The 70685-nt window shown below is 37.8% G+C and overlaps 1 protein-coding gene across 3 annotated transcripts; it reads right to left on the reverse strand.

The window, feature by feature from the left end:
• Positions 1-30400: 30400 nt before the first annotated feature.
• HDAC2 (histone deacetylase 2) lies at positions 30401-60336 on the reverse strand. 3 transcript variants are annotated; one of them, XM_025864454.2, is made up of 15 exons: positions 60027-60237; positions 58946-59071; positions 50028-50140; positions 48853-48970; positions 46507-46581; positions 45755-45893; positions 43563-43704; positions 40080-40172; positions 39891-39999; positions 36603-36743; positions 36164-36272; positions 35426-35556; positions 34148-34303; positions 31430-31487; positions 30401-30771 (listed from the first exon to the last, which is right to left on the reverse strand). In XM_025864454.2, exons 3-15 carry the CDS (start codon positions 50100-50102, stop codon positions 30741-30743), a joined length of 1377 nt encoding a protein of 458 aa, XP_025720239.1. In that variant the 5' UTR covers positions 50103-50140; positions 58946-59071; positions 60027-60237; the 3' UTR covers positions 30401-30740. The 3 variants fall into 3 exon arrangements, with proteins under 3 accessions (XP_025720239.1, XP_025720234.1, XP_025720249.1); XM_025864449.2 differs by lacking the exon at positions 58946-59071 and having other exon boundaries at positions 60027-60336; XM_025864464.2 differs by lacking the exons at positions 58946-59071; positions 60027-60237 and adding an exon at positions 51744-51762.
• Positions 60337-70685: the final 10349 nt, after the last annotated feature.

Raw genomic sequence — 70685 nt, forward strand, 5'->3', positions numbered from 1 at the left:
GTGAGCTATGTAACTTTGGATTCTTGATCCATGCTACTTTTTCTTCTTTCTAATACCTAAGCTTGTTAATCTTGTAGCACTGGATACCATGTAGTGAGACCATGCTAATATTCTTTCACACCTAAAGCTCCTCAAATTATCTCTAGAAAAGTCGAGTGTTGAGCAAAACAGTCCCTGAGAAAGTTCTGGTTATCCATTGTTCAGCCAAAATACCACACACACAAAGTTGGCTCTTGAAGTTCATGAAGTAGAAAGGCACTGAAAAATCAGTACAATCTGGTCAGGGAATGGCATTTTCATAAAAAGGAAACTTACTGAATACATTTAAGAATTTGCAAGAATAAAAAGAAAGAATTTGCAAGAATATTCTGAGCAGATCACCAAGGGTCTCTCAGGAATCCACACTCGCCCCTCCCCTGGGGCAGCTCCCCAGGAAGTGACCCTTGATGTGCATCTTGCAATTGGAGGGATAGTGATTTCGTAATCACCCTGACGGAATTCAAGGAGGGCTGTAGGACCCTCGCGCTTTGCGCGCAGGGAGGGTTGTTTGCAGTGCGCGGCAGGCAGGACGTGCCAGGGATGGGCGAAGGCTCCCACACGGTTCTGCACATTCCCACTGCCGCCCGCCCCTCCCTCCGCCTCCCTCTCTCGCCTCCCAAACAAATGGCCTCGCTCAGATCCTGTTTGCGCTTTACTTACTTCCTGGGCGGAAGCAGTTTGCCCGTGAGCTTAGCCACGGAAGCCTTTGGAGTTTCCTAGCTGGCGTTTCCTCCTTCTAGTCCTTTTCTCTTCTGCATGTGTTTTCTCAGAGCGAGGCCTGCCGGGGCCCTGGCTCCCTGACTGAATTACAGGAAACCGGCCAGAGCATTCTTTTGCTGACTCTCTGTTCCTAGAGAGTCAGAAAGCCTGGGAATGGGTTTGGCAAGAAGGTCTCTGTACCCCCAACCTCCATGACTTCCAGTACCGACTTCCTTGCAGTTGCAAGTGCAAAACCTGCATCCTCTGCTCTCTGGGAGGCTTCAGCTTCACCCACATCCCCTAGGCATCCTCCTTGGGCCTTGTTTCAGAAAAGGGGGCCCAAAAGTTGTTGGGGGAGAGAACTAGGGATCCTCCCCGGGCTTTCTCGTCCAGTTGCCCTTGCTTTCGCTGCGCTCTGTCAGTCTGTCCACTGGTGTGTGGTTGTCCTTCCTGCCAGCACCTTTGTTCATCCCAGGCGCCAGGTCCCCACTGGGATGGCTGAAAGAGTGCCCGGCTGTGCCCCTCCCTCTAACTGTCCTTTCTCTCAATGTCCTCTTCTTTCCTTCTCAAGGACAACTGGGTGTTGTTGCTGATTCCCTTGGAATGAAGTCAGTGGATGTTGTTTCTCCCTAAGAATGTTCTACTGTGCTACACAGACACAACTAGCAAGGCAGAAAGGCAGGAGGAATCCATGCGTGTACCCTGGTACTTAACGGCCCTCCAACCTTAGCTTTACCTAACCCTGCCAATGCTATTTCCTCCCAGGCTTTTCACACGCATATGGCCTATCTCAGCTCTTTAACTTTTAAGTGAGCTTTGGGGGGAAGAAAAAAGCTTCAAAGGCTGAACTAAAAAAAAGAACGGGGCACTGAGCACGTAGCCTCCGATGGAAGGGAAAAGCAGAATGTCTGCCATTATGGGATGGATGCCTACAACTTTGTACTTGCCTGTTCCAAGTCTTAAGCAGCCTTCAATCTCGTTTTGCAAGGGTCATTAGGGACCCCCAATGCCTCCCAAACAACTCCTGTGGCCTTGTTAAGCATCTGAGAATTTAGACATCTCTCCAGAGTGAGTAAATGGGAATCCCCATCCCCCACTCTGTATGACATCCACGGATGACAGTACATTCAGTGTCCCTCATAGACTAATCCGGGCTTCTTGGAAGCACGGTGGCCTGATGAAGTCACACTGCTTATGAAGGCTTTAGGAGCAAGGATTTCAGCAAGCACGATGGAAATCTCACTGTCATCTTTTTTTGACCTTGCCTTGGACGTTACACAGCATCACTTCGGCTGTACTCGGTTAGACCAAACGGTCAGGAAAGCCTGCCCAGTTTCAGGGGGAGGCAACATGGATGCTCCTCCTGATGAGAAGAGTGTAAAAGGATTCGTGGACGTATTAAACAATATTGACTGACCACCTCTTTGTCGTGCAATTTTTGTTTTCACCCTAAACTTTTCCAGTTCTTTTGAGTGGTCTCATCTTCAAGCTTCTACCTTCCACACCTCAAGTAAAGGCTTTTTCCACACTGGAAATGTTAGCAGGTGAGGTAGCTAGGCTTCAAAGATGGCTGCCTGAGGAACCAAGCCAGTATTGTGCTCTCATGCAGTCCCTTCCAACACTGACTCTGGGCTGCCCCTGTGGAGGAAATGATCCTGTGTGATTTTCAGGGTTAGGTCACTAGAAGCCTTGCTGCTTCCACCAAGACTAAAAAATGAGTCTTTTGAAATGCTCATTCCGAGGAAAGTAAGTCACAGGATAAGGTATCTAAAGTGAGGCCACCATTCTTTGAGGAAGGGAGTCACATGGAGGAACCACAGGAAGAGAGCAAATGTGTGGCCAGCCCCCAGTGATTTTGGCCATTCTAGTCTAGGTGGCCAGACATGTAAACAAGGAAGCCATCTTAGATGTCTAGCCTGGCTGAACATTCAGATGACCCTAGCCCGGTTCCCTTCTGACTGCAATTGCATTTGAGACTCCAAGTAAAAACCACCCAGGTGGGTCTAGGCACCCGCAGAATCTTGGGCTATAATAATAAATTATTAAAGCCACTACATCTTGAGGTAGCAATAGACAACCAGAATACCAGGTTCTATCAATTCCACCTCAGAATGTCTCCCAAATCTGGTTCTCTTGGCAGACCTTCAACACCATTTACTTGTTAAGGCAAAGCTTGCTTTCTAGTTTCTGAGCAAGGACTCATGCCTTTAAGGGAGTTGGCTTACAGGTAAGATATGCTCACAAGCAACTATAAAATAAAGATTAGTACAGAAAAAAGGTGCCATGAGAACCCAAAAAAAGAGAGGGAAAGAATTATTGCAGCCTGGAGCTGGTGGGTGTGAGGAGGTAATATTGAATTGGATCTGGAATGCCATTTGTGGCTTTGTTTTGTAGAACTAGGGAGCAGAAAGGTGATGTGATCAAAAATACATTTCATGAAAATGAGTCTGAAAGTGATGTACAAAGTCAGTTGCATTTGGGGGACATGAGGCAGGGTTGGTCAGTGGAGGTGGGGAGACCAATAAAGAAACTATCATGAAAGGGCGCCTGGGTGGCTCAGTCCGTTAAGCGTCTGCCTTCGGCTCAGGTCATGATCCCAGGGTCCTGAGGTGGAGCCCCGAGTCGGGCTCCCTGCTCCGCGGGGAGTCTGCTTCTCCCTCTACCCCTCCTCCCTGCTTGTGATCTCATTCTCTCTGTCTCTCTCTCTCAAATAAATAAAATCTTAAAAATAAATAAAAGAAGTTAAAAAAAAAACTGTCATGAAAATCCAGGGGAGAACAAAGAATCCTTAAGCCAAGGCTGTAGTAGTGAGAACAAGGTAAAGAGAATAGATTTAAGAGGCATTCCAAAGATTGATATGACCCTGAAACATTACTTGTTTCACATACATGTAATGATAAAATTAACACAAATTCCCCCATGCCTTGAATAAGTGAAAACAAAATAAATAATTCCACAGCTTTCGCTTCTGAAAGAAATGTGTGGTTTTTTTTTTTTCTTAAAGAAAGTATCTTTAAAAAATACTTTACGTTCTGGGAGAAAAAAGTATATTGAATCCGTAAGTTAATGTATGTACGATCACAGATATTTCTTCTGAACATTTTTCGCTCAGTTCTAATATATTTACATTGATATACAATTTTTGTCACTTATTCATCCCTCTGAAACGTTAGTAGTGTAAGACACCTCCCCCTACCCGCCCCCTCCGAAAAATCAGGGCAATAGCTTTACTGATTTCAAAACCCACAGTGGCCCCTGTTGGGACAATGGCGTTGCTCCAAACATTTTTTAAAGTATGAGCTCCCTCTAGTGGTCAAAATAGTCTTTACACTTGATCAAATCTGCCCCATGCATTTATATTTAAATAATTTCTGTGAGTAAAGTTTAACTTCATCTGGAACTGAATTTGCACTTTAAAATTTTTCTTTGCTTTGTATTGAAGAGGATCTATAATATTCATGGTTAATCTCAACATCTACTATTATTGTGGTAATTTGTAATTATCAGTTTTCAATAGTGTGTTTATCGAGTTTCAGACCACACCAAAACACAATTATCACCTAATTAATGTAGAGCTCATTTACTCTAAATTTTCCAAGAAAGTGAGGTCATCATTTATCACTCTATACAATGTCCTCTCACAATGAGCTCAAGTTGCAACGATTCCTAAAATAAACATTTCCCATCTGAATCCCACCTGAATTCCTTCCGAAAGGGATCTCGCTCAGCAGATTCCACTGAAATCACCTCTCACACCAAGGAGGAGGGTCGGGCAAAGCCCCTGAGAAAAAGGCATTGGCAAGGCTGTGGGGAGAGAAAGGAAAGCCCGAGCAGCGACTCTTGACATGTAGTAGGTTTCACATTTTACATTTGCTATTTCATTTAAAGCCCTGGAGAGATATCATTCTATTTCTCTTGTATTCAACATATTATTTTCAAACTCTTACGAGTCGTAATAAGGCACCAAAGTAAAGGAGACGCCATCTCTGCCTTTCGAGGTGCTCAGAGCCCTGGAAGAACCCCAGGTGTGGCTCTCCATCCCAGCTACGGGGTGGGGGGGAGGGGGAGCAACAGGGAAGACTTGCCTTTTTGGAGGAGGGTATCCTAAGTGCAATCCTGAAGGATGCTGAGGAGCTGGACAGGTAGAGGGACAGTAAGTCCAAAGGCCCGGAGTCAGGACCGGGCATTAGTTCAGGTTGGCCGACACGCAGGGAGTGGGTGAACGATTAATCTCCCATTTTCCACACGACCTATTTGACTCTGAGATGGTAATTAAGAATCCCGCCGAGACAAAAGTGGGGCCCCAGTGATTGCATCGCTGCCTGCTGTTCACCTCAACCTTTTTTACTGAGGGAAATGACAGCCCCGATCAAGGCGAATGCCAGGAGGAGTTAATGCCGCAGTAAGGAATTATGGCCCGCCTCTGAAAATGCCTCCATTTTTGAAGCTAAAAATGGCCAGAGTTGTTTGTTTTCAGCAAAAGTAGACACCAGAAGGGGTTTGGTAGCCAGTTATGATGAAAATATACAGCTAGCTTTAGGAGTGCAAAGAGGGGGTGGCTTTTCCCCTCGAAGGCTGTCCAACCTTGGGTCGGGACCGTAAGTTCAGATACAGCTGCCTCGTTCTGGCACCGTGACCCCCGCAGCCGCGTCATCTAGTAGCCGGCTAAGACCTAAAGGGAGCACTGTGTAGTCAAAATTACCCTCGAAACATCCATAAAATGATCCATATAAACACAGATTTGTACATACCTCCAGTACCGTGAGTCCTACAAACCCTGACAAATACCATGAGGAACACAAAATTAGAGCCTTGATGCACATGTGCGGGTATTCGATCTATTCCGCCTTTAAGATAGCTGTCAAATCCCAGTGAATGGGATAATCAGGGGAAAATTCTAAATATTCCTGCTTGCCTGCATAGCTTATTTCATTCTGTATTAACACAAATCCTCTTCAACTTTGTATATTACTTTATTCAGTGTTCTAATTCAATTCTTTCCATTTAGGACAGATGCACTGTTCCTGTTGTTAAGGATCAAACCAGAGGTTATAGAGGACTGTAACTTGCACATTAACTATCACATAATAGATGCTCAATAATGTTTGCTGGATTTAAGTCTGAATTTTGTTCCCTTAGGCCCATATTCACATATTCTTTATGAAGTTGTAGGAAAGAATTTGGCCACCTTCTTCCTGTCTTCCTGGTTGGCATTTCACAGATGGTTCCCCTGCATATCAATCAACTTCATAAACTAGGGCATTAATTGTCTAGCTTCCTGAGTGTAGTTGGACCTACTTGCCATTGCTAAAGTCAGCTTCAAGTTACATGGACATGTGTGGACTTTAATTATAGCTCCCTTTCTTTGAATTTAGAGGACAATTATTTAGTTATATATGTATATTGATCAATGTCAATAAGCATTATCCGACACTGTAAGAGAAAGGCAGGGAGTTTAACTCTCTAATCAAGCCTTTGCCCTGCCTTTTCTAAAGCAACTATAAATACCACAGTACATCAAAATTCTATCCAACAACCTTTCTATGTCCCAAGCACTCCCAGAAGCACAACAGGGGACAAAGAAATTAAAAATAGATGGTTCTCTAACCCTAAAGAGAATATGTCTTTCTTTTTCTCCTTTTCAAACATAAAAGCAGTTATTTTTGGGAAGATGCACTCACCACAGTCTGCTTCTCTCTGCTCATTAAATTAAATTAATAATTGATCATAATTTTATGAATTATTGAATTAATTAATCAACATTTCTATAACAATTCTTTTTAATGTAATGACTAGATTAAGGATATTTTTTCAATATTCTAGCTTCATGATTGCTAACATTATTAATAAAAGTTAATATAATTTAATTTATCCAATGTTCTAGTTCATCTGTTCTAATTAAGAACATCTCACAGCTCACTAATAAGGAAATCAGTTTATAGACATTTTTATGTAAACACTTCTATCGTCTCAAACATTGTTATCACTTTATCAGGGGGAAAAATAAGAATCTATTTTTATTGAATAGAAAAGTATTAAAAATATTTTTTTTATTTAAACTCCCTGCCTTTCTTTACACAAATCAGAAAAAGAATGATAAACTATGGACTTTTAAATTTTTCTCCAACCAGATAGGTGTTTAATGATATGGTTGTAATTTGTAATTCTCAGGCTACTTACAGATTTTGATATCTTTCATATATTTATCAGCCATTTGATTTCTCCTTTTGTAAAGAGCCTATTCAGTTCTTCTGGCCATTTTGCTTATCGATTTATACTAGTATTTAACATTCTGGATACCAGAATTTTTGTTATTTTTGTATGTATTCTAAATACTTTCTCCTTTCTGTTTCTGTCTGTTTAGTTTTTAAAGAAATAGACTTTTTTTTTAATAAATTTAACATCTGAAAAAAGTACTTAGCTTTTGTTTTAAAAGGTATCTTTGCTGGGTATAGAATTCTAGCTGGACAGTTTTTCTTTCCATGTTTTAAAGATGCTGCTTCATTCTCTCCTGCCTTGCGTTGTTTCTAGTGAGATGTCTACTGTCATTCTCATTTTTGTTTCTCTGTAAATAATGTGCCTTCTTTCTGTAGCTGCTTTTAAGATTTTTATCTTTATCACTGGTTGTAATCAATCTGTTTATTATATTCCTTGGTGACCTTTTCCCCATGTTTCTTGGGCTAGAGGTTTATTGAACTTCTTGGATGGTTAGTTTTTGTCAAATTTAAAATTATTTTCATCATTATTTTATTAGTTATTGTTTCTACTCTCACTCTTCTCCTTCAGAGACTAGAATTACAGGTCTATTAGACCACTTAATGCAGTCCTACAGTACAGTAAAATTCTCATTTTTCCCCCACTCTTCCTCTATATTTCATTTCATTTTGAATAGTTTCTATTGCTTATCTGCAAGTTTACTAATGTTTTCATCTGCAGTGTTTAATTTGCTCTTACTCCCAGCCAGTATTTTTTCATCTAAGACATTGTATTTTTTCATCTCTAGAAGTTCTACTTGCATCTTTTCCATATCTTTGATGTCCTCACAGAACATGTTCAATCCTGTTTCTACCACCTTAGACATGTGGAACATAGTTATAATAATGGTTTTAATTCCTTGTCTACATATCTAATTTTCTCATCTGTATAGTTTATGGGTCTGTCTCCAATGATTAATTTTTCTTTTCATTTTGTGTCTATATTTTTTTATTTCATTTTTTTGCTTGCCAGACATTATGAACTATACCTTGTTAGAGACTAGATTTTTGTGTTCTGATAAACAATCTTAAGCTTTGTTCTGAGATGTATTTTGTGGAAAAAAACTTGATATTTCAAGGCTTGTTTTTCAATTTAGTTAGATGACATTGAGCAACCATTAGTCTGGAGTTGATTTTGGCCCATTACTGAGGTGATGCCCTTCTGAGAACTTTACCTGATGCTGAATTGTGTGGTTTTCTTGTGTGGCTAAAAGAAACACAAACTTTCCGCCCTGTCTGAGCTCCAAGTATTATGCTCTCTGCTTCTTTTGGAAGGTTCTTTTCTCTGTCTCAGATATTTTCTCACAAGCATACGCTGATAAGTACTTAGCTGAAAACCTGGTGCAGATCTCTGAGGTTCTCTCTTTATACACATATATGTGTGTATATATGCTCTGTCCTGTGAACTGTAGTCATCTTACCTCCTGTCACTGCCAGCTCCATCTTTTCAACTCAGGGAGACTGCTGAACTCCACTTGTGTTTTCCCTTCCCTGGGCTGTAACCTAAAAACTCTCTCTAGGAAGTAAATAGGGGCAATTATGGTTATATTAATTTGCTAGGGTGCCTTAACAAAATACCACAGATTGGGTGGTTTGAACAGCAGAAATTTATTTTCTCATAGTTCAGGGGGCTACAAGTCCAAATCAAGGTGCTGATAGGTTTCTCTTCAGGCATCTCTCCTTGGCTTACAGATGGCTGCCTTCTTGCTGCATCCTCACCTAGTCTTTTCTCTCTGTTGTGTGTGTATGCATGATCCTGGTGTCTCTCAGTTTGTCCCAATTTTCTCTTCTTATAAGGACAAGTTGGATTAAATTAGGGCCCACTTGCATTAATTGCAATAAAGGCCCTAACTTCAAATACAGTCACATTCAGAGACTCCTAGAGGTTCAGACTTCAACATATGAATTTGTGGGGGCAGGGGACACCATTTAGCCAGAGCAACATTTGTTTTCTGTCTCTCATGGATCACTCTTCTGTCTGATATCTGATATCTGAAAACTATTATTTCCTATGTTTCATCCAATTTTTAACTTGTTTCAGGAGAGAGGTTAAATCTGGTACCTGTCACGTCATCTTGGCTAGAAGTAAAATTCTGAAACTATTAATTTTATTTATTTTTTATTTCTTTAAGAAACTCTTAATTTTTTTTAAAAGATTCTATTTATTTTTTTGAGAAGGAGAGAGAGAGAACAAGAGCAGAGGGAGAAGCAGGCTCCCCGCTGAACAGGGAGCCCGATGCGGGGCTTGATCCCAGGACACTGGGATCATAAACTGAGCCTAAGGCAGACACTTAACCGACTGAACCACCCAGACGCCCCAAGAAACTATTAATTTTAAAGTAATAAAATTTGTTATTTTTTTTCTTGCTTACCCCAAGTTGTGAAGATATTCTTTTATATAATTTTCTAAATGTTTTATATTGTGGCCTCCCCTGTTTGTCTTTAATCTACCTGGAATTGATTTTTGTTTATGGTGTGAAATTGGAGTCCAATTTCCCCCATAAGGATTTCTAATTGTGTCAGCATTATTTACCAAAAAGCCCATTCTATTTCCCCCCTAGCTATGAAGTATATTCTCATAATAAATAAAGTGTTTATAAATGTGAGAATCTGTTTCTGAGCCCTCTTCTCTGTTCCACTGGTATAATTTTTATTCTTGTACCAATCCTATATGCTCTTAATTACAACAAGCAAAAGTTTGATAATATCAATTGTTGATGAGGATGCACAGGGAAAGAAATACTCATAAATGCTATTGAGAATAGAATCAATACGATCACTGTTTTTGTCTCCTAGTGCTGCTGTAACAAATTACCACATCTAAGTGGCTTAAAACAACATTATTATCTCATAGTTCTGGAGGCTAGAAGTCCAACATCAAGGTGTCAGCAAGGCCAAGCTCCTCCTAAAGGCTCTAGAGGGGACTCCTTCTATGTCTTTGCTAATTTCTTGTGGTTGACAGCAGTGTAGCTGCATCACTCCAATTTCTGCCTGTCTTCACTTGGCTGACTTCCCTCTGGGTATGTCTGCTTGTCTCCCTGTCACTCTCTCCTTATAAGGACCCCAGTCAATGGATTTAGTATCCACCCTAATCCAGTATGACCTTATCTTAACTTGATTACATCTGCAAAGACCCAGTTTTCAAATAAGGTTACATTGACAGGTACCAGGGCTTAGCACTTCAACACAATTCACCTACAGAAGTTACTTTGAAAAATAATGTGACATTTATTAATATAGTTGAATACATACATATCTATGACTAGCAGCAATTCCATTCCTAAATATATATCCCAAAGACATGATCACTATGTGCACCAGACTATAAGAATATGTTTAGTGATATCATTTATACGTTACATAAAGGTGATAAGGATAAACACATTGTGGCTATTTGTGTAGTGGAATACTATAATGCAATGAAAATGAACAAATGACACATCTATTCACCAACTTGAATGAATCTTATAAACATACTACCAGGCAAAAAAAAACTAGTCACAAATGAATACATATAGTGTAATCCTACCAAAATGGGCAATTTGTGCCTATATTTCGGGCCTCAAGCTTCTACACGTAAATTAAAGAAACTTGTACAAGAATTTCGACAAGAAGATACAAGTATAAATTCTCTGCTAATTCAAGCTGTTTTGAGGGAAACAAAAGAGTTTTTCACTTTCCAAAGAGTTTGACAGGTTGGTTCATCCAAAGTAGAGCAGAGGTCAGCAAACCTTTTCTGTAAAAAACCAGTCAGAACCCACAGTCATCGACATTACATAAGAGAATGAGCATGGCTTACTCCAATATAACTTCACTGATGAGAACAGGCGGTGGGCTGCATGTGGTCCACAGACCGGAATTAGTTGCCTCCTGATCAAAAGCACAAATCACATTATGTTGCCAACAACCCATGGCACCCTTTGTGCTGCTGCTCAAAAACCTTTATTTTATGTATTTATATCCTTTTTGCCAAATTAAGTCCAATCTCCTTCCGTTCCATTCACAGCACTGCAGGATTTGGGGCCCCAACCTATGTCTCCAATCTCAGCTTTCTCCTCTACTCCTCAGGCACACAACTTGAATTTGAATCAAGTTGGGGTCTTAGGTATTCCCTCAGCATTGCCCCAAGATCCTGTTCCACGCTGACACTGTTCCCAACCAATGGACCATTCCCATAAAAACAATACCATGTCTACACTCCACTCGTCCTTCCAGAGTCAGCCCACATATGCCACCTCCTCAGTAACAACTTTTTAAATCATCAAGCCAACTTTCTCTTCTTGATTTCCATAATGCTTATTTCTCTCCTACCTGCTGTAAGGCTCTTTTGTCCCCCTCCTTTTTGTTGAAGTATAATTTACACATAATAAAATCCACCCATTTTAAGTGCACAGTTGATGAGTTTTAACTGCTACATACAACTGTATAATCACCATCACAATCAAGATATAAAACATGTCTATTATTCCCCAAAGTTTGTTTGTGCCTCTTTGAAGTCGACCCCCTCCTCCAAACTCTGGCCAATGGCAACCTCTGGTCTTCTTGTTATAGTTTTGCCTGTTCTAGAATTTCATGTAAGTGGACTCATAGAGTATGATGTCTTTTTATATGGCTTTTAATTCGGATAAAGTTTCTGAGGTTCATCCATGCTGTTTGTATCAGTATTTTGTTCCTTTTTAAAAAGTTATATCACAAAATGTGCTGGTAGACAGACATTTGAATTGCTTCTGTTTTTAATTCCTATGAATAGTGTTGTTATGGACATTTGCATACAGTTCTCTATGTAGACCTGTGTTTTCACTTTTCTTTGGTAAATACCTGAGTGGGATTGTTGGGTCATGTGAAAATGCCAAACTGTTTCCCACCATCACCACATGAGAGTTCCAGTTGCTCCACATCCTCATTAGCACTTGATCGTCAGTCTTTAATTTTAGCCATACTAGTGGATGTGGTGGTATCTCACTACGGTCTTCACTTGCACTTCTCTCATGACTAATTGTGTTGAGCTACTTTTCATGGTGTTTATTAGCTGTCTGTATAACTTCCTTCATGAAATGCCTAAGCGCTTTGCCCATTTTTTGAATTGGGTTGTTCGTCTTACTGAGTTGTAAGAGTTCTTTATAAATTCTGGATAAAAGTCCTTTGTCAGATATGCTTTGCAGATATTTTCTCCTACTCTGTGGCTTGCCTTTTTGATTCCTTAGCTGTTTTTCTCTATGAAAAAAAATTAAATGTAGTGAATTCCATCCTCCCTGTTATTTGCAAACTCCATAAGGGTAGGGATCCTGAGTTACACATCTTGAGTGCATAGCACATCATAGGTACCTGTAAATATGTGATAATAAGACTGGAAACTAATTATGTGGTGGGCACTATGATCAGTGTTTTTTATATGTTTCTTTGCATTTAATTGTCACACACCTGTAGGTGGACATTCTTTTCCTCATTTAGATGCTGAGGAAATGAAGGCACAGAGAGGTTTAGTAACTTCATCAGTTAAATGACTAGAAAGTGAGGGGGCTAGAATTCAAACCTGAGTCTGTTTGACTTTAAAGTCCATGTCCTTAGACACGTTATGATGCCCCCCTTCGTTGGATGACTAGGTAAATGAATGGATGAATGCTGCCTCATTTGTTCTTAAAGATTATGTGTGTGTGCACATGTGTATTACTATTTGCCTTTCTATGCACTAAAAGCTCTGCAACAATACAAAGGACAAAAAATAATCGTTAGCCATGATGACAAGGGAAAGTTGGGGAACCGAAGTAGGAAAGAAAGGTCACATGTTTTGTATCTTTTATTTTTGAACAAGGTGAATGTATTATGTACTACATCAAAGTATTAAGTAAAAAGAAAAATGAAGCCCCATATTTAGGACAATGGTATATATTAGAAATCAATAGAAAAATAGTTTACACATTTATTAAGGAAATGGTTATTAAAGTTTCTGCAAAAGAGAGAGAAAAAGAAATCGTTGCATTTCTGGGTCTCCAGAGTAGAGGATTCCTCTTTCAACATTTTAAAATTCAAAGCCTCTGCATGTGACTATAGACACACACGCAAATCTAAGCCAGGGGCGAGAGGCCATGGCTTTAGAATTCCCTCTTCATTCACTGTATTAGTTCTAATGTCCAGTAGCCAAACCCATCTGCCTGTGTACTCTTGGCCCTCAACAGGGGAAGAGTCAATTACTATTGAAAGCTTTGGGTTACTGACATAGAATTTGTACCTGGAGTTGGTTGCTGCCCAGATTCACAAAAGGACAAATTATAATGAATTTTGAAAGACTCCTCTGCAGTAAATGAAAACACCAGCTATAACAGACCTTACTGGCCTTAATGAGAAGGTCTAAGATCGATTTAATTACTGGGCCAGGCAACACCTACCCCCTCAGATGCTCTGTCAGTTTCACAACTTGTAAGCACCAATGTGGATTTGGTTGAGTGTGGACATGGCATCCATAAGACATGTCGAAGCTATTCATCACTCTGAAGCTATTCATCACTCTCTGAAGTTTCATTAAAGCTGTGACAGCAACCATACACTCCCACAGGACTGGCTGGCTATCTCGCTGTGCTCCAAAGAGGCAGCTTCTGCAGACCTGAGCGAGCAGGTGAAACAGTGGCCGTGTGTCTTTTGTCTTCTCTTTCCAGCTGCCTGGCGGCCTGGGTCACAGCATGCATCATCTGTGGATCCAAGTTAAGACTCTTATCCAGAAGGCTGGGTGCAAAGGTGGATGAGGCCACGGCCAGCACCAGTGACACTGTAGAATGAGCCAGGTGGAGAGGAGCGAAGGAAGGGGAGAGTTAGGAGTAGGCGTAGGAAGAACGGTGGTGGGGGTATTTATGCTGAAGGGATGGATAGTGAAGTCATTAGTAATGATTCTGAGAGACAAACACACACAGAGAGAGAAGCCACTGCGCACACCCCACCCAGGACAACCCAGGACCTACACTGCAGAGAGCACACTCTGTAAGCACAGTACATTTCGTCCATAGGAAGCTCTGCGCCAAAGTCCCAAAGTGATTCCTCAGGAGTCTTATCTAGTCATGAGTTTAGAAAGATCTAGACGTGGAAATGTGGCAATGGCTGTAAGGGGTATAATAAATGCCATTGGCAGGCCTGGGTTTTAACTCCCGGCAATGGTGGTCCTCTTCAAATAAGAAGCCCTGAGCAACATTATCCCCCCCTTAAGTGTTTATAGAATTATCTTGTTATAAAGTAATAATAGCTTGCATAATGTAGAAAAGAACAGTGACAGATAAATGCCCGTAAGGAGTGGGGTGCAGTAATTAAAAGTCCAGGATCTGGTAAAAGTCTCAGCTCGTCACTTTCTACCCTTAAAGTGATGGAAGCCAAGTAATCACTTTGCACTCCAATCTTCTCATCTCAAAAATAGAATAATAATGTTAATAATAGTATTTGCCTCGATAATGTTGGGGAGGAGAAACAAAGTAATTATATACTGTGTTTCGCATGATCCTGGGAAATAGGTAGCCTCCAATAAACTCCAGCTGTCTTTATGATCAACATCATTGTTGCCATCATTATTATTAATATTATTATGGCTCTAGTTTATCTTCCACTTCCCATATTTAGTCTGTTAACAAATCACACAATACAAAATCTGAGGTCCACCTTGGCTCAGATTTTTGTCATCTGGATTGAAAATACATATGCTTGTTGGTCCCCAGCCTCATTGTCCTGCATCTCAGACTTTTGACCGGGTGTATATCCGGAGGTAAGTAGGGATATGGCAAATACACTTGTCATTTACATTATCTGACAGTGCGAGTATTTGCTTCCTAGGACCCTGACATTGAAAACGCATAACACTGCTAAAAGCATTAAATAAAATAAGAGTTGATACAGCTATGTTAAACTGTCTTCTAAATTTACTGATGGAGGTGAAGAAAATAAGTTGGCATGGATTTTGTACAATTTCTGGATCGCACTAACCTAAAGGCAAACAGTGTATTGAGCTAAAAATATTGTTTCCTCCCATGAGGTTCACAATTTTGCAGAGAAAAATGCCTCTGTGAAGTACATTACTTGAGACAGTGAGTGACCTTGCATTCTGGAGGAGAAATTACACAAGAACATCACCACCCCAATCTCCAGAAGTAAAGATTCTCTGGCACCGAGTTAAAACCAACATGGAGTCCCCAGAAGAACAGAACAGATGGCACCAGGAGTGCAGCCAGCCTCAGGAGAGTGGACAATAGAGGGTGTCCTTGCATGGTCAATGTGGACTTCCGGTTGTGGCCTGGCCGACTGAGATGAGGTGACAGAAGGCAGGAAAGACACCAGACCCACAATTGATGGATTGACCAACGCTCCAAGGAGAAAATAACCATCTCAGAAACTTCACAGAAAGTATTTGCCTCAGAGGCTCTTCCTTAGAAAGATGTTGAGAGTTGTTAAATGTGTCCTGATGTTAGGAAAATGAGAATTTTACTTTTTTCTTATACAGAAAAAAAAACGAAGAAGAAAAGCACTGCTCTTAAGAACAGTTTATTAATTATAATAGTAGAAAACCTGTTTCTTTCCAACCCTTACACTGAACTCCATCCTCTCATATGCAACCTTGTGGATTTAATGTTGGATTGGTATTTTAAGCCCTGGGGATCACCTGTACGCATCCTTGTGTGCTCCCTCTGTTCAACAGGAAGACATCTGAAGCCACATGTGCGTCGGCATCATTTCTGTAGTATGTAGGCTAGTGTCACACACTTTGTAGGCGACTCAGTAGATATCGATGGAATTAACGTTTTAAAATGAAACCATCAGCTCTGCTGTTACCATCATCCTTATTTCAGTTCACTGACTTTTATACTGAGGCCAAATACATTATCGTCTTTACATTTTGTTAGAGCCATCTATGTAAAGTTGGCAGAAAAACCTACAGCAAGCTAGAGTTAGTAACTGTCTCCACATGTATTTTATTTTTTTAACCCCAAATCTCAAAGCATTTTAGAAACACTATTGCATCTTTTATTTTTATTGGAAAAATAAAATAATCATAAAAAATGAATGCAATCTAAATAATAGCCAACAAAAAGTTAGTAAATTATGCTAATTGATAAAATGGTATACAATGTAGTCATTAAAATTATGATATAATTTTTATAATTTTATAATTTATAATCTTTTCTATATTAACAGAACACTACCCTTGGACAATTTTTTATTTATAAAAATAAAAGCAACTTAAAATATGTAAAATATAATACCTTTTTTGTAAAAATATGTATGATTACATGTGTAAAAATATGTATTTGTATGTGTGTTTGTAAATAGGAAAGTGTTTAAAAGGTATTTAACTTTGGCTTTTTACCATGCATGGGGAAAGGGGCACATTACAACTGATTCTTGTTTTTATATTTTATATATTACCACATTTTCTGTTTTGATAACAATGGAGAAGTATTACTTTACACACAGAAAAAAATATAGCCAGTTTAAAAGAATATGTAGCAACAATCTTAAAGTATTTTTTAATTATTTAAAATCTCATCACCAATAATTGTTTAAAATTTTTTTTCATGCTAGTTGTAATGTTTTGTAACAAAGCACACCAAAATCCATTGCCTTAAAATGCAGATCTATTATTATTATTATAAGTGATGAATCTGTTTGACACTTGAGGATTGCCTGATCTAGGCTGAGTTTGGTTGATGTTATGGGCTGAATTGCAGCCCCTCAAAATTCATATGTTGAAGTCCTAACCCCTAGTACCTCAAAATGTGACTGTATTTGGAGAAAGGCTCTTTAAAGAAGTAATTAAGTTAAAATTAGGTCATTATGGTGGGCCTGATCCAGTATGATTGGTGTCCTTACAAGAAGAGGAAATTTGGACACAGACATGCCTAGAGAGAGAATGCTGCGTGAACATTAAGATGGCCAACCTACAAGCCAAGAAGAGAAGCCTCAGAAGAAACCAAATCTGTCAACACATCTTGATCTCAGACTTCTAGACTCCAAAACTGTGAAAAAATAAATTTATCTTGTTCAAGCCCCATAGTCTGTGGCATTCAGTTATGGCCACTCTGGCAATAATATGATAATAATAATAAGACTATATTATATATTGGCCAAGGCAATTCACATGACTAAGCCAAAGGTAGAGATGAAACACAATGTAAATTATAGTCAATAAGAAGTATGTCTACTGTGGGAGAGCATTGCAAAGTGGCATGGCACAGAGTATGGATATGGCAGTGGGAAAGGGGGGATGGAGGGAATTGGGTCAAATAATGTAATCTATCATATCTTAGATGTTCACATATGTTTATATGATCTTAAATTGCATACTATATCTATATATTTCCAATGTTATTTAATGTTTAATCTTATTCCACATTTTTAATAGGATTAATAATTTTAAATTTCATTGGGTGTATAATATACCATATTAAGTCCACTCTTTTTATTAATCAGGACTATACAGGTACAGAATCAATTGTAGAGTAGGTTAGTGAGGAACTAGAATAAAGAAAAGCAAATTGAAAATTTGCTTGTAACAATTAGTCTATGGAATTAACACATAAGTTAACCAATATACAAGTTTAATTCAAATGGAAAGTTCATAATGACACAGTATAATGTTTTGTACATAGTGAGCATTCAGTATATATTTGCTGAGTAGATTCTTGTAAATTTATTTTGAATGTGAGAACTGTTGCTAAAACAGCACATTAAAAAAATGTGAGAAATCTCATTTGTTAAACAAAGGAAAATGAAAAAAAATACATACAAAATACCGATGACAGTATTAATTGCAAAACATTACAGTTTGGTGTCCACCATCCACTTTCTGGTTAGAAATACGTGGAAGCATTTTATGGACTTGCTAAAACTTTGTATTCACTTGGATGGAAGATGGACTAAAATTTAGCAATCCTGATAGCAATTATTTTTAACTACGATATTATTTTGCCCTCCAAAAACAGTCCTACGTTTATGCAAAAGTAATGCAAGAACTTATAAGAGAATTTTGTTTTCTGAAGACTAATAAGCCTTATTTTTTCTGAAAGGATCAAAGAAGGACAAAACTTTATTGAAGTTTCCTTTCTAAGAGAAAGTAAATCTTGGCTCCAAGTTCATTTTCCAAATCAGGAAGCAGAAAATTTTTTAGGCAAGTATTGAACTTGAGAAGTAGAAAAAAATTTTTTCACACTGGTTAATTATTTTTATAATTTGGTTCTAAAAACATTACCACTATATATATTCCTAAAAAAGATTTTAGTGTCTTATGTAATCAGTAATGCAGTCACTTAAAAAGCATGTGGAAATTGCAGAGCTAAATAGCAGACATATATTTATTACACTTGGTACATGCCCATACTCTTGGGATAGCATAATGTGTGTCCATAGCACTCCTTTGTCTCCTCTTAGAAACCTCTTTAGAGCTCTGTTATGAATTATATTGTTTAAATATGTCCACACTCAGTTTCAGGAGAGTTATTCCCAAGTCACTTTCAAACTGAACACATGTGGCATCTGTTTTCTGTTTGTGAATACTGAATGCTTGGCACTTTAATTGGGATATTTTCCTTTGGAATGAAATAATTTCAAATATTCGTTTAATCAAAACATCAGTTTCCTTTTCCAGTTTCCATCATGGGCTGTTGGTAGGTTTCCCAGACCTGATCTCCTGTTCGGTGGAAAGGGACCCCACCTCCTCTTGGTGTGTAGGAGGCCACAGAGGGAAGTTAGGCAATAGCCGGCCTGTTAGCTCATCCCTTTCATATCCTGCCCCCTCTACATTCCACCTGCCTCATATTCCAATACTCTTGAGTTAGAACTGTCGCATCTTCTTCTGATAATTTATAATCTTTTTTTCTTCTTTAAAAGTTTTAATGGCAGCAGAAAAATTTTTCCCACAGGTGAAATTCTATGAAGTCACTGGAAACTCACAGCTCCCTCTCCTGCAGATTCAATCACAAGCTTTGGGGGCCCTTGATCTTTGGGATACATGCGTGTGAGAGAAATTAGCCTGGCAGCAGGGACAAAACAGAGCTAGGTGGATCGAAAGAGACTGGAGGGAAGGAAGACAGACTGTTGCTGTTGTCCATGGGGAAAACGAGAAAGGTCACTGAAGTAGAACTGAAATGTGCTCCTTGAAACAAAGCTCAGTCACTTCTGAGCCCGTTGACACACTCTCTACACCTCAGTTTCTCTACTTAGAAAACAGAGGTGAAATGAGCATTTATAATTGTTTTAAAACTAAATTATGAAGTTCTTTAAATGCCTAGTATTTAGTAGAAGCTCAGTGTTAATCTATGATTTTAAATGGACACATTTGAAAAAGATTGTGAAGGAAGAAACAAATAAGTGCTGGCGGATTGAATACAGGAAATGAAGAAGAAAGATATACAAATATGAGAAGGTATCTAGCCCATTAACACGCATTTCTCTACTTTATTGACCACAAGACACTTTTTTTTTCCCACCAGGAATCTCAGAGGACACTAGTTAGAGATGTGTGAACATGATATCTCTCTGGGAGATCACAAAGCACAGCTTTGCATTCCAGGCTCTGTGCAGGAGCTCCTGAAAATAAATTTGTCAACATTTAATCTAAAGTCTTCCCCAAACTGTTTGAGCATGGAACATTTTTCTTGTTTTATCAACTGCTAATATACCATGGAACTAGAGTCCACAGAACAGACTATGGGGGACATGAGTTTAAATGTGGATCCTGGGGGGTTCAGTCGGTTAAGCGGCTGCCTTCGGCTCAGGTCATGATCCTGGGGTTCTGGGATCGAGCCCCACATCCAGCTCCCTGCTCAGGGGAGAGAGCCTGCTTCTCCCTCTCCCTCTGCCTGCCACTCTGCCTATTTGTGTTCTCTCTCTACCTCTCTGTCAAATAAATAAATAAAATCTTTAAAAAAAAATGTGGATCCTGGGCTTTGTTAGGGATTTTCAGCTTGTCCTGTATTACATTCAGATCGACCAACTGGAGGGCAGTCCCTGGAGATTGCTCCGCAGCTTCTCCAAAGGCAGGTCAGTAACCCACCCCCTCCCTTTGTTCTGTGGCAAGTCTTTATCAGGCTGGCTCAGCAACAGGTTCTGGGCTTTCCTAGGTGTTCTTTTGCAGTTCTTTAAGAATCTGGTTGAAAATAAAACACAGGGAATCTCAAAGTTTGCTTCTCTGTGGGGATTATTTTTTTTTTACCTCTAGCTTTTCCTCCATTACCTGAAAGCTAGAAAATGTTAACAATATTTCTGTGATAGTGAAATTAATCACAGTTTGCAGTCAGTGAGTTGTTTTAAGAAATTATTTTATCAAACTAATATATATTTTTATTGTAGATAAGTTCAAAAATAGAAATAAACAGAAGAAATTAAAAATCACATTAATCCCATCATACAGAAACAATCACTGTTAATATTTGGACTTTTATCCTTCCAGATTCTGTACATATGTATTTATCACTCGAACAAAAATGTAGCGAAGTTATATATTTGTTATGTAACCTGCTTCCCCTTCACTAATTAATATCTCTAAATATATTTCCATGTCAAGAATACGGATTTACATCATCATTTTTATGGAATAATAAATATTCCAGTAAATTAATAAACTATAATTCCTTACAGAAATTTATAAGAATGACTATTTAGATTGTTATTATAAACAACACTAAAATGAACATCTTGGGACTAATTTTGTTATGTTTGCCAACAATATTTTTTTAACTCAGGCTTAAAACCACTTGTAAAAATTTACAGTTTCATACATTCTTCCTATTTACAAGCACCATCTCTCTTGGAGAGCATGACACAAGAAGATTGGTTAGTCTTCACACTTCTGATCAGAGAAGGAAAAAGGATGAGCCTTCTCCTTCTCCTGAGCTGTGTTTTCCAGGTATATTTAAGGCACCCTGGGGCCAGTATCTTAGGGGAGGTTGATATATAATGGCCAAACTGTTGTCATCAAAAACCCTGCAGCCTGCTTTCAAAGTACCTTCATATCCTCACTCACTAACCCTTGTCTTCCATTCCCATGTACGGTTTTAGTTGTTTATTTTTGTGCCTGGAAAGTGTTTGGAGACAAGGTTATTTTAACCTATAACAAGATGTGCAAATTTCCAAATCATGATATATTTAATTTTTAAAAGTATATTCTAGCAATAATGAATCTCAACATTGGTATACTATTGAAAAATTAAGCAAACCCAGAAATCACAGAATAACTTCAACTGCCAAATTTTGTTCTGATCTATAGAGTAGAATTTAAGTATTAATAATAAGTAACATAAAAATGAGGCCCCTGGGTGGCTCAGTCAGTTAAGAGTCTACCTTCAGCTCAGGTCGTGATCTCAGGGTCCTGGGATGGAGCCCTGCATGGGGCTCCCTGCTCAGCGAGGAGTCTGCTTCTCCCTTTCCCTCTGCTTCTCCCCCTCCCCCAACTCATGCTCTCTCTCTCTCTCTCAGATAAATAAAACGTTTGTTGTTTTTTTAAAAAAGCAAAGAATTTACCTGTTCTGAATATTTTGTATAAATGCAGTCATAAAACAGGAGACTTTTTGTGTCTGGCTTCTTTAATTTAGTGTAATGTTTTCAAAGTTTGTCTGTGCTATATCATGTATCAGTATTTCATTCCCTTTTATGGCTGAGTAATATGTCATACGTACATACGAGATGTTGGTCAATAGTTTTTTTCTTGTGGCGTCTTTGTCTGGCTTTGGTATCAGGAAAAGACTGGCCTCATCAAATGAGTTAGGAAGTGCTCCTTCCTCGTCTCTATTTTTGGAAGAGTTTGAAGATTGGTGTTAATCCTTTAAGTGACTGATAGAATTCACCAGTGAAGCCATCTGGTCCTGGACTTTTCTTTGTTGGGAGGTTTTTATTAAAGATTCAATCCCTTTACTTGTTATTGGACTGTTGAGGCTTTTCTATTTCTTTTCGAGTCAGCTTTGGTAATTTGTGTATTTCTAGGAATTTCTCCATTTCATCTAGGTTATCAAATTGTTGGCACACAATTCTTCATTCTCTTATATGCCTTTATTTCTGTAAGCTTGGTAGTAATGTCTCCACTTCCACTGCTGATTTTAGTTATTTATGTATCCTCTCTTTTTCTTAGCCTAGCTAAAACTTTGTCAGTTTTATTAATCTCTCCAAATAATTCCCAAATTTGATGACATATATGAATCCACAAACCTGTGAAGCTCAATGAACTCAAGAATAAAGAGTTCACGGGGCACCTGGCTGGCTCAATCAGTGAAATATGGGACTCTTGATCTCGGTGTTATGGGTTCGAGACCCACGTTGAGTGTAGAGATTACTTAAAAATAAAAACTTAAAAAAAAATTATGAGTTCACAAAGAGACCTACATTCAGTAGGGTCTTACAGTTTGGTGTGAAGGTTTTCATTTTCTCCATGTGTCACCTCACCTCCTGTGTCTCTAAGCCCAGAACCAATCTGGTTCAGTTTCTGCAGAGGACAAACCTCTACCAATTGGGGTGGGGGAGGGGTGCCTGCCAGGCTTCTCAGGGTAGAGAAAGGTATCTAGGGATCTAATGGTTCCTCCTAAACACATCAACCAATCTTCCCATTTTCACCTCTAATCAGCACTGCGGCTTTCATGATGCCTCCCATTCTAAGCCTTTCTGAAGTTCTGGCAGGGAACTGACTGTTTCCTGGCTTTCACCCTTGCAAGAGTAGGTTTCAGTTACCACTTGTCTATAGCTTTCCAAAATGATCATTTCTCTTCTCTGTTATCATATCCTCTTACATTCTCCTTCTGGATTTATTTTTGTTCCTTTTTAGTATACTAGTAGAGCTTTGGGAAGGACCAGAGATAGAGTCATATCTCATTTAATCTTTATGTCTACCTGAAATTGATATTATCCCCATTTTATAGAGGAGGAAACTGAGGCTTAGAGAATTTAGAAAACTTGTCCAAAGTCACAAAGACAGTAAATGGTGGCTCCCAGTTTCAGTGGCCTTTATACTCCCTTATATAGTTTCACGAAGCAAAAATAGACACAATCTGCTCCAGTGTCATCTGGCTTCAGCAAGTGTCTAAAACAAGTGTTTTAGAGTTCCCTATGTTCTCTAAGTAAAGTTCAACAAGTTTATCCTCCTAGTGCTCATACCTCAAGACTAGACAGGTTCAATTTTTTAACCTCCACTCATACTCAATACTCCTAGACACAGGAATCCTGTTAGGCATTTACCAGCAACGGTTCAAAAGACAGTAAAGAGGAAACCAACTGATGGTGATATGACTGAGAGAGATGCTAGTTGTGCAGGAAAAAAAACCCCAAAACACAAAAAACAATGGTTTTACTTCTAAAGAATGGAGGGCAAGGCAAAAGCGACTCAAGTCTAGCCAACCTGAGTCCACAGAGAATGGTTGATGATTTACTACTCCGTTGCACACAACAGCTAACACCAGAGAGTCCTTTGGAAAGAGGAACAGGCCAGTTATCAATTTATTTGCCTCTCCGCTCCAAACACATCTTTCACTGCCTGCACTGCCGTGTGAGAGTTCAATCTTTTTTATTTTATTTATTTTATTTTATTTATTATTATTTTTTTTGAGTTCAATCTTTTTTAAATGTTTCTCTTTTGCCAGCTGCCACAATACTAAGCTCTGTCAGTAGAGGGCGCTAGAGGATGACATGGCTTCTCTGGTTCTGGTGCGCTCTTCTTAGCAGGTCTTTGCGGGTCCACCGCTCCTCTAGCATGCAGTGCCTGGAGCATGGGCAGCTCCTGCTCTGGGCTCCTGCATCACCAGTCAGCTGTCTAGCCCTTGACCTCTGTAGTGTGTGGTGATCAGCAGCGTCCAGCTGCTGGTAGTTCCACCTGTACCTAGCCAGGCAGCTCAGGGAGTTTCATGGCCCAGTCCCTTCCACAAGACACCTTTCTATGAGTAGCTTCCGCTAGCACCCTACAGGGAGGATTTCTGGCAAGTTTCGAGGGCGGATTTCCAGTAAGCCCCACCTATGCAGTACCCCAGTGACGCCTCTGCCATCCAGTGAGCCATCAATGTGCCCTCTTCAGAGCCTTGGCTAGGGCAGGTGGCTCTTTGGGTATGCTCAGCGCTAGGGGTAGTGGCTACTCCTTACATCTGTTATTCCTGTATTTTAAAAAATACATATTCTCTTCATTTTTTTACTAGGCAATCCTTCATTACTCTAATCCCTTTATAATTAATGGTAAAGGGTGGTAGAAGGGTCATTAAGAAAGCCCAATGCTTTACCATAAGATTTATGTTAATTTGATTTTCAAACAGATTTTGAAAGGGTATTCACCACTGAAGGGAATAGCACAGAAATTTTACCTAAGCCTATTGCATGTAAATATTAAACTATACAAATAAATGTACCTGAAAATAACACCTTCTTCTTTTACTTCACCAAAAAGAAGTTTTATTTGCATTTGATTGATAGGGAGGATAATAGCTAATAATGGTTTGGACTGTGGATTATAGAGAAAGTTTTTTCCTGGAAAATACTGTATGTCCTCTTCAGGCAGATCTTACGGAGGTGAGAAATCCAGCCATTTAGAAGAGGCTGACTTCTGAAATACCGAGATAAGTGCTCCCATTCTTGCACCGAGGGGGCTGTTGCCCACCACGGGAGCAGACAAGGGTGCCCTCGAGCATCTCAGTCTCACTCACAGTCTAGTCAAAGACAACAAAGTTCGAACTTTCCTGCTATCCTGCAGAATAATGAGATTTTTGAAGTCTTTCCCACTTAAAACATAGCATAAGTGCAATTAAAAAAGGCAAAGGAGAAATTCTTGTCTCTTCAAATCAAATTCAGCTTATTGGTTGCCAGGCCATCGTGACCTTCTGTTGGTATCTGTTAAGCAGAAGGAATTTTGATAACTTAGGAATGCCTGTCTATACTTGCCTAGACATTAGCCTATTAAGTATAGACCACATGACTGGAGGTCACCCTTGAAATGTTGATTTTTGAAGAAACAAAAAAAGGTAACTAGTTGAATGATGCATGAGAGAAGTTGGAAGCTTCTGATTTATCAATAGAACCCAAAATTCACAACCCAAAGGACTTAGAGTTTCAATCATAACTGTTGAACCCTAACACACACTACTTGTTACAAGGTGAGCCTGCCAAAAAATTTTTACCTATTCAGAGTTCTAGTAATAACACAATCTAAGCAAGGAATCTGCTCTCCCTTATAATTTATTCTACCAGAATTTATTAATAATCCTAATCATAACTCTGTAAAGTACCAAAGATCAAAGAGATTGGGTACATAGTTTAGAGACTGAAGTTGTAGAACAAGAATCCAATGCTCTCGCCCTGCATATTACCTTCACTGTACTAAGCTATATTTCATAGAAATAAATTTCAATTCTCCTATATTAAATGATTAAACCCCCAGGAAAAAGTAGAAAATTCTTCTTCTTCTAATACTCATTTCTATTCTACTTTTTACGAGAGAAGGCATGATTTACTACCAGATACATTCTCTTGTGTGTTACGGATATAAAGCTCAGGAATTAGTGTTATAATTATTAAAGAAAAGCCCAAATGAGTACACCAAATTGTAGCTTAATTCAAATAGTATTGAATCCAATACTGCATCCAAAAGAACCAGTTAGTATATGTTACTCTGCTTGTTAAATGGACCAAGTGACTACAGGAGAAAAAGCACAAATAGAACAGCATTTAAACAATAGAATATATGCCATCTTGTGGTGAGGTGAGGAAATGCAGCAATTGTTCAGCAGTTCTAAATACTGTAACTCTCCTGAGCATTATTTCTTCACATTAACATCGCTACTCATGTGAATAGCCAATAACAATGTAAGTCCTATTTTTTCTATAACCCATTCACAACAGTTTTGCTTGACAGATTATCATCAAGTAAATTGTAGGGGCATTAATATCCTCCTAAATTTGCCAAATCTTGCTAGCTTCCTTGCGAAAATCAGTTCTCAAAAGATTGCTTCTTTATCCACCATGACCTAGGAGTTTTAGTAGGCATCAGACTGCACCAAAAGGCTCAAAGGCAACCCATGTGATGTTTAAAGAACACCTGAGGGGCGCCTGGGTGGCTCAGTCGGTTAAGCATCTGCCTTCGGCTCAGGTCATGATCCCAGGGTCCTGGATCGAGCCCCATGTCGGGCTCCCTGCTCAGTGGGGAGTCTGCTTCTCCCTTTCCCTCAGCCTCTCCCCCTCCTCTCTCTGTCTCTCTCTCTCTCTGAAATAAATAAAATCTTAAAAAAAAAATAAAGAATACCTGAAGATCCAAGACTTTCCCCCTGAATCACTTTGGCCTCATCTACCAACCTTTACCTGACATGGTAACAACAGCAGCTGACACTTACGGATTCCTATATTTCTTTTCTTTAAGTACTCTCTACACCCAACGTGGGGCTCGAACTCACGACGCCGAGACCAAATCATATGCTCTATGGACTGAGCCAGCCAGGCTTAACAGCAGCAGCTTACACTTACTGAGCATTAACTATGTATCAACTCAATCCTTCCAATAACCCTATGAGGTAAGGACGACTATCATCTTCCTCATTTAAATTAAAAAGGAATGGAGGCACAGAGGTTAGTAACTTACACAGGATTATGGTGAAGAAAAAGAGATCTTACACTACTGAAATGTACTACTTGTGATAGCACACGAATCAAAGTTTTTATTTAAACCTTGAAAACCCATGTCATTTCTATCACCATATAAATAAGAAATGTTATGTCATTTATATCACCATATAAATAAGAAATGTTATGAATCCCAGAGAACAGAGAAGCTTCAGAAAGATTTTTACTGAAGGCACTGGAACCGGAAGATGCAGGTAAATTACTTCAATATAAGAACTTCAAAAACTCTCCTCTATTGACAGAATGCTAGTAGCTTTGGTAGAAGGACCAAGATTAGTTATTATGTAACTACCTTATAGTACGGATGCTGACTTGGAGAAAGCATTCACCTATGTCACGAGGAAATGTGAAAAATTAAGAACAAAGCAACATCTTCATTAAATTAAAGGACCGCTGTTTTGCTTTGTTTTTTTTTCCCGAGTTGAGGTCTTAATTTCAAAGTGCATTTTTAAAAAATGAAATGCTAGTGAGAGTTGATAGCTACTCTACCCTGATCAGGAACATGATTCTTCCAGATGGTTTTTATAATCTCAGCTTAGGCTCAATGTCTTAGGCTCAATGGCTTTGAGCCACATGACACGCCTTTCTTCTCCTGAGAAGAAATGAAACTAAGATAGTCTCTATTGTCCCAGCAACTGAACTGCATGAATCTGCGTCATTTCAAAAGATAATTTTGAGACATGGAAAAGGAAGTTGTAAGGTTGTGTAAAATTTCTATCCCTTGGACTAGAAATCATCTGTTGTTTTTTTTTTTTTTAAAGATTTTATTTATTTGTTTGAGAGAGAGAGACACAGTGAAAGAGGGAACACAAGCAGGGGGAGTGGGAGAGGGAGAAGCAGACTCCCCGCTGAGCAGGGAGCCTGATTCGGGGCTGGATCCCAGGACCCAGGGATCATGACCTGAGCCGAAGGCAGATGCTTAACGACTGAGCCACCCAGGTGCCCCTGCTTGTGTTTTTTAATTGGGGTAATGTTCACATGGTCCAACATTCGAATCTCCATGAAAGCAGCCAACGCCCAATGCCTCATTTCATTATCTTTCCTAGATGTTATTTGTATAATCAATTTTGCCTTTCTTTTTACACACAAATAAAGGTAGTGTATGTCACGTATTCCACCTCTTCCTTCTTTCCCTTAATGGTAGATGTTGAGATATTTCCATATATAGCATGTACTTCTCATACTTGCTATGGCTCTATTCTTTCAGAACTATCATTCAACTCCTCCTCTACATAACATTTAAGTCATTTTAATCTTTTATTTCAATGTTGCATAATGAAGATTTCTGAAAGTCATTTGCACAAGTGTGTTAAATTTCTCAAAATGAAATTTTGAATCACATTATTTGCAATTTTTAAAAAAGATTTGAGTGTGCACGAGCAAGTGCAGGGGGAAGGGCAGAGGGAGATGGAGAGAGCATCCTAAGCAGGCTCCCCACAGAGCGCAGGGCTCGATCTCACAACCCTGACATCATGACCTGAGCCAAATCCTAGTCAGTCACTTAACCGACTGCCACCCAGGCTCTCCAGGTTTTTATTCGTAATTTTGATATAGGATGTTAAAGTAAGTCATCATAGGTTATAGTGACTCACACGCTCTATTACAATGTATGACAATTTCCTCATCCTCTTGCCAACACTTGTTTTTCAAGTTTATGATAGGTTTAAAAAATGGTCCAAAAATTAAAAATCACCTTCATAGATTTTAATTTGCATTTCCTAAGTGGTTCAAGATCTTTTTGTATTTAATAACTGTTTGTATTTCTTTCCCAATGTTCTTATCCTTCATGCACTTTTTCAGTCCTTCTCTACTAGCTTTAGATATTAGGCTTTTGAACTGCTGCCAAGTTGTAATTCTTTCTGCACACTGCCGTGTTGTTTTCAACTTAAGTGTTTTGTTAGCCTCAATTTTTTTTTTTAGTTAAATATATCAATTATTTTGTCTATAGTTTGGAGTCAGACTTTATCTACTCCAATTACTTTTTTAAGTCTGTTGAAGTTTCTAGTACTTACGGTCTCACTTTCCCTTTGCAATTTAAATTCGATTCTTCTGGTGGAAGGTATAAAACTTCCCGTATGACTATCGATTATCCCAGCACTCCTTAAGGAATAACCCTTTTTCTTCCCTCACCAATCTGAAATATTTATCCATTATTTCCAAACATATATTGATATTTATCTGTTACACTGATCTTTCTCATTATACACCAGAACTATAGCTTCTGTATAATTTTATTCCTAGAAATTTTTGTTATTGCTCTTTTGTAAACAGGGTCCTTGTTCTTTGAGCAGTTGTGTGGAGGTCGTACCAGGTCACTTAGGCTGAATGTGCTTGTTTCATAATTCTCTTGAAGCTTCAGTTAATACATAATGCTTGTATTTGTAAATAGGAAAACAAAACGTAAATGTGCCCAAGGAGATTCATTATGGTATTGAAACAGATGTTTGGTGTGTCCTTTAGACACATGGAACAGTAATGCATCGCAGTTAAGATGAATTACACTTGGTCAACAGGGATAAATCACAATTTAAGAACCAAGTTACACAAGTGTATGTATGTGATACTTTTTGTTTCACAAACACTAAATACATTTCCTTAGTCCCTGAAGGACTGAGTTAATACCTAATGTCATAAAGGCTTAGATCCTGACGGATTTGCTGCAAGAGTAAAAACATGGATAAAATATCCATGAACTTCAGAGTAATGGTTATTTCTGAAAAGTGGGAAAGGGGAGTTAAATGGCAAAGTGTATAAAGAAGTCTTCAAACTGGTATATTTAAAGGAAAAAAAAAAAACACTTGAACCAAATATGGTAAAAGTGAAAAGTCTATTAAATCTGAGTGGGTACATGGCCGTTCATTACCTAAATCCGGGTGCTTCTGTGAATGTCTGAAATATTTCTCAACACAGGGTCTTATAGAGAAACATCTTCCACATCATCATCTGGAATTTTAGGATTTTTATCTCAAAACAATCACTGCAGGTCTAGCAAAAAAGTAATTTATTCGCTCATTTCGACAAGTTCCTAAAACGTTTTATTTTTTCTGTTGCTTATCGTAAAGTAAGTATAAATTACCCACTTGTCTGCTTTCTACCACTAGAATGCAAGCTGTGGGTGCAGGCATTTTCCCATTACTTTCAGTTGTATACGCAAGGCATTAAAATGAACAGATACTCAATAAATTGAAAAATAAACTAATTCTTTTAAGTGTTTACTTCCTTGGTTTGGAAACTTGTGTGCAATAGTGGAACCTGGATGCTATGTAAAATGCAGTAAAAGGACCAGGTTTTGTCTAAATAGGTTTTATTTTAGACAGACTTAATATGAATACAGGAAAATTCTGATCAAACACAACCACATGATTCCTTTTCTACTTGGTACATGGTGGGGTTAGCAACAAAGTCACATATTGCTCAGTATGGAAGACAGTTTCCTTCTCAGACTATGATTTCTTCTTTCAATTCAGAATTTTCACTTCCAATTTTTGGGAATCTTTGGTTCAGCTCAAATATAATTCCTGTATTTCAATTGCACAGCTTATATTATTAATGTAGAGATAAATTATTATAACGAGATGCCAATCTTTACGGGTAGTGACTGGCCGAACTATAAAAAACAAGATGGTAGAACTGCGATTGCATTAAGAAATAAGTACTGTAAAATACTCTTTCCTGAACAGTAAATGATGTCCTTGAAGTTGTAATCAGTTATCTTTCACTCCTAGTATATTCTAATTGTACAGAAAGTCATGTTATTAGCCCTCGAAAAAGGATTTAATGTCGTAATAAACAGACAAAAGACAATCCAAGTACAATTTTTTAATAAAGATAATTACAAAAGATGGAAAAATCAGCTCAGAAAGGCCAATTACTTCTTTAATAGATCAGTTTTTGACATAATAACTCACATCAATTTTAAATACTATCACATAAAGCATGGTGGAGAAAAGAAATTTTGCTTCATAATTAGAAAACTCACAATAAAACTTGCCAAGAAAAACAAAAACAAAAAAAGCCATTTTGAAAATAAATACAGTCCATGCCAAAGTAGTATAAAATGAAGCCAGAAGTCTTCAAAAAGAAAAAATTTTTCTTCCCAATATTTTCTCTCTTTTATGGTTTCTGAAATTGGTGAGACATTCAAATTCAAGGGTTGCTGAGCTGTTCTGATTTGGCTCTGTTAAAAGAGGCAACATAAAATATTAAGGTCCTGTAGGGTCATGCCCAGAAACACATGATAATGCCTTGTTTTTGGAGTACTAACTCCCTTACTCTTTCCAGTGATTTTACAATCTATTCCAAGTTATCCTATAAATGCTAGCACAAAATTGTATGTGGTCAAGTATTTATATGCTGAGATAAAAACTTCAATAATGATTTTGCTCAACAGAACTGAATCATGAATTGCATTATGCTAGCCCACTGTTTAAATTTATCCATCTCCCAACACTAAAAAAATTCACATATATAGAAATTAAGAGAACCATGAAAAGATCACATAAAGTTAAAAGCAAAAGGTCTCAGATACATTACATACAAGAGTTCAAACTGATTTATGTTCAGTTATACAGTATTATTTCAAGTCTATCATTTTTTAAGGCAAGCTACATAAGTAACAGATGAACAGCCAACACATAAACTGATGGTTAAGATGGCATATATTCCCTTATGCACCAATATGGACTAAAATTTAGAGCACCTCATACAACTTACTGATGCTCTCAAGCAAGTTCAGTCCAGCAGTTCTCAAAAGAATACACACATACACACCCAAAGTAAATGTATTTATTATTTTTATAGTATATAAAAATTACTAGATAAAGAATATAATTTACCCTTTGGTATCTGTTTTTTCACCACTACTGTCCTTGGATTTATCTTCTTCCTTAACATCTAAAAACAAAAATTGGGAAGAGATTAAAGCCTATTTTAAAATACAAAATATATACATTTTAAAATATACTTAAAATATAAAAAGCTGTCATATACAATATTACTATTCATGAATTCAGTAACTATAGAAGCTTTGCTAAATATGACAGACGTTCAAGGGGGCAATGTAACAACATAGGTCCTGCCCTTCTGAAGTTTTGTTTCCCTTATACTACAATATTACAGCTGGGATATGTGCTGTGGAGAAGTTCAGCCTACACACATGAGCACAGCACTGAGGGAGGTTGGGGAAGGCTACCACAGCGAAGCGACATTTGAGAGGAGTCCCAAGAATGAACAGCTTTTGGGTAGGAAAAGGGATGAAGTATCCTGAACAGAAGGAAAACTTAAAAGGAGTTTTGAGGCAAGACAGAATTTTTTTTTAAAGATTTTATTTATTTATTCATGAGAGACAGAGAGAGAGGGAGGCAGAGGGAGAAGCAGGCTCCCAGCAGAGCAGGGAGCCCAATGTAGGACTCGATCCCAGCATCCTGGGATCACGACCTAAGCCAGAGACAGACGGTTAACCAAGACTGAGCCATCCAGGCACCCCAGGCAAGACAGAGCTAACAGTTTAGAAGGAAAAACCGAAAGACCACTGGGACTGAAGTATTGTGAAAAGACAGGAGAATTACGTTAAGATAAGCCCAGGGGCACAGTAGAGACTAAATCCTACTGCTTATACCACTCACTTTTAACCCAGACTGTGTAAGTCTTAAAATTTTACCATTCTAATAAAAATCAATAAAATAGTAACATTAACACTACAAACTCAAGATTACTAAAACAAATTAGCCCAAATGTGCTGAATTTCTTTAAAGAAACATATGAACTGAAGTTGTGAATCCATGACCTGACAATAAAGGTATCTGATTATAAACACTGTTATTAAGCATTCTACATAGACATTTCAGGGGATTGGTCTCACTTACAATACAAAAAATGTGTGTGACAATAAGGATACTATGATTTTTTTTCAACTTCTGGCTTAATTTTGGATATGTAAACTTAGTAATTCAAAGTGCCAAAACAGAACTGGGAAAGGGAGGAAGAAAAAAGAAATGGCCCCAAATTTAGGTTCTGATTTACAGATTTAAAAAAAAAAGTTTTCTATGGTAGTATTTCTTTATGTGTAAGACAAAGGATTTTAAACAAAGAAGAGCCACCACAAAATAATTTTTTTTTAATTATCATTATCAGCAGCCAAAGTTTTGAGGAGCTAAATACTAAGAGATTAATCCACTACAATGTCATTAAGCCAGATCAAAGGGTACTCTCATTTTTAGCTAGAATAGCAATGACAGACAAGTAGCACCCTAGTGAAGGTGCTTTCCCATTTGGGGGAGGGGGGAAGCACAAAAAAGCTGAAGATTTTTAAAATGAGAAGAAACTCCAAAAATGCCAAGAATATTGTACTGATGGTGAAAGAAATGAAAAATACTAGAAAAGCCCTACAGCTAAAGCTAAGCCCTCCTTACCGCAGACATAAGTGGAATACCTGGATGTCAATCAGTATGTAAGGGCAGACTGGAGCCTTCACTGTGATACATTCAAAAGTTAAAATTATAAAATGGTAGAGAATGGTAGCCTACAGTGGAGTGAATCACGAGTAAAAGAACAGACGTGGAAGTGTCAGATATGCTGGGGAACCCTAACCTCTCTAGTAAAAAAGAGAAAACTTCCATGTGACTGATACAAGGAAAAGGATGCTGGCCAAGTCTGTCTATCGTCTGGCAGTCTTCCACACACTACAGGCTCAAAATTAACAGCCAACTAAAACTCATCTTCATCACCATTACCTGTATACAGGTATCAGGTAGCCACTCAATCAAGAAACACACTAGGTGTTAAGAATATAGATATTCAAGATACTGTGTTCCCTAGCCACGAGGAGCTCAATCTAGCATGGAGGCACATAAAATCCTGCAACGAGGCATTATAATTTATGTTAAATAAAATGACCAAGGTATGTATAAGTGCTCTGGGAACGCAGATAAAAGGTAACAGATTCTAGTAGTAAATTTACTGCCTAAAGTATCATTTTGTCATGAGACGAGCTAGCAGCATTTTTAAGTGATGGCATCAAAGTATTATACCTCCCCCTCCAACCCAGCTTCCAAATACCTTCCTATCTTTCCTCAGAGTTTTAAGGTTTTCATCAAACAATTTCTGAGCAAAGTCTACTCTCTCAGCTTTGTCACAATGGTGAAACTGGTCTAAGGATAACTCTTCTTTTGTGTCTTATTCCCATCAAATAAACTTCAGGTAGTTAAAAACTATCTTAGAATTTGAGCTCTGTTCACAGACGACAAATGGATCTATAACCACTTTGTCTTCTTATCCAATCTGTATCACAGTGTGACGTTTGCTATTTTACGTCTACGTCAGCAAGAGAAGGTAAGGTTTTCTGTAAGAGCAAATGTGACAAGTAACATTATCAGAGCTTTAAATAAAAAATTCAGAAGGTAAGCACCACTTACCACACGGAAAAGTCACCTACCTAGCATTAACCATCCCTTTTAATACTTGTGCAACTGACTTCAGGATTTCATAAAAAACTGCAGGGAAGCTCATCTTAAAAACTTACAATTAAAACACATTTACCAAAAAATAAATCTTACCTGCTTTTTTGTCCTCTGTTTCCTTCTTGTCTTCCTCAATTCTAGCTTTCTTTGCTCCTTTCTTATGATCAGCCACATTTCTACGTCCTCCTTCGCCTTCATCCTCAGAGTCTGAGAATTCTTCATCACAAGCTATCCGTTTGTCTGATGCTCGAACTGATTAAAGATTTTAATAAAAGTTCACAAAGGCAGTCACAGGTCTTATAATTGTTACACACTCATGTAAAATGTACCAACCAATTTCCACATCTAAAAGTACAGGGTAACAGATGTTAAGATTAGAACTGAATGCATGGTTTGTTCAATACTGAAAATTTAGATTTGATCTAGGAAGAAGTATAATTCAAAGAAACATGAAAAACATTTGGGGAATTCACCAAAAAAAATTTGGAGGGAAAAACTATTTTTTACTAACAGGAGGTAGGGATAATGTCTTTACCTAAGGAGTGACCATTTATTTCAGAGCTAAAAGGAGATGTAGATAGACATTACAAATACCATTAATATCTAGTATGTTAGAAGGTCTACACCACAACAGATACCATTATACTACAACTCTAGCAATCAATATTAAATGGAATGAGAGGCTAGAGAATCAAACAGGTGTTTAATGTTACTGAACTCACTCTGCTTTGGATAAATGGTATTACTTTCCAATTCATTCCCAAATATACATTAAAATTTTTTTTTTTTTTTGAGAGCATGCATGCACACATGCATATGGGGGTGGGTGGAGAGAGAGGGAGAGAGAATCCCAAGCAGGCTCCACACCCACTGCGGGGCCCAATGCGGGGCTCGATCTCCTGACACTGACATCATGACCTGAGCCAAAAATCAAAAATCAAAGAGTCAGATGCTTAACTGACTGAGCCACCCAGGTGCTCCTATATAGAGAGTCACATGAACTAAAAAACACTGACACTCAAATCAGGCTTTAAGGCGTAAGAAAGTTAAATCTAGGGGCACCTGGGTGGCTCAAGTCGTGATCCCAATCCTTGGGACTGAACCCCGCCTCAGGCTGCCTGCTCTGCGGGGGGCCTGCTTTTCCCTCCCTACCGCTCCCCTTGCTTGTGCTCTCTCTGTTAAATAAAATCTTAAAAAAGAAAAAAGGTAAATCTATGTAAGATTAAAAATGGGAAAAAACAGACAATAATAATAGTGTCCTCATGAAACATAACCCATAGTGAAGTTCTTGGACCACTAAAACCTTTAATCTGTAGTGATATCTTTAACAAATCAGAAGAATGTAACAGAATACACATCAAGGCATTATCTCACTAGAAATTCTCTTGTCTGGATCTTCTCCATCTTCATCTCCGCTGTCTTCATGAACAGCATCTTCTGGAATAGCTTGCATCTGGACGCCAGGTGCATGAGGTAACATGCGTAAATTTTCAAATAAACGCTGTCTAAATTACACATGCAAATTTATTAGAAAAAATTCATTTCTTTTCAAGTTCCTCTTAAATTTAAGAGGAAACATTAAGCAAGAATTTCATCTTTTATCTGATTTAACCTATGAGTTGAAATAATAACATAAAAGCATGATACTTCACAGACTATCATTAACCCATCTAATCCTCAAAATTTAGAACGTACGTTCTATTTTATTCCCCCATTTCAATGATGAGAAAATATAACCTAAAGGCAAATTAACCTGCCAAATGTCACAAAACTAGTGTGTGGCAGAGAGAGAGAGAGGACACAAACTTGGGTCTGTGTACTACAATAGCTCTCTAAACACTTTGTTCTTGGAGATAAAGCTTTTCCAAAATGTTTCGAAAAGGAAAATTTCATGTAAGGCAAGAATGTATACAATTTACAGTGCCCTTTGAAACTTAAAAATCCGTAAGTAATAGAAAGTGGAAATATTTTTGAGCTATGAAGCCCATACATATTATCTCAGAAAAAAATAAAGAAATCAGTAATCTTAAGGTTTCAAATGAGACAAAGGAAACATCTGCTATATAAAAATAAAGATGAAATGTTTATCAAATCAATTCAATGATCTCTTACTTTATCTTTTCCATATATTCTGGAGTGTTCTGGTTTGTCATGTTTGAAGGACTAATATGCAGTTTGAAGTCCGGGCCAAAATACTCAAAGTAATCATTATATGGCAATTCTATTAAAAACAATGAAATAAAGTGACATATTAAAAGCTCAGTTTTCACATAAACCCATGCACAAAATCCAGATCCAAGCTGTGAAATATTCCCCAGGAAAACTTTTAAAAGTGTCTGCTCTCCTATTTACATGGCTTGGAATCTACTGTAATCATCCCTCTGTCATCTAGGTAGATGACCAAGAAGAGGGGCAATCAAGTTTGTATGGTTCAACCTAATAAAAGCAGAACAGATTATACCATTAATTCTAATGCTAACTGGTACAGAAGCAATCATAACATTAAATAAAAGACTTGACAGTTTCATGCAATAAAGATATCAACCCCTACCATTGGGAATCTCACAATCAAGGGCAACTGCAGTCTCGTATGTCCAACATCGAGCAACGTTACGAATTGTGTATCCACCTCCCCCGAGCATCAGTAATGGTAAATTGAAAGTTTTCACAACTTCTACACATTTAGCATGACCTGAGACAAGAAAAAGATTTGGGTAACAACAAATCTAAATATTTTAAGTTTGAAAAATAAGTTTTAAAAAGATAATAAATGTAAACAAAAAGTTTTATTCAACCAAAACGGCTTTTCTAAGTATTTAAAGAATATGTAAAAATTTCAAGAAATTTCTAATCTAAAATTTTTTAAATACCTTTCACACAATGATATATAAAACACAGTAAGATATAATTGGCTATTTTAACAAGTGTTCCCAATAGAAAAGTGAATTATACAACTAAATTAAGATTAAAAATATGAACAGAACACTTATTTTTATTAACATAGGAAGACATTATGTGGTATGAAGATCCTATGTTCATGTGACATTACATGGGGAAAAAAGGTTACAACATGCACAATCTAAATTTTAACACTTTTCCATATAAACATATGCAGATAAATTATGAAAAGCTATACAACAAAGTTTAACTGTAGGTTATCTTCAGGTAGCAGCACTATCGGTAATTTTCTTAACTTATCTAAGATTATAAAATTACTATCTATTACCATAAGAAATACTTCAACAACTATCTACGTGTAGAAATTTGAATAGAAAGTAAACTTAATATAAAAACGAAATATTTCCTTTGGATAAATGTGACTTTTTAATAATTAAAAGTTAGTTACCAGTATTAATAATATATCAATCATTCAGGCATACAAATCAGTCTTTAAAGAAAAAAAAAAACCCTTCAATTACAGAAGAAATCCATGCTTACTGAAGAATATTTGGAAAAATCAAAAAAAGTACAAAGAAAAACTATTTAAAACTCCATCATCCAAAGACAGTTTTTGAAGTATTTCCTTCCAATTCCTTCTGAGTTGGTAAGATTTAAATTTTTTTTCTCATGTAATTGTGTATTTGTGAGCATTTCCATTGAGTATTCAACTGTTGCACTATAAAATTCATAACCTAATTTCTATTACTGCTACTAAAACATGGGCTTCTTATAATACATAAAAACCACTTTGCTATTTTTAAAGACAAACAAAAAGTTAGCTTTTATAGACTTCTGAGTAAAGACAGCTAAACAAAAATACTTTCCTTTTTCTCAAAAAATGAGTATAAGAGAATTTTTTAAAGGCTAAAACTGAAACCTATAAAAAATGAAGAATGGCAGAGAACATACAGTAACAACATAAATGAAGGTAGAAAAGAGATGGACAAGAAGTCCACCTTTAAACGACCTGAGAAATCTAAATTGAAGCTGGCAGTGGAGAAAACAGAATCAAGTTTAAGATCTGGGATTATAAATATCCTTAATACTTTATACAATGGAAATTCTAACAGTTGAAACATAGATTATTACAAAAGTAAAACACTGCAGTTTATGATTATGAATGCTACTACTTTTAAGTATGAAAGCATCAAAGCATTTTCAAAGTGCTAGGACATGAAAACAGACAGTTAATACCCATTTTGTACATTAGGAAGATCATGTTCATTTTGAGGCCAACAGATGGTTTTCAACACACTAAGTTCAACGATAAGAAACTGCTATTTGACCACCGTTGACCTACCAAGAAAAGGGGCAATCAAGTTTGTATGCTTCAACCTAATAAAAGCAGAACAGATTATACCATTAATTCTAATGCTAACTGGTACAGAAGCAATCATAACATTAAATAAAAGACTTTAGTGTCTGGATTTAGTTATTTAATTCCATTTAAGCCAAGTCATTTTAGAAAAGTTCTATTTGAAAATTCACATCTTATGAGGCAATTCAATCCAAGAACATCCATTTGTTAGCTGAAAATTCAAAAGGAAAACTACAAAATCATGTACAATATTCATCATTACTGATCCCCATATAACAAATTTTAAGAACTTATTAAAATTTCTACACTTGATCAAATTTAAATTTTTGATCCCCCAAAACATCTTTTCTCAGAAAGCTATTGAGAAAGTGCTCCACCAAAATGACACAAAAATTAAGAGCAAGACAGAGGAAAGAGCAATGGGGGAGGGAGGGCCTATAAAAAAAAGAGAAGCAAAGAGCTCTTTTTCTACCAAGTCTATAGGGGATACTCATCCAAACAGTAACAGGTCAGAAGGCTATTCTTCGAGAAAGTAAAAATGACGGAATACTTGATGCACCTGAACATCTGAAGCTATTTAGATACTGGTGGTTTAATAATGATTAAAGAGAAAGCCAAGTAATGAAAAAATTAGGAAAGAAAAACAAGTTATACAATAAAGAACAATTTGATAAGCCTTTAAAAAGTGCTTTAATGTTGATGACTTTGTAAACACTGAATGCCACACCAAAATTCTAGTATAATTACCAGATTTAAACTGTAAAAAGGAAGATACTGGAAGGGTGTATGCATGTGTTGGGGACAAAGTGGTGAAAAAGAGCTAAATCCCTTTTCTTCCATGATAGTAAGTGAATATACAAAGCTAAAATTGAAAGTAACAAAGTTTGGGGCACCTGGCTGGCTCAGTTGAAGGAGCATGCAACTCATTTTTTTTTTTTTTTTAAGATTTTATTTATTTTAGAGAAAGAGAGAGAACATGAACAGGGGGAGGAGTACAGGGAGAGAGAGAGTCTCAAGGAAGACTCCCTGCTGAGCGCAGAGCCCAATGCAGGGCTCGATCCCATGACCCTGGGGGATCATGACCTGAAATAAAATTAAGAATCAGATGCTCAACCTCCTGAGCCACCCAGGTGCCCTGAGGAACATGCAACTCTTGATCCTAGGGTTTTGAGTTCGAACCCCATGTTGGGTGCAGAGATTACTTTAAAATAAAATAACATAAAATAAAAAATAAAAATAAAATAAAGTTAGTTTGCATGGTACTTGGAGAACGATGAACACCAAAAGGAGCAACCAAAAAACACTGAAAATGGCTGCCTTGGTTAGGACTGCAAGAAGCTTTATAAAACTACTCATGTATGAATGTATCAACAAAATAAAAAACAACCTAATTTACTGAAACAGCATAATTATAGTTATAAAAATTAATTCCAAATGCATACATACATTCGACAAAAACCAATGAAAAATACAAAACGTGTTAATATAGTAGGCAAAAAATTATGATAATTTTTATGGGAAGTTCTTGGAAAGAAAAAAAAAAAAAATGTTCCTGGGACTATCACCCATTAAACTGCTTACCTTTGACTGTCAGATTGAAGCAACCAAGCCTATCACCAGATAGTGAGTCTGCTCCACACTGTAGCACCACAGCACTAGGTTGATACATCTCCATCACCTTTGAGATAATCTATGTGCAAGATAACAAATGTTAATATCTGTAAAATTACTTTAAAATTCCATTTTGATTTTGAAAATAATAATACTTACAGGCTTAAATATCTGCCCATAAGACTCATCATCTATACCATCTCTCATTGGAAAATTGACGGCATAGTATTTGCCTTTTCCTGCACCAATATCCTAAAACACACAATTAAACAGTTCTTAGAAAATATTTCATAGTAAAAATGCTTGACATGTTTATTAAAGTATTTTTTTACAAGATTAAAAAACTAGGTAATAATATCCAATTCTGAATTCATCTTTTAGGTGAAGAAAGGAAGTAATACAGAATAGGTGTAAATTCCAATATTAATGGATTGTTTTATTAAGCTGAACAGAACCAATTCCAATTAATCTGTAATGGTTATTTTGGGGAGAAAAGAAATTTAACAATTAGAGGCAATATTACATTAGACCAAGAAATTAATCATGAACAGAATATGTATGACAATGTTATGAGTAAAACTACAGAAAATAAATACTCTAAGCCAAAGAATCATGGAGGACAACTGTCTCTATAATGCAGAATCGCTCTTGTGGCTCACATTCTGGTATAAGTTTATTTATGATGAAAGAAAAGCTCCTACTTCCTCAAGTTTTGACAACTGTAGACTACAGCACCAAAATCTACTCTTTAATTGGGCTTGAAATAAATTTTGTTTCTATTTGTTGAATAAATTCCACTCTGGGTATTAGTACTTCCCAAAGAAGCAAGAGAAACTGAGAGCTGGGTTCAGCAATATATACACACTTATAAAATACACACACACACACACACACACACACACACTACATATACTATTTGTATATATATTATGCATGCACAGATCCATGTGTGTAAAATGTACCTGAGTGCACACACACACATCTAATTCCTAAAAGAAATGGTATAGCACAAAAATTGTTACAAAATAGTTCTTTACCTGCAACACCAAAGAATTGGCGGTAACAGATTCTTACGTCTTTTTTTTTTTTTTTTTTAAGATTTTATTTATTTGACAGAGACACAGCGAGAGAGGGAACACAAGCAGGGGGAGTGGCAGGTAGAGGGAGAAGCAGGCTTCCCGCTGAGCAGGGAGCCCGATGTGGGACTCGATCCAAGGACCCTGGGTTCATGACCTAAGCCGAAGGAAGATGCTTAACAACTGAGCCACCCAGGAGCCCAATTCTTATGTCTTTTAAATTATGTCTCAATATACATGAATCTTTAGGATTACTAATGCTTTTGTACAAGTCTTCCTTTATCTCTCTGATTCATTTTAAAAAAGCATAGTTTATTTTTCAATATTAGAGTTATCATGACCCAACTTCCAAGGAAGAAAAAGTAAGTGGAATTATGTATCTCCCCCAACAACTTTTCTTGGAAGAAATCTAAATGTTTATATATAACTAAATACATACCATTCAGATGTGGATAAACTAAAGCACTGTGAATTCTTAAAATTCTGCACTAAAAACTAAACTGCTGGAACATACTCTGACACTAAGAGTTCAGAACACAGAAAGCTGTCAGCACGTCTCACTCTAGCCGAAAGCTGGCACCTCAGCTGCTGCCCTTGTTGCACCAAGCTTTATCCCTCCTGTATCTTACTCCTCAACTGCTCCTTTAGCATACCCTTTTTTCCCCTACTTAGACTCCTGATCTAATAAATGCAAGCAGTTTTAACAATGACCTAAGCTCAAAGTAGCTTTCTTTTCTAATTTAGAATAAATTGGTAGGTAGAAAGGGAATGTTTATTAAATTAACATCGAAGATACACACAAGTTTCATGAAATTCTAAATATAACTCCATGTATGACTGACTTTGATTTCCTTACAAAATTTTGGGGACACCTTTATAATAACCAAAGGGAAAATATTATGATGACATTTCATATAGTAAGTGTAAATGTTTAGTGAGTAAAAGAGAAATTGAAAGTCATTCTAAAACCTTTAAAAAACACCCATTCTCCAATACTTTCTAACAACTTCAAACAATCATAAGAATACTGTCAGAAATGATCACAGAGGCCAGTTTCACCATTTCTGAGATTAACTAGGATTATATTGAAAAGAGACTTTCTTTAAGCTTAAAACTGGGAAGGCTTTGCTGAATTTTCACAGAGTAAAATGGCTGCAGACCAAGGAATTCTACCGGTTTAGAGCAATGGTTCTCTAACATTAGTGTGCAGAACCAGTTTCGGAGGCCTGACAGTATGTTCCCGGGAGCTGCTGATACTGCTAGTTTAAGGGTCATACTCTAAGAATCACTGTATTTAAGTTAAGACCAAGGGGAAAAGGCACTGAAGGAGCTAATAGTCATGGAACTGAATATATACATTTGCAATTTTAAGAGCCACATAATTTAAACTCAAATAAATTAAACAATTGACCTTCTGTCCATTTTTAAGTAAAGATTTCACATCACAACTCTTACTGAAAGAGCACCATCTTGTGGTCAAATAAAAAAACGCACGTATTTGAAAAATAAGGCCACTCTTCAAACTTTTGGTTGCTAAGTAGCTATAACTACATACCACAGATATGAAAAATAACCTTAATAAAATAACTTAGAATACTGAATGCCATGATAAGAGAAATTTCCCATATAATCCAGGCTGAATTAAAAAAGGCTATTTAAATTTCTGAATAAATTTCAACATGTACATAGTCTGGTTCAAGAAAAACTAGCGAAGCAAAAAAACTTCAGGAACTCTGTACAAACAAGATTTGACCAGTGATTTTCACATTCAGACAATAAAAAAGCACTAAATGGAAGAAGATAACAGAAATATAAAAGAAATAAATGCACTTAATGTAATAGGCAGGCAGGATAAGCTATGGTATTCTTTCTCTCTCCAAATGATATAGACTACAAATTTCAGAAGCCTACGGAAAAAGAGATTAAAATTAGGCCTATTAAATCAAGATTCATCATAAAAGGAGAGCAGTACAAGAACCTAAAAGATTTAGTTATTTTCTTCCACCAATCTTTACAATCAACAGCAATGTTGGCTACTATCAAATAGGTTTTGAAGATGCAAATAAACATCTAGAAAACTTCTTCGTGCTTCAGGGATGTTCAAAAATAATTATTCAACCAAAGAAAATGGCTGAGCAAAAAAAAAGTCCTCTCAGTTATCACTAAATTTCTGCTTACAGTCAACAAAAGTGAACTCTAGCAAATGTTTTATAGCATGTAAAATGACTCAATTCTGCATACAAATTTCAAATGAATAACTCAAGAACAATATTAGTTTAGATGATTATTAGCATCCTCAGTTCTCCTAATATTTATATCATAATTCTTTTTTTTTTTTTAAAGATTTTATTTATTTATTTGAGAGACAGAGAATGAGAGAGAAAGCACATGAGATGGGGGGAGGGTCAGAGGGAGAAGCAGACTCCCCGCCGAGCAGAGAGCCCGATGCGGGACTCGATCCAGGGACTCCAGGATCATGACCTGAGCCGAAGGCAGCCGCCCAACCAACTGAGCCACCCAGGCGCCCTATATCATAATTCTTATTCAGACAGAAATTCAGTCTTACCCTCAAGTCTCCTGTTCCAGGAAAGTATTCCCCATATTTATGGAATGATACAGTCATTACACGATCTGTCGTATAAAAAGCTTCTTCGACACCATCACCATGATGGATATCAATATCAATATATAAGACTCTCTGATGATACCTGAAAACAAAGCCATCAATTAACTTTTTAAAATGTTTTAAAAGATGAGAAGACCCACCATAGGTTCAGAAAACCTATTTTTGAACTCTTACATTTCACAATGTTTAATCCCCTTTCTTACTTTATTTCCAGCCTAAGAGACCATTCAAACATCTAAAGTCACAAGTTTGAGCCTTAGATCTTTAAGTCCTCCCTTTAGCCCCAATCTAGGTAAGAAAATGTATTTACTCTTCCTGTGGAATCTGTCCCGTTCTACGTGTTTTAAAAACATACTACATGTTTCTATATATTAACAACTGAAGATTATACAGTACTTACAGGATTACTTTAAAACATCTCTCTAGTAAATTTTCAATATTATAAAACAGTGGTTGGCAATTTATGGTGCAGAGCCCAAATCTGATCAATGGAGTCTTTTTGTAAAGCCTTGAGGTTAAGAATAGTTTTTACGTTTTTAAATCACTGAAAAGTAAAATTAAAACAAGAATATTTCATATGTGACAAGGGAAATGTAAATTTCAATGTCCATAAAAATAAAGTGTTACGGAAACATGGCCATGCTTATTTGTTTATAAATTAGCTATGGCTTGTTTTGTGCTTTCAACTGCAAAGTAGAGTAGTTGTGACAGAAACCACATCTGGTACTCTCATCCCTTCCTCGTGCTGCCTGGAGCACTACAAAAATGCTGTGATGCAGTTATAGCTTGCATGCGTTTTAAGAGCCACGTATATCACCATACTGTGACATCTTATTACCATATCAAAACAAGAGAAAAGGTAATGAACTTTGAATGTCACACTTATGGCATGGTGAACTGAGGATTATTGTTATTAAATTAAATGGCAGAGTTTTCTGTGTTTATTATGTAAAGATACCACCACTATGTTAAAAGAAAATAATATAAACTGACATTATCAAACTAAAAACTCATTAGAATATTCTCAACTCACAGGAAAGCACCATTCAGCAAAGTTAGGGGAAAAAAAAAAAAAAAGCAGAAGGTCTCATCATAGTAGACTTTCTTCACAAAAATAATAAAAAAGCTGTTAGCCAAATAAGTTTCTGAGTGGTTCTTAAGTGGCTTATCAATAGTCAATTAATTAAATCATGATTGATCATGCCAGTTAAAGATATATGTCTAGACAAATTAAGTTAAAACGTGTTTAAGGCTAAGCATGTGGGCAAGAACCACTTCTCAGAGACGAAAACACAAGAACCAAAATCAACAGTGAATTAAAAACCAAGGCAAATAATTTCAAGTGGTTTTCCTTGGCTCTCAATGAGTTAACTGAAACAGTTTAGTTGTTTATCTGAGGAGTCAAAACCAAATTTTAAATGATGGAAAAATAAGCCTCTATAAACAGTATGCACAGAATAACTACAGGCAAGAACATTTCTGATACCAAGAAAAAACGAAGTCACTGTACTCTGAAGTGGAATCTGCTAAGACATGTTACAACTGAAAATGGTTAAAAACAAAACAAAACAAAAAAACCTGGTAAATTTCCAAATTCCTAAGTCCCTCTATAGATCTCTCTCAAACTGCAGTCAAGGATAACCTTAAAACTAACTCCTTTAGTAAGTTAGATATAATTATACCCGTTAGTAGAGAACAAAGGCCATTCCATGTGGAAACTAGGCAATTGGCTAGACTCATTCAAGGGACAAATTTCCTTTAACGCAAGGTTTCAAATTTTGCCTTCAAAAGTTAAAACTTACAAAATGTTAGAACATAAACTTCCAGGGTCCTGTCATCTTTCATTAGTTGAAACTATAACTCAAATCTAAATCTCCAAACTACTTCTAGTCTTTTTAAAAAGGGTATTTAATGGGAGTTTTAAACATGTATATGCACTTCTCATTCTTATTAATCCAAGGAATGGGAAAATGTCCTGTATTTCTACAACCGTTTGTGATAAATCCATAGAAGACTCACCACTGAACTATTTTTAAGCTACTGTTTCTTTGATATTTTTTTAAAGGTTATAGATTTATATTGTTTTAATTAAAACTTTTTCATAAGAAAAATATCAACATAAATTAACTTACTTTAGTAATTCAAGGATGGCAAGTACAATATCATTAACGTAACAGAATCCTGATGCTTCTGATTTCTTGGCATGATGTAATCCTCCAGCCCAGTTAACAGCCATATCAGTTTGTTGTCGGTTTAACTTCACAGCCCCAGCTAAAAGACAAGACAGGGTAGTCTTCGAAAGTGTTTAAAATAAAAAAATTAATACAACTACACAAAAGCCCTATAGGAAAGAGTATGCCATGTGTAAGTAAAGGAGTTTAAAATTACAAAAAGGTAAGGATCATTGTCTGGGACACTGACAACAGTTTTTCCTTAGATAAATATTATCCTATAGATGTGATCTGATTAATTAAGAGTATTTATGGAAAGTGGTAGCTAGAAGAGAGAGGGGAGAAATTCCTAAGTGAAAATACAACTGAAGTAAGAAACAAAAAGTTCAAGTCATTATGCTCATAAAGCATGGGGTTTATTTATTTTTTAAAGAAAGAAGGTAACTACTTTTATTATTTTTTTAAAAGTAAGCTCTATGCCCAATGTGGGACCTAACCTCATGACTCCTAGATCAAGTCACATGCTCTACCAACTGAGCCCGTCAGGTGCCCCAAACATGTGGATTTTTAAAGACAATTGTACTACTATAAACATACAGACTACTTTTTGTTATCAAAATCCAATACCACTAAAAACATTTGCTTTAAACAAATAACCCAAAAGTTACATACCAGGTTTAAATCAATTTTTAGATCTGAATCAAGACACTTACCAACTGAGCCACCAGTTGAAAGCTGACAAAACTCAAAGAGTCCATCAAACACTGGACAATCCTCTCCAACATTAACTGTGAAAGATGGATTTCAGTTAGAATCCATTCTATGAATTAATGAAAGGTTTTCTTTCAAAAACTATTTCTTACAAATACTTTTTTATTTGATGCAATCATAGAACACACATTATAGAAGAAATCTACACTTTGCTATTTAAAAATACAATTTATCATTTTATCCAAGGTAATTAAAAATGTTATATATGAAACACCACCACCAAATCTTACCAGGATTATTTATAGAATAATCTCTGCTCTATTACTAAAAAAATCGCCATCAAAATATAAAAGGCATTTCATTTATTTAATTAAAACATGCACTTAAATTTCAGGCATTTCTCCTTTCACATACTATAAATTAATCAGGATTCTAAAAAATTTAAGCAACTTTAATTCCTTTATGATTTACTTTCTCTAAAACTTCTTAAATGCACAGAACATCCATTAACTTTGAAATGTATTTTAGTGAGTACTAAAAAGATAAAGCAGCTAGTTGCCTACCCAATCTTAAAGGATGGTAGGAATTAACTAGGTTCATTAACAGCCAAGACATACAAGGAAGGGGTATATAAAGCACAAGGAAACGACACATACAGATACAGACACATTGCAATATATTTAGTTCCTTAGTACTAACAGGATAAAAGGGACATATTATGTACATGACTCATTCTCAGCCTCTTCCCACCCCCCAAATTATTACCATAGCTTTGTATACCCATAATTTATTAGCACTACACTGAATGGCTTTTAGTTTCTTACCACTCAGATATAATCATAATCTTAATATAATTCAGTATAACGTATTAAATCAATCCTGTTAATTCATTTGCCCTATCTACCCATAACTTTTAATCTAAGCCTGAATCTCCATCAAAAAAACAGGGTAATACATTCTATTTACATTATAGCATTTTATTGAGTAAATGAAATAATCTATAGTAGAAATGTATACAAAATTCTATAAATGTTATGTCTAGCAACTACACTAATTTAGTATTACTGAAATTGTTCTTTTTTAAAAAATCATCACTGAAGACTACAGAAGTCTACAGAACAGTAACACTGATGAGAATGAACTTCAGTACCAAGCTTTAAAAAAAAACTGTTCCAATCATTTTATGAGGACATTTTGCATTCCTTTTTCAAGCCAACCAACTGCTAACAATAAAATACTTTTTATCTATATAAAAGAGAAAACTATATAGAAGAAAATCAAAAGCTTCAGTAACAAAGGGAAGAAACAGATTATATATTACAATCCATATTAACTAAAGCACACAAATAGAAGATAAGAAATATAGATACCAGGCTAAGGCCAACCAAAGTATAATCACTTTAAAAAAAAAAAAAAAAAGCAGGGGAGTAAGGTCTCCCCACCAATATCCAATATCCCAAAGTTAACAAGGGACCAAAACAAAGAGTAGAGGAACATCCAACAGCTCTTTGGCAGTCTGGCAGACCAATAGGCTTCAGGTAGATTTTTTTTTTTTTTAAAGATTTTATTTGACAGAGACACAGCAAGAGAGGGAACACAAGCAGGGGGAGTGGGAGAGAGAGAAGCAGGCTTCCCACTGAGCAGGGAGCCCGATGCAGAGTGAGATCCCAGGACCCCGGGATCATGACGCGAGCCAAAGGCAGACGCTTAACAACTGAGCCACCCAGGCGCCCCTAGATTTTGTTTTTTAAAGATTTTATTTCTTTATTTGAGAGAGAGAGTTGGGGCGGGGGGAGAGGGAGAGAGAAAATCTCAAGTTGACTCTGTGCTGAGTGCGGAGCCTACCTCAGGGCTTGATCTCAAGATCCTGAGATCAGGACCTAAGCTGAAATCAGGCGTCAGACGCTTTACCAACTGAGCCACCCAGGAGCCCCTGTTTTTATTTATTTATTTATTTTAATTTAAAATAGCTTTCTGGGTCGCCTGGGTGGCTCAGTTGGTTAAGTGTCTGCCTTCAGCTCAGGTCACGATCCCAGGACCCTGAGAACAAGCCCTGCATCAGGCTTCCTGCTCAGCAGGGAGTCTGCTTCTCCTTCTCCCTCTGCCTGCTGCTTCCCCTGCTTGTGCTCTCTCTCTTCTCCGTCAAATAAATAAAATCTTTAAAATTTTTTTTAAATAAAGTAGCTTTGCTAATATTTTTACATTGACTTTTCAAACCAATAATTACTTTAAAAAAGTATTTTAGATCAGGCAGTATACCTAGATTTGGGTAACTCTAATGATAAGCTTCTAAGAATACTCGTTTATACTTATCAATAGTAATATATACTTTTAACACAGAAACGTACATCTCTGCATCTGCTTACTATACTCAGACATGTTATCTGGTCTTATTGAACGTAGAAATTTGATGTACTCATCACTGTGGTATTTTGTCATTTCTTCAGCAGTGGCTTTATGGGGCCTCTGTGAAGAAAAACAAATGTCAGAATTGTGGAACTACAACTGGTTATATCAGAGTCATCAAACACAAAGTATACAATTTCCCCTAATAGTCCTCTCAAAAGAACTAGGTCTGCCAGAACAAAAGAAATTCCAAAGCTAATCCAAATTTATACATGTGTGTTTTAGAAAACAGTAATCAATTCCAAAGCTAATTCCTACTCCTTTAAAAGCATTAGACAGGTATGACCCCAACTATATATTAATTCCCAACTACATGTTAATTACTCCTTTTATTTTAGTGGAAATGGGTCAATGCTTATAAAGTTGAATCTGTGTTCAGAAACTCTACTTTCTCTCATTTTCCATCATAAACCTGTTCTATAACCAGTGAGAATGAGACTCATTTTCAGTTATAAGTCTTTGTTCATGATCTCTCTTCCTTTCCTTTGCCTATCCTTTGCCTTGTTCCCAAGAGCTCAATTTCATTCACACACTTCTCCCAAAAGGCTTCCAGGAAGACCTATCCAACTCCTCTTCTGTAACTGTTTATATTTGAAAGAAAGTAACTCATAGACACCCAATATTGCTTACTGCTTCAAGTCTCTGTTCTCCTCAAACAGGCAAGAATTGTTGTGTCTTGCATTTGTTTATATATACTTCCATCAGTGCAAAAACATTTAAGGCGGTTGTATCCTAAATGTTAGCTGTACTGTGCATGTCCACTAACACATTGTTCCATACGCCAATTAGTATTTGTAGAATTTTGTATATAGTTCTTTTGTAATAGTCCCAGGTCAACCACTACTGTAACAATGATATTTAGTACGCTACACTGAGTTGTTCTCCGGAATGTAAAAAGGTAGGGTACGAGAAACTTAAGAAATGGTTGAGGAAGAGGGACAAGAGAGGTCATAGCTCCCACACTCTCAGTTTTCTCTGAACAATCAAACAAAAAGAGGATTTTCTGTTTTCTTCCAGGCCTTTTCATCTGCTAAATGCACTTCAAAGGGAATAATCATTTCAAAGCAGATTAAGGAAAAAAAAAAAATCACTGCTATTTATCAAAAGGTATACTCACATATATTTCCATTTTTCTATATAAGCCATAATTTAGCAGCAAGTTATGGGTCATGCGGATTCTATGAGGTTTCATGGGATGACCCTGTCCATAATAATAATTTCCAATATCACCTAAAATAGAAAAAAGACAAACTGAATATAGACAAGAAAGTCTTCACAATCTAAGTTTATGTATGTTCATCATTAGAAGGCACTTACCACCTAAACAAGATTTAAAACCTTAAATGATTTTAGATTTTTCAACTTTCAAACTGTATTAGAAAACCAAGATACTGTGTACACGTTTACATGTGATAACTCCATTTACCAAAGTTTTGGATTAGCCCTAATAAAATACTCCATACTCACAAAAGTTTTACTTACTTATATTGATAATTATTTTCCATATTTACAGGCAAATTCAGATGCCTAAATTCTGAGTTTCACTGTTATTATTTAAAAATTTTACAGCAAATATTGCTTCTTGAATATTTACTGGCATCCCAGAAATTCTTTATAGTTGGAATTATGGGGGTTAAAACGTTCTACACATCCATCACAGTCTATAAGAGAAAATTTTTGGTAAATGAAACTTAGATCCTAAATAGAGTTTTGCTCTGGTAAGACATACTCATGACATGTTTTAAGATAGTAAGGATATTTTGTCTCATTCTTCATGATTAGAAGTTGTAACTGCCAGCCTAACTTTCTATGACATCTTGTATTACCAGAGTCTTAAACCAAATTTTCATCTACTGTGAAATCAACACTTTTAGGTAAAGACCCAGTATTTTTATAATAAAGTAAAATTAAGAAAACCCCTAGAAATATACTATTTTTTTAAATGTAACAAACACTTTTTGCAACAGCCTGTATTAAATTAGGAATTACTTTTAGTATCAATTCTAGTCTTTAAATAAGTAATTCCAAAATTTTACTAGGACAGTCAAGCTAATTTTAACGGCTTGAAGTTAATCATTTCAACACAGGTTTATATAAAAGTGAGGGATTAAGAATTCCATCTCCCCACCTTCAGGATCAAAAAAATCTTTCAAAATCCTGCCTAAATACACATTTTTTTTTAAGAGAAACTGAGAACTCAAAAACTTGTGTTTCTCTCTCTTTCATATATTTGATAAATGTCTAGGATGAACATTCCTACTTCATAACAGGCCTATTTTATAACCTCCCTATTTCTAAATACCACTACTGCTTGATTTTGTTGGTATACCACTAATTTACTTAATTCTTCATTTCTAACACAAAATCTCTTCTGAAAACAATTAATATATACACAGTCATTTTAAGGGAAAACCACCTTTCTTAAAACAACAAGGCTAAGACAATACAGACAAGTAGCTAAGCAGAGCTATGGGGGTGTGCAATTCCTCTGCATTTATCACAATTCAGAGGCAATGCATGAAATAAACTACCTTTATAAGGATCGGCTGTAAAGCTCATCTCTACATGGCTGGCACTACAGAGTTCCTTGAAAGCAGCCTGGTCTCAAATTCTTTAAGGTATGGAAGGCCCACTAGAATTACAAGGCATCTTGTACCCAAGTTAATGCAAGGGAGGTATTTCTAAGTTATTACCACTACCAGAAGAAATCACGAGAGTTGGAATAAAGAAACTAGTCCTTACAGAACTTCCAAATGCCTCTGTGTAAGATTTACTAACATGAAATGTCTCTAACATCTATCACATTTTAAGATCAAATATTCTAGTTATAGACCTACTGAGAATCCAGTGGGAAGTCACAAATAATACAACAGGAAAGATGTCAATCTACAGAAGGGAGACTACAGTTACAATTTCTCAGCAAGCCTGTTTTTAAAAAAGAAATGACGATAGCAGTAATTAACATTTTTTTTCCTGAGGAAAGAAACTGTTTAACATGCATTTGCAATAAATTTACATATATTTTGCTGGACGTACAAATACTTATCAGCAATTCCCATGTATCACTCAGATAGGTCTTTTTCTTTTTTATTATGTTCTGTTAATCACCATACATCATTAGTTTTTGATGTAGTGTTCCATGATTCATTGTTTGCGTATAACACCCAGCGTTCCATTCAGAATGTGCCCTCTTTAATACCCATCACCAGGCTAACCCATCTCCCCACCCCCCTCCCCTCAAGAACCCTCAGTTTGTTTCTCAGAGTCCATAGTCTCTCATGGTTCGTCTCCCCCTCCGATTCCCCCCCTTCATTTCTCCCTTCCTACTATCTCCTTTTTTTTTAAACATATAATGTATAGTAATTAACATTTATTGAGTGTTCACTAGGAGGTACTATTCTAAGCACTTCACATGTATTATCTGTTAATCTTCTCAATTAACCCTATGATGTAGGTACTATTACTACTGTTCCTATAGTCAAGAAAGGTGAGATGCAGCTGAATCAGGTGACACTGCCAAAGTAACCCAACTAGCAAGCCAGAGGAGCTAGATTCAAATACGCAGAGCAATGCAGATAATCTTAAGCAGTAGCTACCCAGAAAGCAATGGCATTTTCAGTCACTAGAAAAAAACAGTAGGGGAAAGCCTGGAAAGAAAAGGATATATGTAATACAAATATTTTAATAAGGGCTTAGGATCTTTGTTAATTTAGAGAAAATGAATGTAAGAAACTACCTATCCAATTCATCAAAGTAACACTTCTTTTTTAAACCAATTGGGTCCTCAAATTTTGTATGAATACATATAGCTTTCAACAAGTTTCTCTGCTACAATTTAGGGGTCCCATCAAAAATATGTTCACTTCCTAAATGACACAAGGGGAGCTAAGCCAAAGATAAGTGCCATTTCGTTTACTAAGAATTCCTCCAAAATGTAAGGAGGTTATAAAAGAAACACTGCCCAACACTTTCGGGCTTAATCCCATATCTCAAAATTCTCTACAAGGTTGCTTTGTAGCCATCCACTTTTTATTAAACATAAAATGTCTTTTCTTAGTTTAAGAACCTACAAATTCCATTCATGATTTAAATGGTTAGTAACATAACTTGGGCATTTTAAATGTTATCTTGAGTTTTATCAAAATACACAAAAATGCATTACAAATGAAGCAAACATCCAGAAAAATTAGTGCAAGGTGGTTCCTTGAATACAACAAACTTTGTCAATGTGAAGAAATTACCATAAAGAATTAGTTATCTGCAAAATTTTAGAAATTGCTCACTCTTCAAAAGAAGCTATCAGAATGAAATGGCTACTAAGGTCTACACTCTCTTATCCAAAGTACTTGGGGACTGGATGTATTTCAGATTTTTGTTTTTCAGGTTTTATAAATGTAGTATGTTACATCTGCTCTATATTATGTGATACCCTGGGGTCTGTACAGCATTCTATAATCAAACATTAATATTTTTTGCAGCAAAAATGTGTGAATATTCACAGTAAGCATAATAAAGATTATAAATATTAATTCAGATTAAGCTTTTCATTCCAAATGAGTTACAGATTTTTCTTCCCATTTTCACATAACTTTGAATTTTAAGATTATAAAATGTACCTTTACCCCTAAAGATAAGCACGCTATAAAAATTATCCAGAAAAACAAAAAAACCAAAGGAAGCAAGAAAAAGCCATAGTATTATTTTCACCTTCCACACACTACTGACTTAGTCCACTACTAGCTTAAACACTCTGGACACTGGCTTCCATAATACCACTGTCCTGGACTGTATTCCTACCCCATAGCCACTCTGCACCAACCTTTAAATATCAGGAGTTTCTCATGTTCATTCATTCATTTAACAAATTAAGAGCCTACCATGTGCTATGCACTATTCTAGGTGCTTGGATAAGTCAGTGAACAAGAGTGATGTCCTAAAAATCCTCTCAGCAATAAATCACCTAACTGTTCAATCTAGAAAATTAGGAGTCGTCCATCCTTCATTCTGTACCACCATCAACCAGTTCCAGCCCCATTTCTAATCCATCAACAAGTTCTACTTGTTGTACTCCCAAAACCTCTCTTAAATGTGTCCATTTCTGTCAGCCAAAACCACTATATTTTATGTGGACCAACATGCATTCAATTCTTGCTTTCAGTATTCATTCATCACTCTTCACCATCCTTTCTTCACCTGAGTTCTATTTAAAAATCCTTCAGTGCTTTTCTACTCCCTGAACCAAGTTCAAATCTCTTACTACAAAGTTTTTGTGGTCTGGCCCTTTACTACCTAGCCTGGCATCACATTATTCCCCCATGTCTTCCTTTTTGTTTAGTGTGCCAAATCCTAACTACGTGGCCTTTGCAGTTTGCAGTATCTTACAGGAAAACTTTTTTTTCTTTAAGATTTTATTTATTTATTTGACAGACAGAGAGCAGAAGTAGGCAGAGAGGCAGGCAGAGGGAGAGGGAGAAGCAGGTTCTCATTGAGCAGGAAGCCCGACGCGGGGCTCGATCCCAGCACCCCGGGATCATGACCTGAGCCGAACAGCCGCTTAACCAACTGAGCCACCCAGGCGCCACTACAGGAAAACTCTTTTAAGGCTGGCCCATTCTCTTCCTTCAGGCCTTCCTTGTCTTGAGTACGCTACAAACGTCCCCACTCTTACGATCTAGCATACGGTTTATTTCGTTCTTCGGACTTAATCTTTTGTCTACCTGGCACACAGTAGGGACTTTAAGCCCATTTGATATTTCTACACCCAAAGTTGATTTCATGAACAAGTATAAACCAACCGTTATTAGAGAGGAATGAGACTTATTAACCAGTGCAAACATCCTTATACTTTAACTTTTTTTTTTTTTTTTTTTAAAGATTTCATTTATTTGAGAGATAGAGCAAGAAAGCATGAGCAGGGGGTAGGGGAGAGGGAGAAGCAGACTCTCCACTGAGCAGGGAGCCCAATGTGGGGCTCGATCCCAGGACCCATGACCTGAGCCGCAAGGCAACCAGCTGAGCCACCCAGGCGCCCTTTTATACTTTAACTTCTAAATCTGATCTGTTTCAATGCTATCATCATTCCCTAAGAGATTACCAGTTCCAACCATTTCCTTAAGTATTTGTCAACTGAGTAATTTACATGCTTTTGTTAGGAAAAAGAAAAAATTACTTAATACGTTTTCTTTTGGTATCTGTGGAAAGAGTTCCACTCTTGTGTCACCAAAAGAAAGAAGAAAAATCGTGTTAGGTGCGAGGTACTGACCTCTTCTTGGACCTTAAAACAAGTCAGTGTGATAAAGGATAAGGAGTGTATCAAACAGGGATACTAATCTATTTTCATCTGTAAAACAGACAAAATGCCACTGATCCTGCCTGTCTGTAACTCAGAGTGGTTGTAAGCAGCAGAGAATGTTATATGAAAGTGCTCTATCCATAAAAATAAGGCACTAATCATTTATTCACCAAAAATTAAAAAAACCTTTAATTTTTATTTAGATGGTAGAGATTAGACATAAGCAAAACAGATTCTGTCCTCATGAAGCTTATATTCTAGTGAGGAGGAGAAAATTTAGGTGCTAGAAATAGGATAACAGTACAAGTGATAAGGAGAAAAGCAGTAAGGAGGATTAAGGCAATAGGAAAAAAGGCTGATGAGGTGAAATCTGAAGGAAATGAATAATAAAGAATAGCTGGGGAAGAGTATAAGAAAAGCTGTCTTATTGGAGCATTACACCCTACTATGTTTAAACAATGATGTGCAATTAAGACTACTGGTATTCACGGTGGCACCTCGGTGACTCAGTCAGTTAAGGGTCAACTCTTGATTTCGGCTCAGGTCATGATCTCAGGGTCGTGTGATCGAGCCCTGCATCAGGCTCTGTGCTCACTGCGGAGTCTGCTTGTCCCTCTCCCTCTGCTCCTTCCGCCCCACTCGCTGGCTCTCTCTCTCAAATAAATAAATAAAATCTTGAAAAAAAAAAGACTACTGATATTTATGAACTGCTGCTATAATTCATTCAGCACTCTGATTTGCTGATTACCTATTTTGGAAGAAATGATTACCTATTTTATGGATAATATTTATATTACAGCTAAGAACCCATGCAATTTATTACAGGCTATCTACCAAAAAGACTTTGGCACCACTGTTGCAAATAAAGGTCTAAGAATATCTGTCAATTAGTTGGCTGCCAAATAAATTCTTATAATCTCCTAGAGTAAACTACGAGTATACTGGGAGGCATGATCTTTGTAACTTTTATATTCTATCTTTGTATAGTGTTAAGTGCTTTTAGCTGAACCACTTGTCTCCAAACATTTTGATGCACTCTATCAAAAGAGGAAAAAACAGAGCATAGAGCAGTATCTATACAATTATGTAAATTATGTTTATATACAACCCTATTATATTGTATACATTGTAAAACAGGCACCAAATGTGATTGGCCTAAAGCCTAATTCAAAACAAAGTACACTTAATATTTCTAAAGTATTATAAATTCTTTCTTTTTTTATTAAAGATTTTATTTATTTATTTGAAACAGAATGAGAGAAAGAGAGAGAGAGAGAGCACATGAGAGGGGGGAGGGTCAGAGGGAGAAGCAGACTCGGTGCTGAGCAGGGAGCCAGATGGGGGACTCATCCAGGGACTCCAGGATCATGACCTGAGCCGAAGGCAGTCGCCCAACCAACTGAGCCACCCAGGCGCCCCAAATTATTTTTTTTTAATAAAGATTTTATTTATTTATTTACATGAGAGAGAGAGCACGCGCGCACAGAAGCAAGGTAAAGGGCAGAGGGAGAGAGCATCTCCAGCAGACTCTGTGCTAAGCATGAAGCCCAATGTAGGGCTCCATCTCAAGACCCTGAGATCATGACCTGGGCTGAAATCAAGAGTCTTAACACTTAAATGACTGCTCCACCCAGGCGCCCCCTAGGTAAAGTATTACAATTTTGAGTATTGTAATACCAGACTAACAGTTGGTTTGCTAATTACATTTAAGTACAGAAACCACATCATTTCAAAGTCAGAAGGGATCTCAGCCACTAGGTCTATCATTTTACAGAGTATCGATAATCGTGCAATACATACAAGATGACAAAGATTTAGAATTAAGTTTTTGAAAACTTTGGACTATGGGTCAATATCTATAGTAAGAAAAGTGAACTTCTCTTACTTTCCTCAAAGATTTAAGGATACCTCCCTCATCCATCAGTGCCTGAGGGTTTAGCTGAAACCAGCATTCCAGTCATCTAAAGGGTTTAATACTGAACACTGTAAAGCATACAGAAAAAAATACATGTCTTTAGAAATTCCTTTCATTTGCTAGATACTCTCTGTTGTCAAGAGTGTGCCTAATGGTCCCACTAAGCCTAAAGGTAGGTTTCCTATGATTATAGAATCCACTACTTCATCCCTGTATTCATCTTTCTTTCTTCTACTTTATCAAGTTAAAACGAGGTAACTTAGGCTAGCAGATTTTTAATTCCAATCCAATCCATACTGTATACCTTCAAATCTCCCAATTCTTTGGTGCAGCAGCTGCTTTACTTGCATCTTCTTTTCTCCCCCCAAAAGAAAAAAATACCGCTACCCTTTTAAGCTGACAAAATAGGGTTTTTTTAAATAATGAAAAAGTAAGCTTTTGGAATTGTTGAAAGTTTAGTATACTAATAATTAGCACAATGATACCCAACCCGTTTAATAATTTCTACAAAACAGTTTTATTAGCCCCCCCAAACCCAAAGAATATTTCCAAATGAAAGCAAATAAAAATTCCATTCTGAAAATGAGGCATGAGCCTTAGACAAAAGGCATATAACCTAATGAGAGATTTCCAAATGATCAGTTATACACTGTGTTGGCCTTAAGTAAAGCAGTTGAATGGTCTATAGTAAAGTATTAAGCAACAATCATGGGACTTGACTATTCCCACTCCACCTACCAAGTCCGCGTCCTGCCCTGGACTTGACTTTTCCCACTCCACCTACCAAGTCCGCGTCCTGCCCTGGACATCCCACTCCTCAGCAAAGGCTCCTTATAAAAGGGCCCAGAAACAGCTGTTCATAAAACTGCTACTTAAGGGTATCTCCCAGTTCTACAATTCAAGTCCGGTGACACGAAGTTACAAGCTGCTTACTTCTTCAGAGCCTATCACTGTCAATAGCAACTAAGAGCTGCAGGAAGAGTCTTAGCACCAGTTTCCCCAACTTTTTAAACCTTTTACCCCAACTCCTGACAAGAACAAATCTCTAAACCCTAGGAACAATATCATTTTAAAAATTAACTCACAAACACGGTTATTTATTTTCCAATTTGATCAGGGAATGCAGGGCTTGGGTTTTACCACTGTCTCAAAATATGCATGAAAACTTAAAGAATGATTTTAACAAATACAATCCATAAATGTACTCCTACCTTTACTCCTCCAGGATGCCATAATTTCGATTTGTATTACACATATATGTAGTGCTCTCAAAAAATGTTTTTAAAATACAGCTGTTAACTATTTAGTACTAGCCATCAAATATCAAACAACTTAGATTTCTTATTTATGATTTTAAGTTTTTCCACAAATGACACAGGTGGTCATTTTATATCCTCAAGCATTAAAAGATTCATTTTTGCTAACTGAAGTAATATGGTATGGTCATTTTCAAATTAAAATCAGATTTATTCTGATTCTAGACCTCTTAGGTCTTTCCACCTCTTTAAGATTTTGTAATATACACATAATACAACATATACAGGAAACAACTTCCAAGATTTGTATTGCTTCAGACCGATCAAGGACTTACTTGCAGGTCATTGAGTCTAGCTTCTTTGTAAAATTTTCGAAATCCTTTTCTGGAGAGTAACCCAGTAGAAATATTTACCAAATGAACGTCTTTGTGAAATCTGCAAAACAGGTTACTACTCCATCTCCACAGGAAACAGGATTCAAGAGATTTAATGTTACTGCTCAAATTTCAAATCAGAGAACCCCTAGAATTATCTGACTTTCATAATTTACTGCACCGCAAGCTCAAGCTTACCTGATTATTTAGTACTTCTGCATTACTCCTCCAAGTTTTCCTACACCAAAACTCCCAACACCTAGAAACAGCTTTCGCAAGCAAGATGCCAATGCTCTCCTAAACCTCCCAAGCAGGGTGTATTTCCTGATCGAACAAAGAGCAACAAAGAAGTGGGTGGTAACCGCCTCTCACGGAGACAAGCCAGAACCCATCTAGTCTGATCTACAACAGAAGCAGTAACACCTCCACGTTTCCCTAACACCGTCACATTTCCCGCTAAGACTGACTACCTCAAACTCGAAAACCCCAATTTTTATCGAGGAAGTGAAGCCTTTTCATTTAAATCCTGAGAAAGTGGCGCTCAAACAACCCGGCGAACAAAGGAGAGGGATGGAGCCCAGGCGAAACGGCAGAGTCAGTGTGTCCCAAGGAGGACGTGAGTCCCCACCCTTAGTAACTCCTTGCCAGCCCCGACCCGGTCGAGGGGTCCAGGCTAAAGCTTGGAGATGGAGAAAGGAGCAGACGCAGCGGACCAGCCCGAGACAAGAGAGGAAGGGAGAGGCGGGGCGGGAGCGAGCGGTGACGGAGGAAGGGCGGGGGAGAGACGGGGCCTGGGGGCGGGGCTCTAGCGGGCGCCGGGCTTTGTGTGAAGTCCGGGCCGGGGTAGATTTCGACCCGGGGGGAGGGGTCAGTGCCGGAGCAGAGGACCCCCACACCTCCGCCCCCGCAAGTGGCGAGCAGGAGAAGAGAGAGGGCAAGCCATCCCCTTAGCCGCCTCCACTTGGATGGGGTAGGCCGGCATCGTCCCACAGGCGGCTGCCTTCGGGACGGCGGACCCTACTGCCGGAGGAAGAGCGGCAGGAGAAAAGGGGGCGTCCACCTGGCCCCCCCCTCGGGGGCCGCTCGCAGCGGAGGGGCTCCCCCTGACGGCGTCGGGTCGGGAATGGGTTAAGATGCGCCCAGACGTCGGTCCCTCCTCCTTCCCACCCCTCAGCACCCGCGCCCGCTCGCGTCGGCGGCTGTGGGACCCGGCGCGGCTCAGGGCCTGGTTCCCCAGCCCTGCCCACCCACCCACCCTCCTGCCAGCCGGGCCTCTCACCATCGTAATAGTAGCAGACTTTCTTCTTGCCGCCTCCTTGACTGTACGCCATGGGCTCCCCGGCCACCGCCGCCTCCGGGCTCCGGCTCCTCCTCCTGCTGAAGCTGCTGCTGGTGCCGCCGCGGCTCGGCGGGGAGAGAAAAGGGCTGGGGCGAAGGTGGGGGTGCAGTCCCGCAAGGAACGGCTGGCCGGAGGGAGGAGAGGAAGGGACGCCGGGAGGACTCGGTACCGCCCGGCCGAGGGGCCGAGAGCGCGGAGCGGGGGGTGGCAGCGGCGCCAACTCGCGACACTGGGGAGGGGGAGGGGGCAACCAAACCACCTCCGGAGGCCGAGGGGAGGTGGGACGTGTCCACTGTGGCCTTCACGGGGGAGAAAGGGGTCCGACTAGAAAAAGAGGTCTCTTCAGTCTTGAGATAAGAGGCCTTCTGCTGATAACCAACTTGCAGAGGGCGACGCCAAATGCAGTCGTGAAACGAAAAAAAAAGTCACGCTGTCGCTCCGCAAGTAGATAAAAGGAATGCGGAGCCGGGTGAGCGCTCCCCCCTTCGGATCTTCGCGCAGTGGTTGCGCCTATCCGGAGTCTGCGCAGTCGCGTCTTCCCAACCGTAGCCTTGGCCGCCTAGACCCCCTCCGCGTCGTCCCACGCCGCTCCCCTCCCCCACTGTCGCGAAGCTCCCGCCCGAGCGGACCACGTGCCGCGAACCGGGCGGGGAGAGACCACTCTTGCACCCCTTCCGGCCTCCTTGAACACGCCACGCTGCAGCCCGGGGTCCCTGGGCCGGGTCGCTTCAGGTTCCTAGTTTGTTCATTTGTTCTTTCATTTTTTTTGCTGATAATTGCCCCGAGGTTCTGACCTGTTAAGGGGAGCTATTACGGACGATAAATTGTAGAGTCCACTGCCTGGGTTTGAATGAGTATTTGTAGAACACATTTGCGTTGGGACGTAAAGCACAGTTCTAAGCATTTGCATTTATAGTATTTTCATTGATACCTATATATAATAGATCCTGTTAAGTCATTTAAAACTCTCCAAAACTGTGGGATGTATTTCTTTTCCTTCCTTATAAATGGGGGCAGATTAAGGAACTTGGTCCTTTCAACTGTTGAGGATCTGGGGTTTGAATTCATTCAGTCTTTCCTCCAAATCCACACACCCTTACTCCATTTTACTGCTGCTGCTGGCTGGACACTGCAAGATAGAAGCCGAAAGCACTTTCAGAACTCATGGAAGTTATATATACCTATGTCTGATCAGCAAGTCAACAAACATTTATCAGGCACCTACTCTAAGCCAACCACACTGCACGTAAAGGGTGGAGGGACTGACAGTTTGCAATGTAGTACTCTTTTCCCCAAATAGCCAAATACACACTCTTCCATACTCAATCAAAAAAAAAAAAAAAAAAAAAGAAAGAAAGAAAAAAAGGTCTTAATGAAGCAGGAGCCAGTTGGAGCCACTACCAAAAATATCTTCTTTATTTTGCTCTTTGACTTCAAAATCCCCAAGTTGTCTATACTTACAGCAGCAGTTTTCCTGGATCTCACCCCAAGAAGTTTAAGAAAGTCCAAAGTAATCCCTTCCCCCTCTCCCCCCAAGTCTTTATTTTTTAACAAGAACCCCATGTAACAGGCAGTTGGTACAGGAGCAGCAGTGTGAGAAACATTGGCTTAAAGTTAATAACGAGGTATTGACTTTCACAGTTTTACTCTATCAAGTCCCAAATCAACTTGGTAGATTCTGAGAAGAAACTAATACTCTTCTCAGAACCAACATAGTGAAGTCTGAAATGAGACTTTATTTACTTCAGGAAAATTTCCCTGTCTCTGCCTGCCTCACTGCCCCCAGGTCTGTTTCCTTGTCCTTCCCGTGGTCTGTCCTTGGGACTAGTAGCGCTCTAGCTCAACACCATGTTAAGGTTGCTCACAAGTCCTCTGAACTTCTCATTACAATAGAGTTTAACAAGAGGAGGGACTATGTCTTGGATATAATTGTATCTCTATGCCTATGACACGGGGCAAGTCACTTAAACTTTTCTTGGTCTGAATTGCTTTATCTGTAAAATGAGGCAGTATTAATTTGAAGAATAATTCCTCGTATGAATATTGAGTGGCTCAAATAAAATATGGAATCGTTTATAAGCAATGAAGAACTATGTAAACTTAAGGATTTACTATGATTATTATTACAATACTAGTAATAATAATTATTGTTTGCATCCATAATAGCTAACTTTGAACACGTGGGAAGAGCCTGGGCATGTATTTTGGTTATTGTTGAACTTATTAGTTATTATTTAATAATTTTAAACTAATAGAACCAATTATTTTACCCTTAGAAACTGGCATTAGAGAAGGATATCTTATTGGTGATAGGAGCAGGCCAAGAGAATTATGTGCCTAAACATCTATAATGAACTTTAGATGATCAGAGCTAACATACAATCAGTTATTAAAACCTATTGACAAGCTCTAATTTCATTTGCCATATTCAAACTCATCTCTACAAAACCTTTTACCATTAGAAAAAAAGTTTTAGACAATATACAGAAGGAAAGTTGAGAACATGGTTAATTCATAGAATGCATAATTGAGGGTTGTCTATTTTTTTAAAGATTTTATTTATTAGAGAGAGAATGAGAGAGAGAGAGCACGAGAGGGAAGAGGGTCAGAGGGAGAAGCAGACTCCCCGCTGAGCAGGGAGCCCGATGCGGGACTCGATCCCAGGACTTCAGGATCATGACCTGAGCCGAAGGCAGTCACCCAACCAACTGAGCCACCCAGGTGCCTGAGGATTGTCTTTATTCTTAAACTCTTTTTCTTTAGTTTCTTCTCTGTCTATATGAGTTTATAATCTCGAAGATGTTTAGGGCTTTGGGATTATTCAATGAAAGGATCTGTTAAACAAATGGATTATTTAGACCATATAGAACTGATTGAGTATTTAGAAACTATTTAGAAACCGATTGCCTCAGCTTATTCTAAAAATGAAACCGTGATACCAACTGCAGCAGATAAGTCTAATTTTTAGTTACTATAAAGGAATTGTTCATATAAGCTTGTTTCTACTCTAAGGAAATTTAGATTTCTTGGTGTTAAATTCTATGTCCCAATTCCATAAGGTAATACAGAAGGTAGAGAAGTATAGTAACTAACACTAGGGTATTGTCAAACTAAACGAGCCTCAAGCTGAATTCTGATTTCCTCAGAAGCATGATTCCTATTTTTACCCAGTACTATAAGCCATTACTCATTCCTCTGAACAGTAGCACCAAACAAGAAAGGTTACAGTGCTATTTGAACTGTGCATTTGTGTAATAAAATTTAAAACTTCCAATTTTTATTAAAAACACATTTTTGGGTTTTTGTGGGGTTTTTTAAGGTTTATTTATTTGAGAGAGAGTGTGTGTGCACCTGTCAGGGCGGGGGGCAGGGGGTAGGGGCAGAGGGAGAGGAAATCTCAAGCAGATTCTTCTGACCTGAGCCGAAGTCAAGAGTCAGACACTTAACTGACTGAGCCACCCAGGCACCCCAAAAACACATTTTTGAATCATAGCTTATTTACTGAATTATTCAGTTACATTAAATCTTTCAAGTCACCCCTGTTAGCTTGTTTAATGCTTTGTTCCTGTCCCTTAAAACAAAGTATTACTTTGATCCAGACCATCCACTTAAACAAATTTTCTAGTAAAATTCTACACCATTCTGTGTGTGAGAAAATCTACTTGCTAGTGTCTCCCAGCCACCCTACATATGTATCTTAATTCTTCGTCTTTTCTATCTCAAATTTTTTAACTTTCCTTCAAATGTGATAATTACTTCTCTCAACTGAGCACCAGCACTGTACCAGTGGAGGGGGAGTTTCCATTGTGGGACCATCAGGTGAAAAGCCAAATGATGAAGATGGTGGAACAGGAAGATAGGGACCTGGGTCCTTGAACACCTCATTTATATTTGCACCAGACCTGGACTGTCCACCTCCGGACTTCTGGTTACCTGCAGAGGGAAAAAAAAAAAAAAAATTCAAAACAAACATTGGTTAAACCACTGTAATCAGAATTTTGTTAAATGCAGTTGAGTACAATCCTACCTCATGTGAAATAGGAACTAGAGGTTAGTGGCTTCTGATAATTTCCACTAAGAAATTATAGATTTCTGGGGCACCTGGGTGGCTCAGATGGTTAAGCGTCTGCCTTCGGCTCAGGTCATGATCCCAGGGTCATGGGATCAAGCCCCATATTGGGCTCCTGGCTCAGCGAGGAGCCTGCTTCTCCCTCTGCCTCTCTCCCTGCTCATGCTTTCTCTCTCTGTATCTCTGTGTCTCAAATGAATAAATAAAATCTTAAAAAAAAAAAGAAATTACAGATTTCTGTTGAGAGATAGCTCTCTATGGGTTTCTGAATATCTTGAGAGTGGAGGTACTGAATGCCCTTTTTTCCCAAACAGTCTATCCAAAAATGTCTGTATAGTGGACAGCTTTGGAAGATAGAGAAAATGGCTTCCTCTGTAGCAAAGGTGGGGCATGCTTACTACCCATTATAAAAGATTTAGTTTCTATAAATTCAGGATTCATCTCTTATAATGCAATGTACTACAAGTGTAGGTGTCATCTGGCCCTCTTCCTCATGACCTGTAGGAATTGGGGCTTGGCAGCACAAAAAGTAATACTCTGGTCACTGTTTTGCTGTGAATAATAAATTATCTTTGTCTTTAGCATAGGAGTCTTGTGTCTTATGCTAGCATCTATGAAACTGTGGTTGACTGGCTTGTTAGCTTGCAAATAGGATAAAATCTGAGACCTTTCACATTTCTTCAGTTTCTGGTGATGAGGTTAGGGTGCTGAGAAAGACATAGCTTCCTAAAACAAAGGAAAGGTAAGAACCATGTCAACCAATGGAAGTTGAGGGAAGTCCATGGGAATTGGTAGCAAACCTGACCAGGTTGTATAATCAACTGGGAATTAAATGGTCCTACACTGTATTGCCTGTCAATGAGGAAGGATTGAGGGGTTTCAGGCTAAATACCAGGAGATAGGGTTTTTTTTTAAGATTTATTTATTTTTAAGTGGGGGAGAGGGGCAGTGGGAGAGGGAGAGAGAATCTCAAGCAGATTCCAGGAGATGTGGGGCTCGATCTCACAACTCTGAGATCATGACCAGAGACAAAACCAAGAGTCTTACGCTTAACAGACTGCACTACCCAGGCACCCCAACCAGGAAGTAGGTTTAAAGACAGATGGCTGGGCAGTATCCTGCTTGTGTAACTTTCCTCCCGGCGGGGGGTACTTCTTCACCATGTTGGAGACACTGTCAACCTGACCTGTGCTTTGAGACTTAGATTAGTCCCACTAGGGATCCCCAACAATTGTAATCAACACTTTCTTTCTGGGGATACCCTGTTCACTCCCAGGACTGTACTTCTTGTATGGAAGCCAGGCATTAATTTTACTGCTTCCAAGGTCACAGTAACTTGCACCCTAGCTGTAGTCATAAGAGATTTTGAAGTATTTAAGGACCCACCAATAGATTGCATAGGCTCCACATGACAGCGAAGAGCTCTCTGAAACAGAGCCACCCTTAGTTACTTGGAGGAACTCCCCAGAGGGATATCTGACTCATTTATGTGCACTCTGGTTGGTTATCCTGATGATGTGAGTCAGTCAGTTAGAAAAGATGGTAAGAAGTTTGTCCCTGAGTTTAGCACAGTGATCAGTGATGACACCTGAGCCTTTGAAGGCTTTGAAGCCTCAGCTCACTGGCCAGAGTTGTTATAGATAATAGAATTGCCCTAGATGGCAGATTTTGAACCATCCTTAATACATCAGCTGAACCTGGATTAACGCCTCAGATCAGATATGAAGGTCAAATCAGAGCCATAAGGAGAAAGCCACTGGCTTTCTAAGGTAGATCCTGATGGTTTATGAGATTTCAGGAACCTGGGGGCATGACTGAGGTCAGTACGACAGATTGGTCTCATCCTGCCACTTGGCTATTGGTGACAGGGCCTTAATTAAATGCTGTATGAGACAAATTGAATAAAGCCTCTGCCAGTCAGATTAATCAGAGTGGTCAACAGGGTTATATATCCATGTGAAAATTTCAGTTCTGCCAAGAACGTGTAGGGTGGATTGTTAGAAGAGGCTGGTCCCTGCACATTCTTACCGAGTATGCGAGATTGCAAGGCTTCTCTATCTCCTGAGACTGAGCAGTTTCTAAAGCTAGTCACATGGATGCCTAACTAGGAAGGTGACCATATCATGACTATGTGTAACTACTAACTATTCACTCTCAGGGTAGGAGAGATTGGCTTCTTGCTGCTTGCTAAGAAATCTGGGTCCTTGGTCCTGGGTTTCTCTTTTGCAGTATAAGCCACTCTGTGTGCACATTGTCGTGGGGGTCCATTATGTATTCTATCTGGGACTTAGAGCGGCAAGAGCAACCGACACAAATAGGTTGATGCTCATGCAGCTTGCTCTGCTGTGAGCAGTAAAGTCCTTTTTGTCTGATCCAGGAATCTCCTGACTTTAGCCAGAGTCCATGAAACTAACAGGTTAACTTAATTAACTTGCAAGAGGGGATAAAATCACCATGGCTTGACAGTTCATGGCCATATACAATGCCAAAGGGTTGTTAGCAATGAGAAATTTTTCCTTATACTGTGAACCCACAGATATATCCAGCTTAAGGTGAATTCTAGATTCTTCTTTCCGATCTTGAGGGAGAAATGTAAAAATTCCTGGAAAACTGCACATTAGCTTCAGATGGGTTTAATTGGAAAACTGCATCAGATTGGTAGTTAGCAAAGGAAAATTGATGTGCTTTTATCCCATTTGGTGCTAATGTGAATACAAAGAAGTTGAGGTATTAAACAGAAGCACTTAAATAGAATCAGAAATTATTGAAGATTCAGTATCTTTTTCATATGAACATGGACAGGGAATGCTAACAATCTAGAACAGATACTACATAGCCTCAGTGAAGGTTAAATTATGACAGCTGACTTTTTCTTCACCTTCTCTTGCTCTTTTCTAACTGAGCTTTTTTCTTTTTTCTAGTTTTATTGAGATATAATGGACCTTTTTCATCCAAATTTTGCATTGCCATGCCCCAAGAGATTACCACACTTTCCTTAATATAAGAGTGACCTCCACCTGAGTGTGCATAATGGCAGAGATTGCTTTGTTTAGTGCCGTTCTTTTTTCTACAATGAAGTCTCATTTTCCAAAGCATTAAACTATCACTATAGACTCTGGTCTTAGTTGAGCTAGTGGCAAATTTGCTTCTCAGTTGATGGCCTGGTATCAAATTTTGCCACCTTGCTTTACAGGAATAATTTGATACTAGTTTTATAGTTTATCTGTTGATATAATAAATATTTACATTTGTTGGTATAGTAATATGTTAAAAAAACATTCATCAGGCAAAATTTTAAAAACAGGGTTTTTTTTCCCTTCTTTTCCCTCCATTGGTTACTTTATAATTTGCTTTTATTGCATTTCATTTGTGATGGTATGTTAATTAGCCAAACACATTTTCATTTTTTCTTAAGCTTAAGCAACCAGTATTTACATGAAGTTTGGCTCAAGAAAAGATCTTGCTTAAAAATAAGACAAATAATATCTAAATTCATATAGCATTTCCCTAACCCTTCTTCCCTAACTCTCCACCTTTATCTTCCACCATCCTATGTGCAGTTTATATCTTAGGCATCTATATTTTTTCTTACTTATATTTATCTCTCTTTACAAAATTATAAGATCCTTCAGGGCATGTATATCAGTTTACTAGAGCTGACATAACAAAATACCATGGACTAGGTGACTTAAACAATGGAAATTTATTTTCTCACAGTTTTGGAGGCTCGAAGTCCAAGATCAAGGTGTTGGTAGGTTTGGTTTCTTCTGAAGCCTCTCTCTTTGGCTTGCAGGTGGCTGCCTTGTCGCTGTGTCCTCACATGGTCATCCCTTTGTTTTGTCCGTGTCCTAACCTCTTCTTTTGTAAGGACACCAGTCATACTGGATTAGGACCAACCCTAATAGCCCCATTTTAACTCAATCACCTCTCTAAAGGCCCTAGCTCCAAATATGGTTGCATTTAGAATTTCTAGGAGTTAGGGCTTCAACATATGAATTTTGAGGCAACACAAGTCAGTTTATAAGAGGAGGGAATCATATGTCTTCAGATTTTGGATGACTGATGTAAATGTACACATCATTATGTCCTAAAATTAATCGTAGTGCATCAGAATAGCCCTACTTATGCTATAACTACTCTATAAAATATATCAAAACAATTTCCTTTGAAACTTCCTAGGATTGCAGAGGAGTACATTGGTCAGGGTTCTTGGTTGCCAGTTCTGGTTACAATAAACAAAAAGAAATGCACAAGAAGGATAGAGGTAGTTCACAAAGTGGATGGGAAAGCCAGAGGACATGCTTCGAAAATTGACAGGAATCAACCAGTAAGACAGATGATAAAACATAGCTAAATACTTTCATGTGAGGGGTCTGGTTAGGATGTTGCTTCCTCAGTGGGCATTGGAAACTGTCATTGCTAGCATCACCAACCCCAGCTTGAGACCCTGGAGTCAGCTGCCACTATCATGCCAGGGTCATGCATTGTCTCTGCCTTCTCTGTGTGTTTACTTCAATACAAAAGTTGTGAGGAGGAGCATCCAATAAATGGTTCTTAGGTTATATGCTCTAGCTGTCAGGAATCAATGGGAGCCAAGTGTGTCGTTTTTGGTGGAAGATGGGAGCGTGGCTTCTATTAAAATGCACCAATGGCCAAATGCCCAAACATAAGAAGAGGGTCAAAATGCTGGTCAGCCCAAAAGTGTCCACCTCAGATGTTAGCCTCTTGATAACAAATGACATATAATTAACTCTGTTGGTTTTCTCCATCTTATACTGTAGGGCTCATCTTTCTTTTCATAAAATAACTTGGAAAACCTAATTTCTCTTATATTCAACGAGGAAATGAGCCATTTTAGAAACTAAAGAAAAATTACTGTTTATCTCAGACATCAGATCTAACTTAGGTCATTGTGATGGTTAATTTTGTGTGTCACCTTGGATGGACCACAGTGCTCAGAGATGTGGCCAAACAATATTCTGGTTGTTTCTGAATGATAGTTTTACATGCCAATTTAATTGGGCCACAGGGTGCCCAGATATTTGCTTAAACATTATTCTGGTCTTTCTGTGAGGGTGTTTCTAGATGGGATTAACATTTGAATCAGTCAATTGAGGAAAACTGATTGCCCTCCATAATGTGGGTGGACCTCATCCAATTAGTTGAAGTTTCTAAATGGCTGTAAAGACTGACTTCCTCCTGAGCAAGAGGGAATTCTGCCAGCAGATGGCCTTCGGACTTGAACTACAATATTGACTCCTCCTGGATCTCTAGCCTGATGGCCTTTGGACTTGAAATATAGCATCAATTCTTCCCTGGGTCTCCAGCCTGCTGAGCCACCCTGCAGATTTTGGGCATGCTGGCCTCCATGATTGCAGGAGCTAATTTCTTTAAAATAAGTCTTTTTATAGAAACATCTTATTGGTTCTGTTTCTCTGCAGAACCCTGACTCATAAAATCATAAAGATAGAATGAGTACTATGTCACTGAAGAATAAGCTGTGTATTGCATGACTGAAATCTAGCCGACCACAACTCTCTTATGTTGATGCTTTTTTTACGCTATTAGGACACTACTAGAAACTGAAGAAGAAAATAACTGAATAGATAATTCGATTTTCTTAGTTTCCCTCTACACTGTATTTCCAAGTACTTTAAAAGTACTTACAACAGGCAATAAAGATGTTTGCTACTCCTAATGGAAAATTATTCAGTATCTTTATAATAAAGATTTATCAGAATTTAGCTTAACTCATTTTGTTCTATTAAACACATTTTTCCCATTAAATTATTTCCTTGATTACTCACTGCTTTCCATTACATTACTTGCAAATACTCATTGGCTAGGTAGAATGGAAGCAGGGTTAATTACTCACCTTGCTTTTATTTCCTCATTTAATTATTATTCTACTAAAATTTTAAGATAATAGAAAATAACCTAAAATTATAGATTCTCCAAAGGTTCATTTGCAAATTGAACTTTGGTGTATTAAAATTGTATACTAAATAATTTAAAAAGTAACCTTGATGGCATTTTCTGATTATAAAAGTGCTTATAGGAACTTAGGAACTTAGTTGGCGCCTAGCGAAATTCTACTGAATTTTTCTTTCCCTCTTTATTCCTTCCTTCTTTCTTTCTTTTTCTGTTTCTTTCTGAACTATCTATTCTTTCAAGTCTGTTTTGCTAACATCATAGTTATGATCCTAGAATGGTTTCTATAATGTGAATTTTTGTGCATTTTATGAATTTTGATCCTTAAAAATTTGGAATGTATTATGCTGGGAAAAAATGTTAAAGCCCTTTATGTAATATGATTATTCTATTTTTCAAATCAAAGATGTTTAATGACAACTTTATAGTTTTCCAATTAGTGTTCATGTTAGAAAAAAAACTGTGCTATTGATAATAATCATAATATAAAGGCCTTGGGATGTATGGCAATCCTCTTGTCAGCACAATTACAACTTTTCTTTTCTTTCTTTCTTTCTTTTCTTTCTTTCTTTCTTTCTTTCTTTCTTTCTTTCTTTCTT

Source organism: Callorhinus ursinus, unplaced genomic scaffold, assembly GCF_003265705.2.
Source record: "Callorhinus ursinus isolate GAN/ISIS: 27379988/994484 unplaced genomic scaffold, GSC_fseal_2.0 scaffold6, whole genome shotgun sequence".
NCBI lineage: Eukaryota > Metazoa > Chordata > Mammalia > Carnivora > Otariidae > Callorhinus > Callorhinus ursinus.

Coding starts and splice junctions, on each gene's coding strand:
- HDAC2 (XM_025864449.2), bottom strand. CDS start 60,078: ATGGCGTACAGTCAAGGAGGCGGCAAGAAGAAAGTCTGCTACTATTAC. Junction 40,173..43,562: donor CTGGAACAGGAGACTTGAGG/GTAAGACTGAAT, acceptor TGTGTGTTTTAG/GATATTGGTGCAGGAAAAGG. Junction 36,744..39,890: donor CTTCAATCTGACAGTCAAAG/GTAAGCAGTTTA, acceptor TTCTTGTCTCAG/GTCATGCTAAATGTGTAGAA.